Below are 72,089 nucleotides of genomic sequence, written 5' to 3'. Positions count from 1 at the left end.
AAACTAAAAGGGTTTAAAAAAAAAAAAGAGGAGGGAATCTGTAAGAAAGGGATAAGTTTAGTTTTCACATAGAGACAGCATGGAATAAGGGAAATGGAGGCAAAACCAGTTTAAACAAGCCCCAGACAAAGAGAAGAGAGAATCTGCCTGCTCCTTATTTGGAAAAGTAACCATAGTTACTGGAATGTAAAGAGATATGAGGTAATATCAGAGGCGGGAACTCACAGCAAAAAAAAAATAAAAATTTGAGGGGGATAGGCTGATCAGTTCAAAATCTCAATAATGAGCTAGTTGGCTCTCTAGGATTGGCTGTACAAATTAAAATCTCAAAAGATGAATTAGTTAGTGTTCTCGGATAGGCTGTAACTTCTGTAGTACCCAGTCAATGGGGAAACAGGGGAGGGACTTGCGAATTAGGAGTAGGAGATTTAAAGATCGCCATTCTCTTCCTCTGGCACGCCAGTCTTCCATGTGTTTAACTGAACGCCCTATCTTGCAAGATTGTAAATAAATTCTTTTCTCCTCCAAAACCGAGTGAGCGTTTATTTCCTTACAGGAACCGCTTTATTTCCGACAATCTTTAACTATGAATAGGTTGTGTTTTAAATGATTATCATCTGGTTGTTTGGACATCATAATGCATTTTTCCATAGAAACATGGACAAAACAATGATAGTAATTGGTCCTTATATTTCTTGGCTAGCCCACAGAAATCTATTTAAACCAAAATATGTTGTAAATCAGAAACAAATAGAAAACAATATTATAATTATCTTAGTTTGCTAGAACTGCTGTAATAAATACCATCCAATGGGTTGGTTTAAACAACAGGGATTTATTGTGTCATGGTTTGGGAGGCTAAAAATCCAAATCAAGGTATTGGAATGGCTTGCTTTCTCCCAGAATCTAGCATTCCGGCCATCCTCAGTCACATGGTGAGCTTTCTCATTCTTTGGCTTCTTCTGACTTCTGGCTTCTGCTTCCATGTCCAATTTCCTTTGCTTATAAGGATTTCAACCAAATTGGATTAAGTCTCACCCTGCTTCAAGTTGGCTTCGTCGAAATGTGGTCTTTGAAGATCCTATTCACAAACAATTCCATACCTTAACTAATAATATCTTCAAGGTTCTATTTACAAATGGGTTGATACACACAAGAATACAGATTAAGACTCCAACGTCTTTCTGGAGGACATGATTCAATTCCTAACCATGGCATAATCTCTTTTACATATTACGATGTTTAAACACAATGCATAAAAATTAAAGCCTCCAACCTCCCGACTACACAATGGCCTAGCAAAATCGTGACAGCTTTAGAACTTTCCTGCAGTCACACAGCATGTGGCAGAGCAGATGTCCATCAGCCTGCGGAGCCTGTTCTCCTTCCTCTCCTGCTTTACTGTCTTTCCTTTGCTTTTCCCCGTAGGATATAGCAAACTGTTGAGCATCCTTACTTACAGAACTTTTTTTTTTTTCACTTGGTGCAGTATTTGGCCTTTACACTTTCCCAGTCCCTGGGGTTGAAGCAGCTCATATGGCCAGAGGAGTGAGCTATAGGAGGGGAAGTTGTGCTGCCCAAGAAACATCTGGAACACCTTGAGGTCAGGCAGAGGACAGCTAACACCAGTCATTTCTTTTGAGTCATACCTGATACCTGCCTGATAGCTATCAGGCACAGGGAGGGTGGTGGGACAGGGGGTCACGGAAGAGACAGGACAGAGGATAAATAAACAGGAAAAGAAACAATTTCCAAAACATTTGCATAATGCATAATGTATATTAGGTGGCTGTGCACTGTTGGGGAAATATAATCAGTAACAAAATCTTCTTCCAACCCAGAAAACCTCTCCACATGGGTGGAGAGTCAGAAAAATAATTTTATTATTGGATAAGCATGAAAGCAGAATGAGATATATCACATGCAATCCACTGAGGAGATCGCAAAGAAAGATATCTCACCCTTTTACAGAACCAAGCAGATACAACCGATTACATACATGTTTTCAAAGAAAACAATAACTAGTCCTCAAGTAAGTGGACATGACAGCGTCACTGGTCACCCATGGTCCACCTTACATTCACCCGGTAATTGGGGTGGTCTTTATGTTTGCTAATTGCTTCTATCCAAAGGAATAAAACCTCTCACATGTCTATGACAGGTAGATAGTCACAAAGTAGAGCCAGATATCTAAATTAAACTCCCATGACAACTCAAGAGACAGTGACAATTCTTAAGTAAGGTAATAAAATGGCTGCCTGCATTGGTGCTGCCAGGAGGGACCCCCTTTCCGAAAAGGGCTTTTCCAGAAGGTAAAAAACAATTGACCTGCAGGGGTTTTCTGAGAAAATGGAATGTATCCTACAGAGTTGCTCAAAAACAACTTCTGCTGATAAACCAGTTTTGGGCCAGGAGAAATAGCTTACACGCTGGACAAACACACCATATTAGTCAATGGATATGTGCTCCCTACTTGTTAAGACCTCCCATTATGTAAAATAGAAACTCAACATTGGCCAATCAGAACATTTCCTCACTTGCTTCCATGTTCACCCTGTAGGAGCTTTTATACTCCTTTGCTGGAGGCTCCCTTCTCCTTTCTGAATCAGGTGCTGCCTGATTTGCGAATTGCTCAATAAAGCTGTGAGATCCTAAATTGCATGAAAAGTTTTTCTTTTATCAGTTTCGGCAATGAGAATGGGGTCGGAAGGTGATTATTGACGGCTTTGGAGATAATGAGAAAGATCAGGGGAAGTTGCCTGTTGAACCCTCTGAGTTCTCCATCCCCACTGTCTCCAAGGTTCATGAGTGGGTCCTTCACAGAGCTGAGCTCCACTCTGTGTTCAAGCTCTCTGATCTTACTAGCTTTTACTCCACAGGTTAGCAGGTCAATCTTGCTGACAACAAGGCTCACATTTTGAGCTGAGGTCCCTACCTAGCCTTTTGGTGCAACTCACAGTTTCATTTTTGCTACTGCTGTTTTCTTTGTCCTGTGTGCAAGATAGTGAAACACTAAAGATGCAGTGATCAAACTACAAAAACTTTGAGTCTCCATTGTCTAGTTCCCCATCATATAACATTTTCCAAAATTGGGAGCTGAAAGCTGTACCTATCTAACAAAATAGGAAAATCTCACCAAAGACAACCTAGAGTTGCCATGTCCATTATGGGGTATGTTCCAATTAGATAAATCCACTCAACTCAGAAGTGCACTTGAGAAAAAGGGCTCCCAAATTAAACAGGCCAAACGGGATACCTATTTTAATTGGGACTCAGAGTCTACTAAGAAATTATAAGACTCTAAAATAGCATATATAAATGAATCAGTTTTGTATTTCTATGTCTTCTGTGTTGTGTTTTTATCCCTGACTCATGACTGAAAACTTTCAAATTGAAGCTATAAGCTCTCTATTAGTGTGTGTCTGTATGTTTAATATGTATTTTCCTACCTCCAGAAGGTATTATCAAATAAACTTATAAAACTCCATAAAATAACTCTATTCAGATTGGTTTAAAGATATACAAGCACTTACATATAAATTAATCCATCTAAAGTTCTAAAATTTATAGAAACTAAATTTCTAATATTTCCAACATAAAAGAGTATTCCTAGAACTAAACCCAAATGTTTAAAAAAAAATTCAAGTTCACATAAGTTGGATAATTTTTTGATAAACAGGAATAGTTTAATATGGCTAGTTAAATAAAAAACAGCTGTGTCTTCTGTGTTTTTCAATGTTAAGTACAACACAAGCATACAATTTTATTTTACTTGGGTTTTTTCTTCCTAATTAAAACAGGTTTACAAATCAAATAAGCTAGCTTTATATTTACTAGATGTTTAAGATAATGAAAATGTAAATTTGTGTTTAACCAAATTGATTGATTACTCTGACAAACTTTATTTATTGTGTTTTGGATTGTGGGAAGATGAAGTAAGTAGGAAGTTCCAGAAATCAGTCCCTCCACCAAAACAACTATTAAATTGGCAGGAACTGTCAGATTCAACCATTTTGAAACCCAGAGTCTAGTGGAACACTGTGCAGCATCCAAGGAAGAGCTGGAGAAAGAAGCTGGTAAATTGAGGTAAAGGGAGCCTCATCAAAATTAAAAACTTTTGTGCATCAAAGGACTTTATCATGAAGTAAAAAGACAATGTAAACAATGGGAGAAAATATTTGGAACCCCCAAATCTGATAAAGGTTTAATATTCAGAATATATAAAGAAATTCTTTGACTCAACACCTAAAAAAGAAACAACTGAACTAAAAATGGGCAAAAGACTTGAACAGACATTTCTCCAAAGAAGATGTATAAATAGCCAAAAAGCACATGAAGCTACACTCAACACCATGAATAATTAGGGAAATGCAAATCAAAACTGAAAAGATACCATTTCACACTCACTAGAATAGCTACTATTAAAAAAAAAAAATAGAATATTACAAGTGTTGGAGAGGATGCGGAGAACTAGGAACACTCATTGAGTGCTAGTGGGAATGTAAAATGGTGCAGCTACTGTGGGAGACAGTTTGGCAGTTCCTTGAGAAGCTAAGTATAGAATTACTACAAGCCCCAGCAATCCCGTTACTAGGTATATACCCAAAAGAATGGAAAGTAGAGTGTCAAACAGATACTTGCACACCGATATTCATAGTGGCATTACTCATAATTGCCAAAATATGGAAGCAACTGATGAATGGATAAACAAAATGAGGTATATGGATACAGTGGAATATTATTCAGCTGTAAAAAGGAATGAAGTTACAATACATGAGACAACACGGATGATGTCATGTGTGGGAAATTAGCCAGTACAAATATTGTATGATCTCACTGATATAAAATAATTAGAATAAGCAAACTCATGGGGTTAGAAAGTAGAATACATGTTACCAGAGACCGGGGTAGGGGTAGGGAATGGGAAATTAATGCTTAAATTGTACAAAGTTTTTATTTGCGTTGATGGAAAACTTTTGGCAATGGATGGTGGTGATGGTAGCACAACATTGTGAATGCAATTAATAGCACTGAATTATATATTTGAATGTTGTAAAAAGGGGACATTTTAGGTTGTATATATGCTACTAGAATAAAAATGAAAAGCAAACAAAGATAGGACTGTACAACACAGTGAACCCTATTGTAAATGATGGACTATACTTAGTACAATTATAAAAGTGTTCTTTTTGATTTGTAACAAATACACTACACTAATGCAAGGTGTTAATAGTAAGGTTGTATATGGAAACTGTGTTTTAAGAATGATTTTTCTTTAAACTACAGCTTCTCTACTTAAAAAAAGAGAGTTATTGTGTTTGGTAGGATACAGTCTTGAAAACTATTTTCAGTATCTTTTGGTAACGGAAGTATGTAAGGAATGCAGGATGTGTTTCTGGTAAAGAAAAAGAGAGTAATTTTTTTTTCATGAAGTAAAATGACTGGTTTTGCAGAATGAGAAATGTGTACGGCCAAACTTGATTGGATACAGAAAGTTGTAGGTTTGTGGAAAAGGCATTTTATTTGTTGTGGTAAAGGTTGGCTACAATGTGATGGGTTTTTAAGATTTTTAAGAGCTTTCTTTATTCAGACAGCATCTTCAAAGAAAACTGGGATTTCATTTCATCTTTACCAAAACAACAAAGTTTTCTTGTATTATTGATCTCCTCATAGTAAGAGGCTGTAAAAGGTTTTTTTTTTACCATCTGAGTAATCTGCCTAGAAGGCAAAGATTCTTTATCTTACCAGATTCTGTGCCTTTTTTTTTTTATCTTATCACCTTTTATTGTTTTAGAGAACAAGTCTTTTCACTTTTGAAAGAAAGTCTTGTTTTGTTTTTGTTTACAATTGATAAAGCATAGTAGACCTGGCATGAAAATGTTGATGCTAAGCCCCAGGGGAAAAAAAAAGAAGGAAGAGAAGTAAACCCAAGCAAATTTCTGTTTCCTGTAAATGCTCAACCTTCACAGAAGACAAAATTTAAATACAGCCAGATCTTAATCAGTTATTACCAGCTAACTTCCTCATTCCTAAGCAACCACCTACATCATCAGAAACTTTCTCTCAGTGCACTTGCTTACTCTACCTATAAAAATCTGTCGTGTGCTTTGTCCAGAAGAATTCATCTCTACCTTGTTGCTATTGAAGTCTCCCCAATTAATTGATTCAATGGAACTCGCTGAGATCTAAACAAGTTTTGCTCAAGTTTTTATTTAGCACAATCATGTTAATTTCTTCTATTTACTTTTAAAATCTTTTATTGTCATTTTGGTTAAGTAGGGGACCAAATATTGTTTCACAGTGAGCCACGATCCTATCTAACAAAATGTACAACCTGACAACTTTGACATTTCGCCTTCCCACAATCAAACCCTGAAGGACATCTTCTTAATCTCAGACTGTCTTCGGGGTATTCAGGGGGCCCTTGGAAAATCACAAAGGATTTGCTCTTTCACCTTGTAAAAACAGAGGTGCTGAAAATTGTTAGGTTTATTTGATATGTTATGGATTGCATGGGAAGTGTTGTCAAATTAAACAGGATTTTCTAACATTCTACTGGTGACATTTCTATGGGTAAAATGCTATTAATATAAACATTTCAGAAACTGTATACAGTTCTTAGAGATTTCTCAATATACCAGCTGCCCATGAGATTTCCTAGGATTAATCTGCCTGATGTCAGTAATATTATTCATCATAATTTCAGTTATTCTTAAAATAACGTCTAATGTACTCTAATTAGATCATTCACTTTTGTAGAAGAGCAATAGGTTAAACATGGTCATTTTAAGTCTTTTGTCATCTATAAATAGTTTTTATTCTAATGCTTCCTTGAAAACACTTGCAATCAGCTACAGGCCGGAGTGCTTCATCTTCTACAGAAAGGACTGACTCAGAGACCCATGGAAAGGATTACGCCAGGCTCTCAGGGCACAGGCTTCTAATGACATTGCTTAAATAACTTTGAGACCACACCACTGAATTGAGTCAAGTTCTCTATAACTCTAGTGAAGAAGTTGATGGGTTCATGAGACTGATAACAGATCAAGCAGAACTAGAATTAATTATAGGGCTGAATAAACTGATAAAATGATATTTGTTTTGTTTGGATTATTGCTGGTATTTTAATGTTCTGTTTTCTAGATGCAACTTATCCCCTACCCTTTCCCCTTAAGCTATCTGTGATTCATAAAACAATTTTTTTCTCCCTCCAGAATTCAGAAACTCTTACTGGATATTATTTTTAATAGCAAAATAATTATTTGCATAGGTGCAATCACAGTCTATCCTCCTTGTTAACAGGGTGTGATTAGAGATATTGGCTTAGTAACCAAGGCTTGACTGTCTGTCACTATTGCTGACAGGGCGACGCAGGAATGAGACACGGACACAAAGCTAAGAATTAAGGGAGCAGGGGGCCCACTTGCATCTCGTGCTAAGTGGACGACAGTGCAGCCTTGCTCCAGCTATTTATTTCAGAAGATCAGATGTATCCAATCTAGGTTTACCATAATGGTAGTCACAAGACATGCGTCTTCACAGGGGGGGCCTGCATGGCATTCTATGCAGGCCTGCGGCTCAGCGTTCTAAGCCACCACCCCAGATATGCCTCAGGCAACATGGAAGACTCAGTTTCCCACATATCCCCCTTTTTATTTTAGCTGCTGGTTAGATCTCTGTCTGACACTGGGGCTCCGATCTGAGCCAGGCGTGGGAAACAAAGTAGCCACGGGGGCAGGAGACCTCCCTTAAAAAGGGGTGAGGGTTCAGACCCTCACAAAGCTGGGGGGGTGAGGTTCTGTGCCCCACCTCTGTTGGCCCCCAAGTTTTCTCCTGATGGCCCCTCTGCGACTGTGCCTGTCTTAGGTTGTTTCTTCCCTGAGGAATCTTACCCGTCTCTGGCTAACCAGCCATCCTCCGGGGCCATACAGGGTGATGTAAGGGAGGGGCAACGCCCCCCAAGAGGGTTAGTTTTGTCTCCTTGACAGCCTATGCCCCGTGGCCTCCATGCCCTACAATGGTTTGGACCCAGGCAGCCAAAATAAGGAGGAGGGAAAACTGAACGAACTGTTGCCTTGTTGCAGCAATGAGGGGTTAGGAATATAAACCCAATAGGTATAAGTTTTAGAATGAGCACATGCCGGAGATATAATTTCTTTATCTGCCCCCAAGTTGGATGTCGGGCTTCCCTAGTTTGGGGTGTTGGCCCGATCACTGTTGTCTTCAGTGTCAGACCCTGGAACTGCATCACTGGTGGCTCGACGTCCCATAGGAATTCTCTTTTCTTTGCTGGGTTCATGGTACGGCTTCAGTCATCAGGCCGGTATCCAAAGTGGTGCTCATCCGTCACCTGGGGAAACACAAGCATAACTTCTTCCCCTTGTTAATAAAGTACCCATTGTCCATTCATTAGTTAGCATGTCCTTCCACCATATAGGAGGTGCTTTCTGGAAATAATGTTTCAGTGTTGTTTTTTCAGCTGGAAAATGTCATTCTGCGGCAGTGCCACCCAGTTTTTCATAAAAATTTAGAAAATTTAAAGTAAATAAAGCTTTTGATAATTGTTCATGGGGAGTTCTATCATCTCCCCTTTTTTGTTTTGTTAACATAGTTTTTAAAGTATGATGGGCACGTTCAACAATAGCTTGTCCATGAGGATTATAAGGAATACCAGTGGTATGACAAATGCCCCAAGTCGTAGTAAAAGTAGTAAATTTTGCAGATGTATAGGCTGGGCCATTATCGGTTTTTAAAGCACGGGGCAAGCCCATAGAGGCAAAACAGGCAAAAAGGTGAGTACGAACATGTTGAAATGTTTCACCGGTTTGTGCTGTGGTCCAAAGAAAGCCAGAGCACGTGTCAATGCTGACATGAACAGTGGCTACGTGGCCAAAGGAAGGGATATGAGTAACATCCATTTGCCATAAATCATTAGGGGCTAGACCACGAGGGTTAACACCAGGATCCTGCAAAGGTGGAGCAGTAAGCAGTTGACAATTAGGACAAGAAGAAACAATATCTTTAGCTTGTTTTCTAGTAAGGGAAAATCGAGTCATGAGTCCTTGCACATTAAGATGAGTAAGTGAGTGAAAATGAGAAGCTTCTGAAATAACAGGCAGTAATAATTTATCCGCAGCAGCATTGCCAGCTGCTAAAGGGCCTGGGAGGTTGTTATGGGAACGAATATGGGTAATATAAAAAGGAGATACACGAGCACGAGCACGAATAGCTGATTGTAGCTCAAGAAAAAGGTTAAATAAACAAGGAGGCAACTGTTGCTTAATGGATGCTGTTTCAATTTTACTAACTACATGAACAACATAGGCAGAATCAGATAAAATATTAACAGCCTCAGAAAAATCTGTTAAGATGGCTATTACAGCAGCCAGTTCAGCTTGCTGGGCAGAGAAATGAGGAAGATCTAAAACTTTGGACTTAGGGCCAGTATAGGCAGCTCGACCTTTAGATGACCCATCAGTAAAAACAATGGGAGCATTGATTAAAGGCTCACAAGAAGTATACTTAGGCAGTATCCATTGCGTACGTCAAATGAACTGGAAAAGATCATTTTTTGGATAATGATTATCCACCTGGCCAACATAGTCAGCTATAGCAATTTGCCAGGCTAGATGTTGCTGCAAAATAACTGAGAGTTCTTTAGCAGTTATAGGGAGCACAATTAAATAAAGGTTAAAACTATTGAGTTGTTTTGCCTTTTTTCTGGCTTGAGCAACTAAAGTAGCTAAGAGATCTAGATAAGGGGAAATGGATTTTACAGAAGAATTGGGCAAGAAGATCCATCCTACAAGCTTATTATTTTGCAAAAGCAAGCCTGTGGGGGATTTGGGAGTGGAAAAGATAAGTAGAGATAAAGGTTGTGTAGGATCAATACGGGATATCTGAGCTTGTCGAACTTTAGCTTCCACTAATTGTAATTCCTTCTCTGCAGCTGAAGTTAAAGATCTAGGGCTGTTTAATTTAGAATCTCCACAAAGGAGAGAAAATATGTTGGAAAGCTCATAGTTAGCTATACCTACTTTGGGGCGAAGCCAATTAATATCCCCTAGTAGTTTTTGTAAATCATTTAAGGTGGTAACAGCATCTCTGCGGAGTTGTACTTTTGGGGGTTGAATTGTAAGTCTATTGATACTAGAACCCAAATATTGTACAGGTAAAGTACGTTGCACTTTGTCAGTAGCAATATGCAATCCTACATTCTGTAAAGCTTTTTGAACAGCATAGAACAAAGCTTCTACTTCAGTCTCCTGAGGTGCAGAGCACAAAATATCATCCATATAATGGATTATATAAGCTTTAGGAAAATTTAAATAGACAGGCTGTAAAGCACGGTCGACATAATATTGACATATTGTAGGACTATTTAGCATACCTTGTGGTAAGACCTTCCACTGATATCGTTTAGAAGGGGTTTTATTATTAAGGGACAAAACAGTAAAAGCAAATTTTTCCTTATCTTGATTAGCTAAAGGGATGGAAAAGAAACAGTCTTTAATATCAGTGACCACTAAAGCCCAGTTTTCAGGAATCATGCTAGGATTGGGGAGCCCAGGTTGTAAAGGTTCCGTGGGCTGAATGACAGCATGATTTATTTTTAAAGTGACCACATTCTTTTCTGGTATGACCCACTTTTTCACAGGAAAAGCATTTTCCTGGGAAACGAGAGCCAACTCTCAAATTAGCCATGGCTTGAGCCATCATTTCTGCTTTATAAACTTCAGTCCCAATATCTTGGCATAAACAAATATAGCCAATAAGATCAGCTTTAAATGGGGCAATGGCTCGTTGACAATCTTTATTAGCATTTTCATATGCTAGCAGCTGCAAAATAGTATCGGCAGCCTCTGAACTAGTAACCTGCCGGTGTATTGCCTCTTGGAGCCGGGCAATGAAATCTGGATACGATTCTTTTGGCCCTTGTAAAACCTTTTGAAAGGATTGTGCAGCTTTACCCTTAGCTTCAATTTTGTTCCAAGCTTGCAAACAACAATGGCGAATCTGCTCGATTGCCTGATCATTATAAACAGACTGATTTTCAACAGTGGAATAAGCTCCTTGGCCCAGTAATTGATCTAAATTTATATTTACTTTCTGTTGCCGATTATGTGCAGCCTGTCGTTCTGCATGCTCAGTCCACCAAGTCCTAAATTGTAGATATTCTCCTGGGCTAAGGACTGTACGGGCTAATGTGGTCCAATCTATGGGAATTAGACGAGAACCTTCAGCTAAATTTTGCAATATGCCAACTGTAAAAGGGGAATGAACCCCATACGTTTGTACAGCTTTTTTCAATTCTTTAAGAACTGCAAATGGGACATGCTCATGGAAGTAAGTATAAACCCCATCAGGATAATTAGCGTCTCGGCCAGGAGGCACTTCCTCACGAACCGTAACAGGGAAGGCAACAGGACAACATATGGCCTCTAAATCTCCTTGCCGCCTGGCTTCTGCCAGACCCTTCTGTATGCCAGAGAGGCGGGCAGGTTTAACTGCCGGGGCACAGCTATGGGCAGGAAGAGGCGGCGGAGGAGGAGGGGGCCATTCCCCCCAGCAAGGCGCAGAAGGAGGTTTGGGGCATTGACAAGAATAAAAAACCTGAGATTTTACTGGATCTTTTTTACCCTTACCATCATCAGAAAGAGGACTGGGACCAGTATTGTCATCAGACTCATTTTCTTCCTCATCATCATCAGTTTTTAAAGTTTTAAGAACAGACTTAATTAAAGACCATGTAGACCAAATAGTAACAGGTAAATCAACTCCTTGCATATGTTTCTGTTTCAATTCCTTACCTACCCGCTCCCAGTCATGCAGTTCAAGGGAGCCAAGGGTAGGGAACCAAGAGCAGTATTTTTCAATAACCTGTAGCAATTCTAAGATTTGTGACTCCCCCACCTTGACACTGCTGGCCCGCAGCAGCTGCCATAAGAGGGAAATATAGGAAACATATTTATTGTGTCCTTCAACATTACCCATTACCCTGCTTATAATGCTCGGGGTCGTTCTACAAGGAACACATACAAACACGCCGTTACCTCCACCCGAGTTCCAGCGCCGCTGTACCTCCTTCATTCAAGAGATTCTTCTGTCAGGAACCAGATCCGGTTCTTAAGTCCCTGTTCTGGCGCCACTTATTGCTGACAGGGCGACGCAGGAATGAGACACGGACACAAAGCTAAGAATTAAGGGAGCAGGGGGTCCACTTGCATCTCGTGCTAAGTGGACGACAGTGCAGCCTTGCTCCAGCTATTTATTTCAGAAGATCAGATGTATCCAATCTAGGTTTCCGATAATGGTAGTCACAAGACACGCCTCTTTACAGGGCGGGCCTGCATGGCATTCTATGCAGGCCTGCGGCTCAGCATTCCAAGCCACCACCCCAGATATGCCTCAGGTAACATGGAAGACTCAGTTTCCCACAAGTCACGTTTGAGAATGATGCTCCTGTGAGTACTCAAATTCTGCTCCTATTCATTGCCTGAGCTATTTTGCATCTCCTTTGTAAACCACAGATGACTGCATGGTTTTGTTACCTACCTGTAGATTGGACTGGATCTGTGATCTTGCATAAATTGTCTACCCTAAATGCCACTTGGAAGCTGACTTAGGATCTTTTGTACAATAGGCCTCAAACTGATTAAAAAGGGATAAAACCCTAATCTCTTGACCTACCATAATACAGGGCTCCACTCTTTTATAAGCACCATCATACCTTCCCTAGGAACATATGACTTGGAATGAGCAATTATAAATATACCTAAGGTTATGAAACAAAGCTTTAACACAATCCTAAAGGCCTCTCAGCCCCTCCAGGCTGAAGTTGAGGGCTGAGGATGAGCGTTCTTGAAAAACAGGCAGGCTGTAGATAACCTGACTGCTCATGAACAGTGTTGCTTTTAGGTTAAGAAGTCTGGCCTAGTGATAAATAACCTGAATATTTTAAAGGAACTAGTTAAGTATTTCAGGGTATAAGTCAGGCTCAAACATTTCAGTGAACAGATATAATTTCCTGACCTGGGTTCTTAGTTTAATGGAATATGGGGACAAACTGGTACACTTTGGACTTATGCTTTTTTTTTTTTTTTCATTTTTATTGAGATTGTTCAGATACCATACAATTATCCAAAGATCCAAAGTGTACAATCACTTGCCCCTGGGTACCCTCATACAGCTGTGCATCCATCACACTTAATTTTTGTTCAATTTTTAGAAACTTCTCATTACTCCAGACAAGAAATAAAGTGAAAGATGAAAAAAGAAAAAAAGAAAAGGAAACTCTAATCCTCCCCTATCCCTAACCAACCCCCCTCAATTGTTGACTCGTAGTATTGATATAGTACATTTGTTATTGTTTATGAAAAAATGTTGAAATACTACTAACTGTTGTATATAGTTTGTAATAGGTATATAGTTCTTCCCTATATGCCCCTCTATTATTAACTTCTAATTGTATTGTCATACATTTGTTCTGGTTCATGGAAGCGATTTCTAGTATTTGTACAGTTGATCATGGACATTGCCCACCATAGGATTCAGTTTTATACATTCCCATCTTTTGACCTCCAACTTTCCTTCTGGTGACATATATGACTCTGAGCTTCCCCTTTCCTCCTCATTCACACACCATTCGGCACTGTTAGTTATTCTCACATCTTGCTACCAACACCCCTGTTCATTTCCAAACATTTAAGTTCATCCTAATTGAACATTCTGCTCATACTAAGCAACCGCTCACCATTCTTAAGCCTTGTCCTATATCTTGGTACCTTATATTTCATGTCTATGAGTTACATATTGTAATTAGTTCCTATCAGTGAGACCCTGCAATAATTGTCCTAATGTGTCTGGCTTATTTCACTCAGTATATTGCCCTTGAGGTTTTGTCATTAACCCATTTTTTTTTAATATGGTTTTGTTCACTCACCATACATTCCATCCCAAGTAAATAATTGATGGTTTTCTGCATGGTCATACATTTATGTGTTCACCACCTTCACCATTATCTGTATAAGAGCATCTACATTTCTTCCACAAGGCAGGAGGGAGAGTCAAAGAAGGTAGAGAGGCAAAAGAAAGAGGAAAAAAAAAGACAGCTAGGAAGCAGCAAAAGGAAAAATAACCTTAAATCAAAGTAGAATAAAGAATCAGACAATACCACCAATGTCAAGTGTCTAACATGCCTCCCCTATCCCCCCCTCTTATCTGCATTCACCTTGGTATATCACCTTTGTTACATTAAAGGAAGCATAATACAATGATTCTATTAGTTACAGTCTCTAGTTTATGCTGATTGCATCCCTCCCCCAGTGCCTCCCCATTTTTAACACCTTGCAAGGTTGACATTTACTTGTTCTCCCTTGTAAAACAACATACTTGTACATTTTATCACAATTGTTGGATACTCTAGATTTCACTAAGTTACACAGTCCCAGTCTTTATCTTTCCTCCTTTCTTGTGGTGTCTCACATGCTCCCCACCTTCCTCTCTCAACCGTATTCATAGTTACCTTTGTTCAGTGTACTTACATTGTTGTGCTACCACCTCCCCAAATTGTGTTCCAAACCACACACCCCTGTCTTCTATTACCGTGTACTGCTCCCTTTAGTATTTCCTGTAGGACAGGTGTCTTGTTCACAAAGTCTCTCATTGTCTGTTTGTCAGAAAATATTTTGAGCTCTCCCTCATATTTGAAGGACAGCTTTGCTGGATACAGGATTCTTGGTTGGTGGTTTTTCTCTTTCAGTATCTTAAATATATCACACCACTTCCTTCTTGCCTCCATTGTTTCTGCTGAGAGATCCGCACATAGTCTTATTAAGCTTCCTTTGTATGTAATGGATTGCTTTTCTCTTGCTGCTTTCAGGATTCTCTCTTTGTCTTTGACATTTGATAATCTGATTATTAAGTGTCTTGGCATAGGTCTATTAATATCTCTTCTGTTTGGAGTATGCTGCGCTTCTTGGATGTGTAATTTTATGTCTTTCATAAGAGATGGGAAATTTTCATTAATTATTTCCTCTATTATTGCTTCTGCCCCCTTTCCCTTCTCTTCTCCTTCTGGGACACCAATGATACATACATTATTGTACTTTGTTTCATCCTTGAGTTTCCAGAGACGTTGCTCATATTTTTTCATTCTTTTCTCCATCTGCTCCTTTGCGTGTAGGCTTTCAGGTGTTTTGTTCTCCAGTTCCTGAGTGTTTTCTTCTGCCTCTTGAGATCTGCTGTTGTATGTTTCCATTGTGTCTTTCATCTCTTGTGTTGTGCCTTTCATTTCCATAGATTCTACTAGTTGTTTTTTTGAACTTTTGATTTCTGCCGTATACATGTCCAGTGCTTCCTTTACAGCCTCTATCTCTTTTGCAATATTTTTCTCTAAACTTTTTGAATTGATTTAGCATTAGTTGTTTAAATTCCTGTATCTCAGTTGAAGGGTATGTTTGTTCCTTTGACTGGGCCATAACTTTGTTTTTCTTAGTGTAGGTTGTAATTTTCTGTTGTCTAGGCATGGTTTCCTTGGTTATCCAAATCAGGTTTTCCCAGACCAGAACAGGCTCAGGTCCCAGAGAGAAGAAATATTCAGTATCTGGTTTGCCTGCGAGTGTGTCTTAGAAAATTGCTCCACCCTTTGATGCCTCGGGTCACTGTGCTTTTCTGCCCAGCAGGTGACGCCTGTTAGCCTATAATTCTTGACTGGTGTGAGGAGGTGTGGCCGTGTTCCCCCAGGCTCTGGGGTCTGGTTCTGAATGGAAAGGGCCCCACCCCTTTCCTCCTAGAGAAGACAGACCCCCCAGGTGGAGGTCATTAGCATTTCAATGGTCTCTCTCTCTGCTTGTGCTGTCTCCACCCTTCTCTGCTTCACAGCCCTGGAAACTGAAAATGACTGGGGCTTTCTCCACTGAGCCAAAAAAGAAACAGATAGTCCCCTTCAGACCCAGTCCAAGGCAACCCTCCGGCTCTCCCAGGTCAGTCGTCACCCATAGCCTCTGTCTGTTTTTTGGCGCTGCGTACCTGTAGTGAGCAGTTCACACTCGCTACTTAAAACCCCAGTTGGAGCTCAGCTGAGCTATATTCACTTGCTGGGAGAGAGCTTCTCTCTGGCACCATGAGGCTTTGCAGCTTGGGCTATGGGGGAGGGGGTCTCACGACTTGGATCTGCGGGTTCTACTTACAGATTTTATGCTGTTTTCTCGGGCATTCCTCCCAATTCAGGTTGGTGTATGATGAGTGGATGGTCTCGTTTGTCCCCCCGCAGTTATTCTGGATTATTTACTAGTTGTTTCTGGTTTTTTGTAGTTGTTCCAGGGGGACTACTTAGCTTCCACTCCTCTCTATGCCGCCATCTTGCCCCTGGACTTATGCTTTTAATTGTGTTATCAGTCTATATATTTCTATTTCTTGTACAAACTGTGCCTCATGATTCCGTTCAAGTTCCTTATCAGCCTCAAGGGAGAGGGTTGCTCTTAAGATAAGTAATCAAAAGGAAAATGAGATGGAAGTGGGATAAAAGTAGAAAACACCCTGACTCAGAGAGAGGCCCAGACCCATAGTCCACTAAATCGCTCCACTCTAAGGGTTTTAAATGTAAGTGACCAGTCTCCCAATGGGCCTCACTACAATCAAGAAAGTAAACAAACACAAAAAATTGAAAGGAAAAATGGAACAAAATGAGTGACTGAGCCTACTCGACTGCCTGGAAAGAAGTCATTGGGGTGACTGGAATGTTTAGTTCAAGTTTCCAAAGAGGCCATTGGCAAAGTGACCACAAGGGCGGCAATGTTAAGAAAAATAAAATGGACACTGGCATTGGGTATTGCTGGGGGGATCCCCTTTCTGAGAAGGGCTTTTCCAGAAGAAGCCAATGTCTCTAATCAATATCTAAAAGAATGCCCTCCTTTGACCTTGACATGCAGGGTTTTCTGAGAAAATGGTACATACCCTACAGGGATGCTCATAAGCAACTCCTGCTGATGAACAAGTTTTGGTCCAGTAGGGATAGTTTGTCAGAATTGGGAAGCGAACCATACTAGTCAACATATATCTGCTTCCCAATTTGTAAGATTCCCCTATGTAAAATGGAAACTTAGCATCAGCCATATCAGAACATGTCCTCCCTTGCTTTTGTGTTCACCCTAGATAAGTGTCCCCATTTCCCCTCCCTTCTACTTTCTGAATGGAATGCTATCTGATTCATGAATCACTCAATAAAGCTGTGAGAGCCTACACTGTATGAAAAGTTTTCTTTTATCATGATAAAATGTAATTCATGATCCTGGACAGGATATAACAAGGGAGGAGAAAAGGCTCAAAAGGATATTAAAGGGACATATGAAAAAATTGGAATATAGACTGTAAGCTTTATATCAATGTTAAATTTCTTGAACTTGATAACTGTGGTTAAAATGGTTACATAAGTTAATATCCTTGGTCTTAGGAAATGTACATGACAGTATTGTATTCAAGAAGCTTGATGCATACAATCTACACTCAGGTGTTCAGATGGTGGATAGACAGATGGGTAGATGGATTGATCAGTTGATCAAGTGATGGAAAGATAGATGGATAGAATGATACAGTGAATGTGACCAAACATTAAAGATGGTGGATCTGGTGTTGCAGGATAATATCTCTACTGAGGAATCTGAAAATGAAGACACTGACTCCTTCTCTTCATGTAAGGATCAATCAGACAGCTGTGGAGCCTTGCTGCTCTCATATACCAACTGATACTTTCTGTTCTGATAGTGAGGAGCCAGTTACTCTTTTTAAGACTGAAGCCTATTTAACAGAACTTCTACCCAAAAATACTTAAGGAAAATTTCCAAATGATAGAAAGTAGAAAGGCCTTACTATAATAACTTGGACAGATGATTCATATCCTATGAGTCCAATATTAGAAGACTGTACTGAGTGAAAGGCCAAACAGGCCCAAGCAGAAAAGGAAGAGGTGAGAGACATAACATGATGTAATGGCTAGACTAATTATAGAATAAAATAATAAAACTCTACTAATAAGTTAGATATAGGAAAAGTAATCTCTCTTCTAATGTTTAGTTTTTATGTAAGTAAAAGGTGTGTTATATCACTCTTACAGAATTCATAGCTTAATTAGTAGAAATATTTTCAGTAAAGTTCTGCAGACATTCAAGGTTAAGTTTGAATCTCTGATAGCACTGTGAATGCCCTCCTTTGACCTTGACTCGCCTGTGGTTCAAACATAAAAATAGAGTATGACTTAATTGAATGTACCCTAAATCAAAGGCTCTGTAAATACTCTGTAACTTAGACTGGAGGGTCTTCTGATCTCATATCCAGCTGCATCTGGAAGGAGTAGAAGTCCCCAGGCTTGGTAATGTATTGATTTATCACTATATTGTAAACTTGTTCCTTTCAACTTAAGTGCTCCTTTAGTAAATATGTGTTGAATTTGAATTCTTGTCTTGAATATGTGTTGAATTTGAATTCCTGTCTTGAATATGCATTGAATTTGAATTCTTGTCTTTTAAACTATGGTGTGTCCCGATACTCTTATTTGAGGGAAGGTTGCTTGAATGAAGCCCAAACCGACTGAACCACGACCTGATAAGGCTCAGGCCTTTTCAAAAGGAGATCACAGGTTTGAGGTGTAAAGAGACGAACTCCTGACACTGGGTATCTAGGGTGGGGGTGGGTGGTGGTGGTGGTAGGTATATATTAGAGTTCTCTGTTGGAATCTGTATTATTTTTGTAACTGTCCTTTAAGTTGGAAAGTATTTCAAAACAAAAAGTTCAATGAAAGTGGGAAGGTAAGGGTGCTAACTTACTTAATGTTTACATTTTAAAGAGATGGCTTCCAGGTGCTCCAGAAAGACATTCCTGGGTTGTAAAGATGATAAAGCCTTATTTAACTTTTAAAAAGAGTTACCTATATCTCAGAGGCTCAAAGAAAGGATTTACCAGTTTTCTAAAGAATGCTCTAAGAAAAGGTAAGGTTGATGGGTGAACAGGGGGGACCCTTTCCCTTTATGTGTATATTTGATTTGTACTAACCTTACAATATATACACAGGGTGCAAGGTACAATAGAAACCAATTTTAAAAGAGACAACATATTTTTACCCCTGTACTTCCCAATGTATCCTTCAATGTATCTATCATTTCTACTATTCTCTATTTTATTTTGTTCCCATCAAATCATCTATAATTCAAAAGCTGAAAGAAGCCACATATATTTGTGCACCAAGATGGCATGCACCCAGAGACCGGGGGCCCTTCCTGTGATGGCTGGTGACTGTGGAAGGGGTGGAGGGTGTGTGTGGGTGTGCAGGAGAGAGAGGGGAGCAGGGGGAGAGAGAAGTCAGCACTACCAACCTTCCACACATATCTGACCCTAATATAAGAACCCCTACATTTATTTTCCTGTATTATTTTCCTTTGTGTACTGGATGCCTTGTAGAGCACAGGGAAACAATGAGTAGGACATATATGCTAAGAGATTTGATGCAAGGAATTGGGGCTGGCTGGGCATATCCCGTAAAGGCTGTCTGGATCTCTCAGGCACAGGCTGACGCTGCCCTCCACAGGTAGAATTTTCTCTTCAGGGAAGCCACACCTCTGCTTTCAATGAAGTGAATCCAGCCCACCCAGATTTTCTGATATAATCTCCTGAATTTAAAGTCAACTGATTACAGAGGTTCATCACATCTACAAAATACCTTCGTCCCTAGATTTATGCTTAACTGGGGACTATCACCTCCTCAAGTTGACAGAAAAAAATTGAGGGTCACAAGTAGTCAGTGTTTACTTTCCTATTTTTTTCACTTTTCAAAAAAAAAAAGAAAGCCAAACCATAAATGTTCAACCTAATAAACTGCTATAAAACAAGCTGTCTTGCAGTCACAGCCAAAGTCCACAAACAACAGTGCAGCCCCCACCACGCAATCACTGTCTGCTTTTCTGAAATTTGTTTCCTGCTTTTCTTTATAATCTTCCTCCTCCTTATGAATCCTAGACAATATAGTTTAGTCTTGCTTTGTCTTTTTACTTTAAGTAAATGGAATCATATAAATCTGTACTTGTGTCTTTCTTCTTTTACTCGGTATTATGTATTTAAACCTCACCTATCAATTGTTCATTTCTGCTATATGTGTGTTGTATACTATTGCAAAAAGAAAAAGATTTAAATGTCCAGGATACAACTGAAAATCTCCCATCATACCTAGAAGCAGGAAGTTTACAACTTGAGTGAGGAAAGCACCATAAATCAGAAGTTGAAACTACCTGACAAGGAATTCAAAGCAGCTATCCTAAACATGCTTAAACAATTACAAATTATCTTGAAACAAATGAAAAAAATAGAAAATCTTAGCAAGAAATAGAAGTTTTTAAAAAAGAACAATGAATACTATATTAATGAAAAATATAATAAAAGAAATTTTAAACATTCGGAAGATAGGCTTAATAGTAGAGATGACAGAGGACAGAAGTAGTGAACTTGAGAAAAAATCAGTAAAACTTTCCATTCTGAAAAACAGAGAGAAAACAGGCTGAAAAATAAAAAATAAGGACAGAGCCTCAGGGGCCTGTGGGATAATGACAAAAACTCTAAAATGTATGTTCTTAGAGTTCTAGAAGGAAAGTAGAAAGAGAGTGGGGTTTAATTTGACAAAAGACACATATCTTTCTTTTAAAGCTGAGTGGACCCCAAGTAGGACAAACCCAAATAAATCCATACCAAGACACATCATATAAACTTGTTAACAATAAAGCCAAAGGAAAACAAATCTTGAAAGCAGTGAGAGAGAATGACATGTTAGCTATTAGTGAACACCTATTGGAATGACAGATGATTTCTCATTAAATCATGGAGGCCAAAGAGGGTGACACAACATTTTTTTCAAGTGTTAAAAGAAAAGAACTGTCAATTGTAAATTCTACATGGGATGAAACAATCCTTCAGGAAAGCAGGGGAAATAAGGACATTCTCAGAAAAAGGAAAACTAGAAGAATTTGTTACTATCAGGCCTACACTATAAGATTGACTAAAGGAAGTTCTTCAAATAGAAAGAAAATGATAAAAGAAAATCTTGGGGCATAAAAAGGAAGAAAGATCAACAGAGTAGAAATATGAGTACACACAATAGACTATCTTATTCTTTATGAAATTTATAAATCATATTTAATGATTTAAGTAACAATTATAATACCATCTGATTCCCAAGACAATGCTATTTAAAAATGGTGGACGTTAAAGGACCTAAATGGAACTATCATTTCCACACTTGGTAGAATATTGGTATCAGTAGACTGTGATGTCACATATGTATATTGTAATAGCCGGAGCAACCACTATGAAAAATTTCCAAAGAGATATACTCAAAAACATTAGAAATAAATCAAGATGGAATTCCCACATAAATATTCAGGTAACTCACAGGAAAGAAAGAAAAACAGAGGAATGAGAAACAGGCAAAGCAAACAGGAAACAAAAAATAAAATGATAGATTAAACCTTAAAATATCAAAGGTAAATTTACCTTAAATATAAATGGTTTAAATACAGCATTCAAAAAGAAGAGCTTGTCAGAGTGGGTTAAAAAAAAATTAAAAACCACTACGCAACTATATAGTGTTTAAATAAATTCTACTTCAATTCAACAGATGAGTAGATTGAAAGTAAAAGGATACAAAAAAAAAAAAAGGATAAGCCATGCACACATTAATTAAAAAAAAAAAGTAGGCATGGTTATATTAATATCTGAGAAGAAGACTTTAGCCTTTAGAACAAATAAAATTACTAGAGACAAAGAGACATTACGTAATGCTAAAAGGATCAATTTGGCAAGAAACGTAAGTCCCTAAATGTGTAAACACCAAACAACAGAGCATCAAAATACATGAAGCAAAAACTGACAGAGTTACAAGCAGAAATAGACAAATCTGGAATATAGTTGGGGACTTCAACACCCCCTGTCTCAGGACATGACAGAACTAGACTGCAAGTCTGCAATGATGTAGAAGATCTGAACAATACAATCGCCCAACAGGATGTAATTGAAACATATAGAACATGCCTGTCAGCAACAGCAGACGACACTTTTTTTTTTTGAGTGCTCATGGAATATCCACCAAGATAGATCATATCTTGGGACATAAAACCAACTTCAACAGATTTAAAACAATTGAAACCATACAGAGCATATTCTCTGAACATAACGAAATCATATTAGAAATCATTAACAGAAAGGCAGCAGGAAAATTTCTAAACAATGGATATTTAAAAACATACCTCTAAATAGCCAATGGGGCAAAGAGGAAGTCTCAAAGGAAACAAAAAAATACACGTATCTGAACAAAAATGAAAATATAACATATCGGAGGCGGGGCAAGATGGCAGACTGGTGAGCTGTATGTTTTAGTTACTCCTCCAGGAAAGTAGGTAGAAAGCCAGGAACTGTGTGGACTGGACACCACAGAGCAATCTGACTTTGGGCATACTTCATACAACACTCATGAAAACGTGGAACTGCTGAGATCAGCGAAATCTGTAAGTTTTTGCGGCCAGGGGACCCGCGCCCCTCCCTGCCAGGCTCAGTCCCCTGGAAGGAGGGGCTGTCAGCTCCAGGAAGGAGAAGGGAGAACTGCAGTGGCAGCCCTTATCGGAAACTCATTCTACTGATCCAAACTCCAACCATAGATAGACTGAGACCAGACACCAGAGAATCTGAGAGCAGCCAGCCCAGCAGAGAGGAGACAGGCATAGAGAAAAAAAACAACACGAAAAACTCCAAAATAAAAGCGGAGGATTTTTGGAGTTCTGGTGAACATAGAAAGGGGAAGGGCAGAGCTCAGGCCCCGAGGCACATATGCAAATCCCGAAGAAAAGCTGATCTCTCTGCCCTGTGGACCTTTCCTTAATGGCCCTGGTTGCTTTGTCTCTTAGCATTTCAATAACCCATTAGATCTGTGAGGAGGGCCCTTTTTTTTTTTTTTTTTTTTTTAATCTTTTTTTCTTTTTCTAAAACAATTACTCTAAGAAGCCCAATACAGAAAGCTTCAAAGACTTCCAATTTGGGCAGGTCAAGTCAAGAGCAGAACTAAGAGAGCTCTGAGACAAAACGCAATAATCCAGTGGCTGAGAAAATTCACTAAACACCACAACTTCCCAAGAAAAGGAGGGTGTCCACTCACAGCCATCATCCTGGTGGACAGGAAACACTCCTGCCCATTGCCAGCCCCATAACCCAGAGCTGCCCCAGACAACCCAGTGTGATGGAAGTGCTTCAAATAACAGGCACACACCACAAAACTGGGCGTGGATATTAGCCTTCCCTGCAACTTCAGCTGATTGTCCCAGAGTTGGGAAGGTAGAGCAGTGTGAATTAACAAAGCCCCATTCAGCCATCATTTCAGCAGACTGGGAGCCTCCCTACACAGCCCAGCAGCCCAGAACTGCCCTGGGGGGACGGCACTCACCTGTGACATAGCACAGTCATCCCTCAACAGAGGACCCGGGGTGCACGGCCTGGAAGAGGGGCCCACTTGCAAGTCTCAGGAGCCATACGCCAATAACAAGGACTTGTGGGTCAGTGGCAGAGACAAACTGTGGCAGGACTGAACTGAAGGATTAGACTATTGCAGCAGCTTTAAAACTCTAGGATCACCAGGGAGATTTGATTGTTAGAGCCACCCCCCATCCCTGACTGCCCAGAAACACACCCCATATACAGGGCAGGCAACACCAACTACACACGCAAGATTGGTACACCAATTGGACCCCACAAGACTCACTCCCCCACTCACCAAAAAGGCTAAGCAGGGGAGAACTGGCTTGTGGAGAACAGGTGGCTCGTGGACGCCACCTGCTGGTTAGTTAGAGAAAGTGTACTCCACGAAGCTGTAGATCTGATAAATCAGAGATAAGGACTTCAATTGGTCTACAAATCCTAAAAGAACCCTATCAAGTTCAGCAAATGCCACGAGGCCAAAAACAACAGAAAATTATAAAGCATAGGGAAAAACCAGACGATATGGATAACCCAAGCCCAAGCACCCAAATCTAAAGATCCGAAGAGACACAGCACCTAGAGCAGCTACTCAAAGAACTAAAGACGAACAATGAGACCCTAGTACGGGATACAAAGGAAATCAAGAAGACCCTAGAAGAGAATAAAGAAGACATTGCAAGACTAAATAAAAAAATGGATGATCTTATGGAAATTAAAGAAACTGTTGACCAAATTAAAAAGATTCTGAACACTCATAGTACAAGACTAGAGGAAGTTGAACAACGAATCAATGACCTGGAAGATGACAGAATGGAAAATGAAAGCATAAAAGAAAGAATGGGGAAAAAAATTGAAAAAATCGAAATGGACCTCAGGGATATGATAGATAATATGAAACGTCCGAATATAAGACTCATTGGTGTCCCAGAAGGGGAAGAAAAGGGTAAAGGTCTAGGAAGAGTATTCAAAGAAATTGTTGGGGAAAACTTCCCAAATCTTCTAAACAACATAAATACACAAATCATAAATGCTCAGCGAACTCCAAATAGAATAAATCCAAATAAACCCACTCCGAGACATATACTGATCACACTATCAAACACAGAAGAGAAGGAGCAAGTTCTGAAAGCAGCAAGAGAAAAGCAATTCACCACATACAAAGGAAACAGCATAAGACTAAGTAGTGACTACTCAGCAGCCACCATGGAGGCAAGAAGGCAGTGGCACGATATATTTAGAATTCTGAGTGAGAAAAATTTCCAGCCAAGAATACTTTATCCAGCAAAGCTCTCCTTCAAATTTGAGGGAGAGCTTAAATTTTTCACAGACAAAGAAATGCTGAGAGAATTTGCTAACAAGAGACCTGCCCTACTGGAGATACTCAAGGGAGCCCTACAGACAGAGAAACAAAGAAAGGACAGAGAGACTTGGAGAAAGGTTCAGTACTAAAGAGATTCGGTATGGGTACAATAAAGGATATTAATAGACAGAGGGGAAAAATATGACAAACATAAACCAAAGGATAAGATGGCTGATTCAAGAAATGCCTTCACGGTTATAACGTTGAATGTAAATGGATTAAACTCCCCCATTAAAAGATATAGATTCGCAGAATGGATCAAAAAAAAATGAACCATCAATATGTTGCATACAAGAGACTCATCTTAGACACAGGGACACAAAGAAACTGAAAGTGAAAGGATGGAAAAAAATATTTCATGCAAGCTACAGCCAAAAGAAAGCAGGTGTAGCAATATTAATCTCAGATAAAATAGACTTCAAATGCAGGGATGTTTTGAGAGACAAAGAAGGCCACTACATACTAATAAAAGGGGCAATTCAGCAAGAAGAAATAACAATCGTAAATGTCTATGCACCCAATCAAGGTGCCACAAAATACATGAGAGAAACACTGGAAAAACTAAAGGAAGCAATTGATGTTTCCACAATAATTGTGGGAGACTTCAACACATCACTCTCTCCTATAGATAGATCAACCAGACAGAAGACCAATAAGGAAATTGAAAACCTAAACAATCTGATAAATGAATTAGATTTAACAGACATCTACAGGACATTACATCCCAAATCACCAGGATACACATACTTTTCTAGTGCTCACGGAACTTTCTCCAGAATAGATCATATGCTGGGACATAAAACAAGCCTCAATAAATTTAAAAAGATTGAAATTATTCAAAGCACATTCTCTGACCACAATGGAATACAATTAGAAGTCAATAACCATCAGAGACTTAGAAAATTCACAAATACCTGGAGGTTAAACAACACACTCCTAAACAATCAGTGGGTTAAAGAAGAAATAGCAAGAGAAATTGCTAAATATATAGAGACGAATGAAAATGAGAACACAACATACCAAAACCTATGGGATGCAGCAAAAGCAGTGCTAAGGGGGAAATTTATAGCACTAAATGCATATATTAAAAAGGAAGAAAGAGCCAAAATCAAAGAACTAATGGATCAACTGAAGAAGCTAGAAAATATAACATATCAAAATATGTGGGACACAGCTACTGCACTGCTTAGAGGGAACTTTCTAGCACTAAGTGCTTACTTTAGAAAGGCGGAAAGGCCTCAAATCAATAATTTAATTTCCTAACTCAAGAAACTAGGAAAAGAACGGCAAAATACTCCTAGAGCAACAAGCATAACAATCAGAGCAGAAACCAATAAAGTAGAAAATAGGAAAACAATAGAAAAAATTAATGAAACAAAAATCTGGTTTTTCAAAAAAGTGAATAAAATTGATAAATCTCTAGCAAGACTGATAAGTATAAAAAGAGAGAAGGTACAAATCACCAATACTGACAATGAAATGGGGGACATTGGAACAGATACTGCAGCTATTAAAAAGAAAATTAGAGAATACTATGACCAACTTTACGTTCATAAATTTGACCGCTTAGAAGAAATGGACCAATTCCTTTAAAACCACAAACAACACAAAATCAATCAATATGAAATAGACAAACTAAGAAATCTTATAACCATTAATACAATTGAATTCATAATTTAAAAGCTTCTGAAAAAGAAATCTTCAGATCAAAATGGTTTCACTGGAGAATCCTACCAAACATTAAAAGAAAAATTGATGCCAGTTATTCACAATCTCTTCCAGAAAATGGAAGAGGAGGAAATTCACTTTATTTAAGAGGACAGAACTTCCCAATTCATTTTATGAATGTATCATAGCCCTAATATCAAAACCAAAGTCAGTACAGAGAAAGAAAATTACAGATTCACATTTCTCATGAACATAGATACAAACACTCAATAATATATTAGCAAACTGAATCTAACAACATATAAAAAGAATTATAGATCATAACTAAGTAGGATTTATGCCAGGTTTGCAAGGTGCCTCAACCTTTAAAAATTGATCAATGAGACATAATGCTGAGTGAAATAAGCCAGGCAAAAAAAGAGAAATATATGCTACCACTAATGTAAACATTGAAAAATGTAAAACAAATGGTTTATAATGTAGAATGTAGGGGAACTAGTGATAGAGAGCAATTAAAGAAGGGGGAATGATAACCCGTTAAGAACAGATAAGCTGTTCTTGTGGGTAAATTTAACATTCTGGGAATGCCCAGGAATGACTATGGTCTGTTAATTTCTGATGGGTGTGGTAGGAACAAGTTCACAGAAATGTTGCTGTATTAGGTTATTTTCTTGGGGTAGAGTAGGAACATGTTGGAAGTAAATTAGTTATCTTAGTTTAGTTGTCTTTTTCTTACTCCCTTTTTATGATTTGTTTGAAATGTTTTTTGTATTGTAAGTTTTTAAAAAAAATTTTTTTTGATATAGTTGATTTAAAAAAAAAAGTTAATTTAAGAAAAATGAAAAAAATATGCAGAGCCCCCTTGAAGAGCTGGTGGAGAATGCAGGGGTATTGGGCTTCCCCACCTCGATGGTTGCTAATGTGCTCACAGACATAGGGAACTGGTGGTTTGATGGGTTGAGCCCTCTACCATAGGTTTTACCCTTGGGAAGACAGTTGCTGCAAAGGAGAGGCTAGGCCTCCCTACAATTGTGCCTAAGCGCCTCCTCCTGAATGCCTCTTTGTTGTTCAGATGTGGCCCTCTCTCTCTAGCTAAGCCAACTTGAAAGGTGAAATCACTGCCCTCCCCCCTACATGGGATCTGACACCCAGGGGAGTGAATCCCCCTGGCAACATGGAATATGACTGCTGGGGAGAAATCTAGACCTGGCATCATATGATTGAGAACATCTTCTTGACCAAAAGGGGGATGTGAAAGGAAATGAAATAAGCTTCAGTAGCAGAGAGAGTCCAAAAGGAGCCGAGAGGTCACTCTGGTGGACACTCTCACGCACAATATAGACAGCCGTTTTTAGGTTCTAATGAATTGGAATAGCTAGCAGTAAACACTTGAAACTATCAAACTACAACCCAGAACCCGTGAATCTTGAAGATGATTGTACAAAAATGTAGCTTATGAGGGGTGACAATGTGATTGGGAAAGCCATGTGGACCACACTCCCCTTTGTCTCATTTATGGATGGAAGAATAGAAAAATGGGGGAGAGGGGGAGGCACCCAGTGTTCTTTTTCATTTTAATTTTTAACTTTTATTCTTATTATTTTTGTGTGTGTGGTAATGAAAATGTCAAAAATTAATTTTTGTCATGAATGCACAACTATATAATGGTACTGTAAACAATTGAATGTACGCTTTGTTTTGTATGACTGCATGGCATGTGAATACATCTCAATAAAAATGAATTAAAAAAATCAATCAATGCAATCCATTATACCAGCATGCTAAAGAAGAGAACAAGCATTGGACAAAATTGAACACCCCTACCCGATTAAAATCCTCAATATGTTAGGACTAAAAGGGGACTATTTTAAGTTGATAAAGAACATTTACAAAACAACCTATGGTGAACATTATACTTGATTGTGAAAGACTGAATACTTTAGCCCTAAGATCAGAACAAGACAAGATATCTGTCCTCATCTCTAGTGTTCAACGTAGTACTAAAAGTTCTAGCCATAGCAACAAGGCAAAGAAAATAAAATAAATGGCATTCAGGGAAGAAAGGAAGAAATATAACTATCTCTAGTTGTGGATGACATGATTACCTATGTAGAAAATTGCGAAGAATCTACAACAATAACAATACATACACAAGAAAACTCTAGATGTAATAAGTGAGTTCAGCAAAGTCACAAGATAAAACAAATAAAAAATTCATATTTCTGAATATTAACAGTAAACATACAGAAACTGAAATTTAAAACAGAATACCATCTACAATCTCTCCAAAGATAATGAAATAATTAGGTATACTGATGACAAAAAATGTACAGGATTTGTATGCTGAAAATGACAAAATGCTGATGGAAGAAATAAAAAAAGACCCAAATGACGGAGAGACATACTTTGTTCATGGATCAGAAGACTCAATGTAGAAAAGGTGTCAATTCTCCCCAAATTGAGTTATAGGCTTAATATAATTCCCATTACAATCTCAGCAAGGTTTTTATTAGACATAGACAAGCTTATTCTAAAATTTTTAAGGACAAGCACAGACGTTAGAACAGCTAAAACAACCTTGAGAAAGAAGACTCAAGTGAGAAGAATCATTCCACCTGATATTAAAGCCTCCTATGTATCTACAATAATCAAGACAGTGTGGTATTGACAGAGGAGGGATAGACACATAGATCACTGGAACAGAACAGAAAACCCCGAAGTAGGCTCATACAAATATGCTCAATTGACTTGTGACAAAGATACAAATGGAGATGGACAGACTCTTCAGTAAATGGCACAGAAGCCAAGACATTCATAGGTAACTGTAACCTAAGCTTCACACCTTATGCAGAGATTAACTCAAAAGTATCATTTTATTCTATTTAAATGCAAACCATACAACTATAAAACTTTTAGAACAAAACACAGGAGAAAATTTTTGGGATTCAGGACCGGGCAAAGAGTTCTTAGACTTGACACTAAATGCACAATTCAGATAAAGAAAATTTGATAAATTGACCTCATCAAAAAATATTTTGCTCTGTGAAAGCTCATATAAAGAGGATGAAAAGACAAACTAAGAACTGGGATGCAGTATTTGCAAGCTACATACCCAACAAAGTACTCATATCTAGAATACATAAAGAACTCTCAAATCTCAAAAATTAAAAAAAAATCCAATTAGAAAATGGGCAAAAGACATGAATGGCTATACAGATGACATTCAGTACATTAAAAGATATTCAACATCATTCACTATCAAGTAAATGCAAATTAAAATCACCATGAGCGATCACTACACACCTCTCAGACTGGATACAATGAAAAATAGTGACAACAACAAATGTTGGTGAGGATACAGAGAAGCGAGATCACTCATTCATTGCTGGAAGGAATGCAAAATAGTTCAACCACTCTGGAGAACAGATCAGCAGTTTCTTGTACAACTAAACATGCATTTACCCTGCAACCCAGCAGTTGTACTCTTGGTCATTTATTCCAGAGAAATGAAAATTTATGTTCATGCAAAAACCTGAAAAGGAATGTTCTTGGCAGTTTTAGTCTGTAATAACCTAAAACTGGAAAACAGCCCAGATGTCTTTCACGGGTGAATGGTTAAACAAACTGCGATATGTCCACACCCGGGAATACGACCCGGCAATAAAAAGCAGCAAACAAATTGATACATAGCACAACGGCGATGAATCTCCAGAGCATTTATGCTGAGTGAAAAACGCCAGTTTAAAAGTTTATGTATTGTATGATTCCATGTGTATAACATTTTTGAGATGACAAAATTTTCAAAGGGGAGGACAGATTAGCGGCTGCCAAGGCTTAAGGATGGGGGAAATTAGGAAGGCTGTGGGTATGTTTATAAAAGAGCAACACAAGCAATCCTGGTGGTGATGGAACTGTTCCGTACCTTGACTGCAGTGATATCTCATGTAATAAAATTGTATAGAGTAAAATGTACACATTTACATACACACACACACAAATGAGTGAAACTGGAGAAATAAGATTGGAGGTGTGTATGAACGTCAATATTCTGGCATGGTACTTACTATAGTCTTGCAAAATGTTATCATGGGGTGAAACTGGGCAAAGGCTATGGGTTCTTTCTGTTTTATTCCTTTACAACTTCATAATCTAGTATTATCTTTATAAAATGTCACAATTATCTCAAAGAAATTTCAATTAAAAAAATAAAATGGGCCTATGGGCTGAAATCACAGGAGCACGGTGGCGGGAGGTGATTGAGGGTCAGGGAAGGCCCCTCTGGGAGACGACCTTTAATTTGAGACCTAAATGAGGAAGGAAGAGAATGTTTCTGGCCCAGTCAGCGGCCACCAGCAGAAAGGCCTTGAGAAGGAGCTTGGCGTGTGCAGGAAATTGGAAACAAGACAGGAGGTGGGGCAGGATGGTCCCTGAGCTAACCTGTGTGGGACTTAACCCCTCAAGGGTTGCCTAGATTTCCCTGCCAACTGCTTTTCCCATTTCCTAAGTTGGTTTCCCACTGCACTTTAGAAAACGATAAGCAAATTCTGTAGCTTATGCCGACATGCCTTTGACGGTTATTAATGACAATGAGGAAGACGCAACTATCCTGAATTTTCAAAACAACAAAGCAGCAACAAGGGAGGTATCTTAGGGTATTGAATGGTTCTATGAGATGAGTGAGAGATGGAGGGAAAGTACAATTTGAGAAGAACCTACCAATTATCATACATTTTCTATCTTATCAGGTCCTTCCAGCCATCCTGCTGAATGGGCACTATTCCCATTTGATAGACTTGGGGGCTGAGCTCAGATGCTGTGCAGAAGCACGAAGCGTCAGTGACATCCTTGGCATTTGCTTGCTTTTGTGGTTTTTGGATTCCTGGGGTGGGCAATTTGCAGAGGTCCTGCACTTCCCTTTTCAGGCCCCCATTGTGTGTGAAATGCCTGCAGCCTGAATTCTGTCAGTACCACCTTCTCCTGCAGACTAAGACCGAAAGGGCAAGCACAGGTCAGCCGTTGGCATCCATCTGGTTCCTGGAAATTAACTATAAACGTTTTATGGGAACATTTCACTGTTCATTCCTTTTTGTAAACACGAAAATGACTGGGGCAATCTCTGTACTTTTTTTTTTTTCCGCCAAGTTCACGTCTCTCTCTGGTGTGCCCCAATCATATAGAAATCTTCCACTGCCTTGAGTTTCAAGCTGTCAGTTGGGAAAGCGAGTTACCATGGCTAAGGCTGAACTCCAGTTCCTCTGAGGCTCCAGTCTGATGAACAGGGAAATCTAGTACCTCATCACCCTCATCCCTTAGCATAAGGAATCAAGCCTGAGAGCTGAGAGGTGGGTTCCTGGGTGAGCAGAGCCCGAATAACATCATGAGGGACAGAAAGGTACCTGCCACCCACATACAAGGTAGGCTCATGTTTTTCTGCTCCATTCTATGTCAAGAGCAATGAAAATGCTGGATAGTGGCTGCCAGTTTGAATGTATTATGTCCCCCAAAACGTCATTATCATTGAGGCAATCTTGTGTCAGCAGATGTATTAGTGTTGATTAGATTGTAATTCTTTAATTGAGTGTTTCCATGGAGATGTGACCTACCCAACTGTAGGTAGCTCTGATGAGATAATTTCCATGGAGTTGTAGCCCTACCCATTCAGCATGGGCCTTGATTAGTTCACTGGAGCCCTATAAAAGCTCAGACAGAAGGAGCAAGCTTGCTACAGCCAAGAGGGACACTTTGAAGGATACACAGGAGATCAGAGAGGAGCTGCAGTTTATAGAGCAACATTTTGAAGACGGCCTTTAAAAGCAGACTTTTGCTCCGGAGAAGCAAGAGAGGACAAATGCTCCAAGAACAATTAAGAGTGACATTTTTGAGGAACTGCAGCCTAGAGAGGAATGTCCTAGGAGAGGGCCATTTTGAAACCAGAACTCTGGAGCAGTCACCAGCCATGTGCCTTCCCAGCTAACAGGTTTTCCGGACGCCATTGGCCATCCTCCAGTGAGGGTAGCCGATTGTTGATGACTTACCCTGGACACTTTATGGCCTTATGACTGTAACTTTGTAACCAAATAAACCCCGTTTATAAAAGCCGATCCATTTCTGGTATTTTGCATAATAGGCAGCATTAGCAAACTGGAACAGTGATACAGTACATTGGTTTCATGACCTACTTATGGGTCCTGCCAGCTGTTTGGAAAACACTCTTTTCTTTTTTTCAGTCTCTGTCTTCTGACTGGTGTTCTAGAAACCCCATTTTAGGGAATTTCTGCCCTCTCTGAGTCGTGTTCTGGAAAGCTGCAGCTGCCTTTGGGATAAAAGGGAAGAGCAACTGATTCAGGGAAAATTGGGAGTGGGGCTGAGGCAGCTCTTATCTCAAACCAGTATCAGCTACGTTCTTTGGGGGAGCTACAAGGAGTCTGGAGAGACTGGAGTCCAGAACCTGTGGGGCAGTAGGATACCGTTATTTGGTGTAGTCTGGCCTTTCGTGATTCTGTGTGAAGCCTCTCCCAGGGGCACCTTCTCTCATCCAGTCCCCCTATCCTCACCCCTACCCCAGCCCTCTTCTCTCTTGGGCTGCAACTGCTCTCCTCTAAAGGAATGCAAAAGGCCGTGGGGGAGCGACCTAGCCAGTGGTAACACTTTGGTAGCCTTGGTGCTTTCCAGGCTTTTCTGCCTTCTAGCAGCTGCTGCTGAAGGTAGATTCACATGGCTGCTGGTGTGCTGCAAGCTGGCAAACACTGTTGACACAGTGTTTTTCAGGAATGGCTTAGAATTGGCTAGACACTGTTTTCTGTCTGTCCTAGTGACGCGGCTTTAACTTTACAAAAATCTCTTTGGTATTTGCTCACTGTTTTCTGTCTGACCTAGTGACAAGGCTTTAACATTACAAAAAAAAAAAAAAAACAACTCTTTGGTATTTGCACACTGTTTTCTGTCTGTCCTAGTGACAAGGCTTTAACTTAACACACACAATAAAACTCTCTGGGTTTTGCACAGTTTTCTTTCTGTCCTAGTGGCAAGGCTTTAACTTTACAAAACAAAACAAAACAAAACAAACAAACAAAAAACAAAACTCTTTGGTATTTGCTTGATTTCCCTGTTCCTGTGCTGCCTCTTGAAAATGAAGGAACACGAGTCTTTAACTTCCAGGAGGTCACACCCCACCGCAGTCAACCTCCACAGAGAGTCTGAGGAAGGGGATCTCCCTTTTGGGAAACAGATACTGGGTGTGTGTGCCTGCTCCCGGGACTGTCCCCCATCCTCTTCCTCCCGGAGTTCTGTGTCCTCTGTCAGAGTTCATGTCAGGGAATCCTGTGGAAGAACCGGCAGAGCCTGTGAGAAGAAGGAGCATCGGTAGCAGGCGGTTCCTGGACAGTTTGCAGGGCAGAGTCCCTGGACCCAGACACTCGGGGTTTTGGTTTGAGGTACAGTTCTGCAGTCTTAGCTGAGTGGCTGTGAATGAGTCACTTCCCTTCTCTGGGCCTCCATTTCCCTAGCCAGTCGGAGGTGACTGTCTCCGGCTCTTGGATTTTCCCCCAGCTACTGGAGAGCTCCCGGGATCAGGAAGGTCCCACAAAATGCCACAAAGGGGAGATTGAGGGAACACAGAGCTGACAGGACCCACATTGCTGACCACCAGCCCGGGGCGCATTCCCCGGAGAACACTGTCATACCTCTCGACACTTTCTCATAGTTGGTCCCAGCACCCAGGGGATGGGCGAACCTCTCCCCTCAGACCTGGTGACTTTGGGACTTTGGGCTGATCAATGATCCTCTTTGATCCAAGTTTCCTCAGCTGTAAAACGAGATTTACTCTGGGGGTGCTTAATGAGTGACAGGAAGGTCTTATTCACAGTTGCCCATCTGCTCCAAAGAGGCGGGAAACAATAGCAGGCAGGGGCTCCCGGCGACTTGCCCGGGCGTGGCTGGGGTGGGCAGGTAAGGAAGGTGAGGGGTGGGGCAGGGGCGTGTCCGGCAGGGGCGGCCCCGGTCGCCGACCACTGAGTCACTCCGGCCAAGGCCAGGGGGCCGGGCGGTGACCCCGGGGCGGACATCTTACTTAAATCTCCCCGCGGGGTCAGCGACTGCCCGGCGCCGTTTCCCACGCGGTCGGTCCCGCCAGCCTCCTGGGAGCTGCCTAGGCCCGGGTCCCGGGTGCGAGCGGCCTTTGTCTCCCGCGTCGCTGTGAAAAGGTGGCGCAAAGGCTCTCACACAGGTGCCTGCGCGGGGCGCTGAAGGCCGGGACTGACGGGTGAGTGCGCGCCACCAGGGCCCCTCCCGGGCGTGCGGATTCCGCTTTCCGGCCTCGAGTCCCCACTTTGCAGAGTGCTCGCCGGTCGCCTACTTTGGCAACGTTCCCACTGCCTCCATGGGAGGTGATAGGGCTCGGGTTTACGGCGGCCGTGAGCTGGGAAGGATGTGCGAGCGGCGGGCCGGGGAGGGTGTGCTGAGAGCGGGGCAGGAGAGGATGTGCGGAAGGCAGGGTCCCGGGAGGGTGCGCGGGCGGAGGGGCCAGGAAGGGTGCGCGAGGAGTGGGGTCCGGGGAGGGTGCGCGGGGAGCCGGGCCGGGGAGGGTGCGCGGAGAGCGGGTCCGGGGAGGGTGCGCGGGAGGCCGGGCCGGGGAGGGTGCGCGGAGAGCGGGTCCGGGGAGGGTGCGCGGGAGGCCGGGCCGGGAAGGGTGCGCGGAGAGCGGGTCCGGGGAGGGTGCGCGGGGAGCCGGGCCGGGGAGGGTGCGCGGAGAGCGGGTCCGGGGAGGGTGCGCGGGAGGCCGGGCCGGGAAGGGTGCGCGGAGAGCGGGTCCGGGGAGGGTGCGCGGAGAGCGGGTCCGGGGAGGGTGCGCGGGGAGCCGGGCCGGGCCGGGAAGGGTGCGCGGAGAGCGGGTCCGGGGAGGGTGCGCGGGGAGCCGGGCCGGGAAGGGTGCGCGGAGAGCGGGGCCGGGGAGGGTGCGCGGGGAGCCGGGCCGGGGAGGGTGCGCGGGGAGCCGGGCCGGGGAGGGTGCGCGGAGAGCGGGTCCGGGGAGGGTGCGCGGGAAGCCGGGCCTGGGAGGGTGCGGGGAGGATGTGCTTCCTCCTGTCTGCCCGCAGCCGGATGTCTCGGTCTCCGGGTGAGGATCCCACCTGGTGGAGGTGACGTAAGGGAGGAGGCGAGCGTGGGGTGCAGGACCCGGGCGGGTGCAGCACCCGGAGAAAGCGCACAAAGGCGCCCCTGGGGCAGTCCCGAGCCCGGATGCGAAGGGGGAGGGCGAGAACCTCTTGAACTGTGCTGGGCGCCCTCACTTGAACAGCAAAGACTAGAAAGTGACGTCAATGGGAAGTGGAAGTCCTCGCTCCCCCTACCTTTTTTCTTGGGAGAGGAGGTAAAGTTACGTTTTGGAGAAAGATTGGTACGCCTTCAGGGTTCAAATAGATTTTAGAATATATTAATTCAGCAAAACGTTGCAGCGTTAAATATTGACACCGAGTTATCCGTCAGCTCCAAAGAGAAATTTTGCTGTCTTTGTTATAGAACACTACTACTAATTTGCATGGCGGGTGGGTCCTTTTACAGTTCTTTTACATGATAACTCGTTCTCAGATCTGGAGGGGCTCAGAGAGAGGAAGGAGCTCGCCCTGCTGGCCCCAGTGGCTGCCCCAGACCTCCCCAATCCAGGGTTTGGCCGAGGTGACACATATCCTCTCTCCCTGGCTGCCTTCCTGCCTTCCACTCCAGAGATCTGGCCCTTCTCAACCTATATATATATATATGTAAAAGAAAGCAAAACTTCTAGTTTTTCCTTCTCTCCTAAAGATAAAAACTGAACATTCCATCCCCACCCCCACAATTTACATTTGAAATATATTCATTCAAATAATATTGTAAACATTTACATAATAAGCTATTTACACAAGGAACTTACCTTTTCATTAAAACCAAAAAATGTTCACAGGTTTTTTTTTTTGTTTTGTTTTTTAATCCTAAGAAATTGGATGTGGAAGAGAATTTTATGGTCCCCTAGTTTTTGGCAAGTCCCCAGGTGCTCCTAGCAAGCACTTCTGGAACACAGAGCCAGGAAAGGTGAAATACAACTTATCTTCGAGAAATGGGGACTCTCCTTCCTTGAGGGTGGAATTCTAGAGCATCTTTGTAAAATGTTAGAAGATCTGTTTTGTAAAGCCTGGTACCTTTGGCACTTCCCTGAGCACTAGGGCCAAATTTGACCTGCTGAGTTGACTGGGGCTTTGGGAAAGCAATCAGCTCTCTGTGACAGCTCTGTCTCCCAGAGTCAAGGGCACAAACACTACCAAAACCTTCATTTGAATGTCCCAGTATTACTCTTTAGTTAGATAGGAGTTTTGAAAGAGAGTTTGAAAATATCTGCTTCCATGAGAGGATTCTGTCCCAGCCATCGTCTTCCTTCCCTTGTTCCTCTTTGATCTTAGTCCGGGGTTTCTCTTAACTATTGATTCCTGGGTTTTTCCCTTGGCTCCTAATTCCCACCTGTGTCAGTTTGGATGTATTATGTCCCCCAAAACACCATGTTCTTTAATGCAATCTTGTGGGGGCTGATGTATTAGTGTTGATTGTTTTCATGGAGCTGTGACTAGTAGCACCTTTGATTAGGGTGTGACCTGTTGATAGGATTGTTTCCATGGAGGTGTGGCCCTGCCCATTCACTTTGGGTCTTGATTTAATTACTGGAGCCCTATAAAAGCTCAGAAATAGAAGGACTTCAGAGCAGCTGCAGCCAAGAGGGACACTTTGAAGAATGCACAGGAGCTGAGAGTGGAGCTGAAACATGACCTGGTATCAGCAGATGCCAACCATGTGCCTTCCCAGCTAACAGGTTTTCCAGATGCCATTGGCCTTCCTTTCATAAGGTATACTTGTGTTGATACCTTCATTTGGACATTTTCATGGCCTTCCAACTGTAACTCTGTAACCAAATAAACCCCCTTTAGAAAAGCCAATCCATTTCTGGTATTTTGCATAGTGGCGGCATTAGCAAACCGGAGCACCACCTGCTGGGGTTTCCCACAGACAGCTTCATCTCATACCCAGGCTTCATTTCTCACCATGCCATCTCAACAATTGTCAACCTTGCCCCCTGCTTTCCTGCTTACTGTGTCTTTCCTTATTGTCCCTGTTAGAAAGAGGCATCCCTGACTGCCTCTCCCTCATGCCACCTTCCATTCAGTCCTTAGGCATTACATCCTGACTCTCAAAGGCACCCCCACCTGGCTGTTCATAGTGCTACTGACTCCCTTGGGCTTTCATCCAGCCCTTCAATTCTGGCATTCCTGCTCACTCTGTCACCCTCAAATCTACTTTCCAAGCTGTGCTGCAATCGTGGTTCTAAACCACAAATCTCTGACTGTTGCCCCCTGCCTACAGTCTTCCAAAGGTCCCCAGTCACCCATAGAATGGTGGCTCAGGTTTTTTATCATAATGCCAGCCTCCTCTGAGTTGACCTCCAAACTCCTCCCCAGTTTTCCTCTCCCCATGCTGTGCCATTTCTCTCTCCATCCTTGCCTTCTTGCTTTGTTCATGCTGTTATTTCTGTGTCCAATGCCCTCCTCTCTCCACATCTTCCCCTGCTATCTTTTCCTGGCTGATTCCTAGTGTTCCTTAAGAACCAATCATTGCCTCCTCCTAGAAGGATCCTGGGTTTGCCTTTCTTCTTTTTTTTTTTTAAGGAGTTTTAGTGAGATATATCCACACACCACACAATCCATCCATAGCCTTTATTCTTTTCTGCTCCCCACTTCATGGCTGGACTAAAGAAACCTTCCAGGTCTTGTCCACACCTTGTGCTTGGGCTCTCACTTAGCCACCTTGGTTTGCCATCTTGGGTACACACACCGAACTCCAGCTTTTTGGGGTCCTGGGGCTTTCTCATCTCTCTCCAGATCATATGTATCCAAGTAGATGCTTTTGCACTAAACAAGAGTCTAAACTGAAGAGGTACACAATAAAGATCCAGAGGAGAGCAATCTGTTGGTCTTCTTAATTCCCCAGGTTCTCTCTTAAGTTGTTTATTTAAATGATTAATGTATGAAACGCTTAGCACTTTGTGACATCTTGTAGATGCCAGTAAGTATCTTATATTATCTGTTACCAAAACGTTGAAGGACTTCTTCCCCATGCGGTTGCTGAAGTAATCGCCAAGTCTCTTGGCGGGATGGATCGGTAGAAGTCAAGAACCAAATCAAGTTTTCCCGTGTGTGTACAGAGGCTTCAGTAGAATAACTCTGAGAAGATTTAGCAACTGGCTTTTCTCAGTTTCATCAGTAGACAGGAAATGGGAGGTTGCAACAGGGTTCGCTCTCAGATAATGACCAAGCTGAAAGCCTTTTTTTTGTCTTTTACAAAATCAAATATGTTTCATTGGGAAATAAGAAGTGAATAGTTTCTCTGAAGGAAAAATGTCCAGAAAGCACAGTAATTTTATTTCAGAAAACAATTAAAAAAGCAATTGTCAGACTGACAAAGAAAAAAAGAGAGAAGATGCTAATAAGTAAAATCAGAAATGAGAAAAGAGTCATTATCACTGTCCCCATAGAAATAAGAAAGATCATAAGAGGATACTATGAACAACTGTATGCCAACAAATTAGACAACTTAGATGAAATGCACAATTTCCTAGAAATGCACAAATGGCCTACACTGACTCAAAAAGAAATCCAAGACCTCAACAGACCAATTACAAGTAAAGAAATTGAATTGGTCATCAGAAACCTCCCAAAAAAGAAAACCCAGGACCAGATGGCTTCACAGGTGAATTCTACCAATCATTCCAAAAAGAATTAATACCAATCCTGCACAAACTCTTCCAAAAAGTTGAAAAAGGAGGAAACACTACCTAACTCATTCAATGAAGCCAACATCACTCTAATACCAAAGAGAGATAAAGATACTACAAGAAAATTACAGACCAATCTCTCTAATGAATATAGATGCAAAAATCCTCAACAGAACACTTGCAAATCAAACCCAACAGCACATTAAAATAATTATACAACATGATCAAGTAGTTTTTATCCCAGGTATGCAAGGGTGGTTCAACGTAAGTGTTCTGGTTTGCTAATGCTGACGTTATACGAGATACCAGAAATGCATTGGCTTTTATAAAGGGGATTTATTAGGTTACAAATTTGCAATTCTGAGGCCATAAAAGTACCCAAACTGAGGCACCAACAGGAGGATACCTTCACTGAGAAGTGGCCAATTCCACCTGGAACACCTCTGTCAGCTGGGAAGGCACGTGGCTGGCATCTGCTTGTCCTTTGCTCCCACTTTGTGTTTCAAAATGGCTTTCTCCAAAATGTCTCAGGGTGTCTGTCTGTCTTAGCTCCTCCTTCTCAGTTCCTCTGTGTCTTTGCTTCTTCCTCCCAGGACTTGTCTCTCTAAGTATCTGGGGTCCTCTCTTAGATTCTCTGGGGCAAACTCTGGGCTTCATCTCTTAGCATCTCCAAATGTCCTTCTGTCTGCATTTCCAAGCATCTCTAAGCATCTCTATTGGCTCTGGCTCCTGTCTCTCTTCCTGAGCCTTTTAAAGGACTACAGTGATCTAATTAAGACTGTTCTGGTTTGCTAATGCTGCTGGAATGCAAAACACCAGAGATGGATTGGCTTTTATGAAAGGGGGTTTATTTGGTTACACAGTTACAGTCTTAAGGCCATATAGTGTCCAAGTTAACACATCAGCAATTGGGTACCTTCACTGGAGGATGGCCAATGGTGTCTGGAAAACCTCTGTTAGCTGGGAAGGCACATGGCTGGTGTTTGCTCCAAAGTTCTGGTTTCAAAATGACTTTCTCCTAGGACGTTCCTCTCTAGGCTGCAGTTCCTCAAAAATGTCACTCTTAGTTGCACTTACAATATTTATCCTCTCTTAGCTTCTCTGGAGCAAGAGACTGCTTTCAACAGCGTCTTCAAATGTCTCTCATCTGCAGCTGCTGTGCTTTCTTCAAAGTGTCCCTCTTGGCTGTAGCAGCTTTCTCCTTCTGTCTGATCTTATATAGTGCTCCAGTAATTTAATTCAGACCCACCCTGAATGGGCGGGGCCAACACCTCCATGGAAATTATCTCATCAGAGTCATCACCTACAGCTGCATGGGGTGCATGTCCATGGAAACACTCAAAGAATTACAATCTAATTAACACTGATAGGTCTGACCACACAAGATTACATCAAAGATAATGGTGTTTGGGGGACATAATACATTCAACCTGGCACAAAGACCTACCCTGAATGGATAATGCCACCCCTCCATGGATATGATCTAATCAAAATGGCTCACCTACAGTTGGGTGAGTCATATCTCCATGGAAATAAGGTCATGTCCTAATCAACAAGATTAATAAGTCTGCCCCCTCATGATTGCATTAAAGAACGTGGCTTTTCTGGGAGACATAATAGATCCAGCACAATAAGAAAATCGATTACTGTAATACACCATATTGACATATCAATGGAGAGAAACCATGTGATCATATCAATTGACACAGAAAAGGCATTTGATAGCATCCAGCACCTTTCTTGATAAAAACACTTAGAAAGATAGGAATTGAAGGAAACTTCCTCAACATGATAAAGAGCATATATGAAAAACCCACAGCTAACATTAAACTAAATGGTAGAGACCAGCTTTCCTTCTAAGATTTGTCACCGCTATTATCCAACATTGTGCTCAAGTTCTAGCTAGAGCAGTTGGGCAAGAAAAAGAGATAAACGGCATCCAAATTGGAAAGGAAGAAGCAAAACTTTCACTATTTGCAGGTGATATGACCCTATATTTAGAAAGTGCTGAAAAATCTACTAGAAAGCTACTGGAGCTAATAAACAAGTTCAACAAAGTGACAGGATACAAGATCAACATGCAAGATAGTTTCTATACACTAATAATGAGCTATCTGAGGAGGAAATCAAGAAAAAAATTCCATTCACAATAGCAGCTAAAAGAATCAAATATCTAGGAATAAACTTAACCAAGGATGTAAAGGACTTGTGCACAGAACACTACAAAACTTTGTTAAAAGAAATCAAAGAAGACCTAAATTAGTGGAAGGACATTCTTTGTTCATGAGTTGGGAGGCTAAATGTCAATAAGATGTCAATTCTACCCAAATTGATTTACAAATTCATTGTAATCCCAATCAAAATCTAACATTCTACTTTGCAGAAATGGAAAAGCCAATTATCAAATTCATTTAGAAGGGGCCCTGGAGAGCCAAAAAATCTTGAAAAAGAATGAAGTTGTAGGACTCATACTTCTTGACTTTAGAGCATATTACAAAGCCACAGTGGTCAAAACAGCATGGTACTGGCATAAAGATAGACATATTGATCAATGGAATTGAATTCAGAGTTCAAAAACAGACCTTCACAACTATGGTCAGTTGATTTTTTTCAAGGCTACCAAGTCCACTCAACTGGGACAGAACAGTCTCTTCAACAAATGGTGTTGGGAGAACTGGTTATCTACATCTAAAAGAATGAAGGAAGACCCCTATCTCACCTTATACAAAAATTAACTCAAAATGAATCAAAGACCTACGTATAAGTGCCAGTATCATAAAACACCTAGAAGAAAATGGAGGGAAGCTTCTTCAAGATCTTGTAGTAGGTGGTGGTTTCTTAAACCAAAAACCCAAAGCACAGCAATGAAAGAAAAAATAGAGAAATGGGACTTTCTGAAAATTGAATACTTTTGTGCTTCAAAGAACTGTCAAGAAGGTGAAAAGGCAGCCTACTTAGTGGGAGAAAATATGTATAAACCCAAAATAATTGAAAGCAGTATTTGAACAGATATCTGCACACCAATGTACATAGCAGCACTACTTACAATTGCCAAAAGGTGGAAGCAACCCAAATATCCATTCAACCAATGCATGGATGAACAAAATGTGGTATGTACATATGATGAAATGTTATTCAGCCGTAAGAACGAATGAAGTCCTGTTGCATATGACAACATGGATGAAGCTGGAGGACATTATGTTGAGTGAAATAAACCAGATGCAAAAGGACAGCTGTGGTATGATCTCACTAATATGAACTGAATATAATGGGCAAACACATGGAGTTAATATCTAGAATATAGGTTACCAGAAGATAGAATGAGGTTAGAAAATGGGGTACTGATGCTTAATTTATGCAGAATTTTTAAATAAGTTTGGTTGTGCATGTTTGGAAGTAGATAGAGGTGATGGTAGCACATTATCATGTGTGTAAATAATAGAGCTGAATCGTATATGTGGTAATGTTTGAAAGGGGAAGTTTTGGATTGTGACTATCACTGGAAGGAAAGTGTGCTGGTTTGTGTATATTATGTCCCCCAGAAAAAGCCATACTCTTTAATGCAGTCTTGTGGGGGCAGATGAATTAATCTTCTTGATTAGGGTGTGACCTCTTGATTGAATGTTTCCATGGAGATTTGACCCTGCCCATTCAGGGTAAGTCTTGGTTAATTCACTGGACTAGTTAAGAGAGCTCCAGCCTCAGACTCTTGATGATGCTTTTGAAATGCTAGCCTGGAGTTTACTCTGGAGAAGCTAAGAGGACAGAACACCCCAAGGGCAGCTGAGGGAGACTTTTGGAGAGATTCTTGGGAGCTGATGCTTACAGATGCTTGGAGACACAGACAGAAGGATGCTTGGAGATGCTAAGCTAAGAGAAACCCAGAGACATTTTGGAGAAAGCCATTTTGAAACGCAACTCGGGAGCAAAGAACTAGCAGATGCCAGCCACCTGCCTTCCCAGCTGACAGAGGAGTTCTGGACACCATTGAGTGTTTTTCAATGAAGGTATCCTCTTGATGTCTTAGTTTGGACACTTTTAAGGCTTTAGGGCTTTAAATTTGTAACTGAATAACCCCCCTTTATAAAAGCCAATATATTTCTAGTATTTTGCATAACGGCAGCATTAGCAAACCGGAACAGAAAGCTAGAGGATGAAACAAGGGATTGTATCACATAGTGAACCCTGTTGTGGATGATGACTGTGGTTAGTTAGTAGTAGTAGAAGGCTTCTTCTATGCAATAGAACAAATGTATGTCACAGACACAAGATGTTAATAATAGAGTGGCATATGGGAAAAAATGCACCTAATGCAAACTATGGACTACAAGTTAATAATACCTTATTGTTCTTCCATCAGTTGTAGCAAAGATACTACACAGAAGCTAAGTGTCAATAACAGGGGGGCACAAGGGGCATGTGGTTTTTCTTTTTAGGAGCTATGAGATTGTGGTGATGAAATCACAGCTCTGTGATTATACTGAGAGCCATTTGACTATACACTTTGGATAGATTGCACGGTGTGTGAATAAAACTGTGTTACAAAAAAGCAATTACAGGCATATTTCCCCAGATTCTATAAACAATTTCTCCTAGATTAAAAAAAAAAAAAATGCAAAGTTAAAGTGAGTAAAAAGTAATGCTTGAAAATCTCCATCACCCTGTCCTTAATTTGTAAAAAGCCAGCCCTCATTACCAAAGGCATTTTCTTCCATGGATGAAAAAGGGGTGCAGGAAGGCCTTTTGTCTGATACCTTAAGTTGTGACCTGGAATTGAATTTACCAGAGTTGACTCTGGGTCCATGAACTCCTCCCTTTCCTTTTTGGAACTAAGAGCTAGTGGGCCAAATTTTGCCTCATTGTTAAAGAGAACTCCAAGGCTCAAGGGACCTCATTTCCTGACTCCTTTGAAGTTTGAAAAAAAAATGTGGCTTTAGTTTATTGTTACTTAGGAGCTCCTTTTGAGATTCAGACATAGCCCTGAGTCCCTAAATTGCTCTTTGCTTGTTCTCACTTATCACCAGGGTCTCCTTTTATAAAGTGGTAAGTACTTTTCCACTCCACGACTCACCTGTGGGTCTCTGGGAAGAGAGAATCCACACAAGGGTGTCCAACCTCTGTCCCAGCTGGTCTAAGGGGAAACGGCCAGAAACTGGTGTTTTTCCCTTCCGTCCTCCCCTCTTTGTCCCCTTCAGAGGGTGGTGGGATGACCATACAGTTTATCCCTGATTGCTCTGAGAGTGAAAAGTGGGGCTCTGATAATTACACCAGGATGCCTCACTTGTACACACGTTCAAGCACACACGTTCCAGCACACACTTCCCTCCCTGCAAACGTCCTAAGTTGCTGGAACTGGGAAGTTCCTAAGTTGCTGAACGGTGCCATTGAGTGCAGGGAAGTTGGGGGATGAGTAAGCCCTTGGGAAGTTCACAGTCAGGAGAGGTGAACACACTAGTGCCCTGAGCAGCAGGAAGCAGGGAGCAGAGCTGTCCCGGGAGCAGTGACTCAGCCAGGAGGGTCCTCTGGGTCTGGGCAGCCAAGGGTGAGGACTGAGGGAGATGATTTCTCAGCCGATCCTGGCCTCCTGGTCTGGGTTTGTCTGATTCAGAGGAAAGAAAAGCAGCCAAGCCGGGAGGGAAAACACCCTGCCCCTGCAGGACCAGACAGGGCGTTTCCCCCAGGTGCCTTCCTTTTCTGTACACAGGGCTTGGATTCCCTCTGAGGAAGTTTCCAGGGGTGCACTGGGCATTCTCAGAGTCAGGACTCTGTGCTCCCAGAGGCTGCCCCATGGGATGTGGCCTCTGACTCCTGCCCAAGCTCCCTGGGGCTTCCACCTCTCCCTCCAGTTCTGCACCCACAAAGGGAAAAGTATGGCCTGGGGGGAGTGTCTGGAGAGGTTGCTATGAGCAAGTACTGCTCTTACAGTGCTTTGTCTGCCTGACAGAGGGCTGGACGATTTCCTGGGGAAGGGCAGGTAGGTGACCTAAGGAGGACTGTGGCTTGGCCAGGAAGGTGTATCTACAGGTAGAATATGCCTTCTCCAGGTGGCAGTGACATGGTGATGACATGGCTGGGTGGCACGGTTCCCAGAGTGAACCCTGGGCCGTCTGTCCACCGGGGCTGTCGGTGGTGCAGGGAGCCGTCAGGGACTGTTTCCTGGAAGCTGTGCTGCTGCAAAGCCCAGCAGTCTGCATAAATCTCCTTAACAGGTGCTCTAGCAGGAACCAAATGATGACCAGAAGTCTGTGGCTTAGGATCCTTCCACAAAGAGTTATGTGGGAAGCCCTGCCCTTATCACCCTCCAACTCCTAGCCCCTCTCCTCCATATGCATGCAGGGAAAGATGGCCTTGGACTGACCTGGTCCCTTCCATAAATAGTCCTTTTTTGCCCTCTGCTTGACTTTCATTCCCCGTGGTGATACAGGGTGAGGGGTGAAACCTCGTTGAAAACTCATTCCTTTCCGTAGCTCCCCATTGGCTGCGCTGTAATGGACTGGCATTGTCAAAGAAGCATTTATAGATGCAAGGGGGGAACAAAAAGCCATGGGCAGATAAGGCACAATTGCAGTAAACTCTGCTCTAGAACCAGCTACTGTACTTTCCTCTGGCCTTGAACATTTACTGACTGTTAATTTCAGGATGTTAACTATGGTAAGAGATTTATAAATCCTTTTCTTCAAGAGAGGACTTCTGGTTTTAGCTGGTGGGACTCTTAAGTTTTTTTGATAAGCAATTGGTGAGATAGAAGGCTGCAAATCATGTGGTAGAAATCATAATATCGGAGCCAGGGGAATGTGGCTCAAAGTCCCATAATTCTACTGCTTGTCTTTATGACTCTTGGATAATTACTTATTTCCATCCTGCAAGGCTGCTGAGGGAACTGGGGAGGCTGGCAAGTGTGAAGCTTTCAGGGATGCTTTGCTTTATTGTTTGAAATGTGAGCCCTCCCTTCTCCTAAGTGCTCTGAAGAAATTGCCCTTCTCCACACAAAGAAATGGTTTTAGGTAGGTTTGCTGATTACTGAGTCTCCACAAAAACCTAACTGTGCCATTACGGTAGATGTAGTTTTATCTGTTATTAGGCTTTGGTTTGGTGGCCTGGGCTGTGGGCTGATTTATCAGCATCAGGGCCTTCTCTTCCTTCCATGATGAGGTTTCAGAGCCACTCCCCAGGGGCTGGGGCCTTTCTGGAAATCAGAAAGAGAATAGTTAATGTTCTAGAAGGGTGGGGCCGAGAGGTGTGGTTTGTTGGGTAAATAAAAGGTCACTCTTGCCATGCTGAGAAATCAGGAAGTGGAGACGAGTTTTCTACACAAGTTTGAGGAGCCAGGTTCATTTTGGTTTGGGCGTATTTTTTGCTACCTCCTCTCTGAAATTAGCAACCCTCTAAACATGACATAAATGTGTAAAGAATGCCATGTGCCTTTTCACCTGTTAGTGTGGCCTGGCTGGCTATTGGTGTGACCCTGCTCCTTTTAAGTGGATTTATTCCATTCCATGTTCTGTGTTTTCCTTAGGGTCCCACTTCAGCTGAGAGGAATGGCCGCTTCAGGAGCAAAAACAGAGGAATCGGAAAATCACCACAGGTAAGGCTCTACTGCATGCCGGGGTGGCTTCTATTTATGTGTTTACTTTGCACCAAGCATTTTTCCAAGGACTTGACATGTGGTAACGCATTTGGTTCTCAGGATAGAGGTTGCGGCCCTCTGGAAGGGATGTACGATTTGGCTCAGCTAGTAAATCAGATGGTTAATGGCACTGTTGTCTGGTGCCGGCATCTTAGCTCTTCACTGTGATGCTAATTCATCTTTCAGGAAACCAGGCAGCTCAGCGTTCAACTCTGGGTCCAGTGGGGCTTTATTTTCTTCACAGCCACTCTTCTTAAATATTGTCCCTTGCCTACCTCCTAGCTCTTTTTTGGTTGTGGATCTTTCCCTTATTTCTTTGCAGTTCTCTGTAATTCCAGTTGGTCCTTCCCGCGATCCCCTTTTATGCATGGGCATTGATAGACAAAGAAGGATTTCTTGTCTTAATCCTGATTCTTACATGGGCTTTCTTTTGAATCCACTAATTTTTCCAATTCATTGTAAATGCTAGGCCTAAGACACCACCCAGTTGTCCGCCCATCCCTGCCGGGGTTTCCTGGGAGCTCCTTCTGTCCAGATTCAGTCTTGATTGCCCCTGACCTTGATAATACAGGTGTTGCCATGAGCCTCTGGGAGGGAGCCCTTGATTTGCCTCCCTGATGCTTCCTGATCTATCTCTCTTGCTCCTTTGTTCCTTTTCTTTTAAGAAATTGCTCAGGAACTTCTCTGTGACCTCTCTGAGACCCCCTTGAACTCTCATATAGTCGTCACTTGTCCAGGTCACAATTCCACCCAGATGCCCCCCTATCTTCTTTCTTTCCTGTAGTTTCTGATGCCCACACTATAGCATTCCTGGTGCCTTTGGACTTGATCTGTGTAGATAACAGAGGTAACTTTTTAATTGAACTATTAGCATCCCTGGTGCTGCAGTTTCTGCAGCTCCTCCCTATCTCCCATCCCTGCTCCCAGAATGGGGCTGGCTAGGTTGTGGCGGAGAAGCAGTGGGAGGCTGGGGTGAGGGAAGGCTAGAAGGGAGGGCTGGGGCGTGCAGTGCTGTGGGATGCAGCTAAAGGCTGGGGGAGTTAGTCCTTCCTTGTGCTTAGTCATTCTTTTAGTCATTCTGTTGCAGACTGTTCACTTGCCACATTCTGTCCTTGGAGAGGTAGGTAGTACAGTGGTTAGAACACTCAGGTCCAACATCGGCCTCGTAACTGCAGATGTGACCTTGACCCTTGAAAACGGCGGTGATAATAGTAGGGTCCAGTTGATGTGTTTCTTGTAAGCATTGAATGGAGTGATATGCACTAGCTGCTAATAATATAATTTCTATGGCAAAGTCAAATGCTTTACTTGAGTGGAAGTGTATCTCACTCAATTTTTATGCCCAGCCCAAGACTTGGCACTTGCGTGGTGCTCTCTGTTGGATTCTGTTGATGTGTTCCCCATCTCTCCCACCCCTTCCTCACTGTCTCCCCCTCATATTCTGTTATAAACCTCCACCTCTCTGTGAGTCCCTCCCTTAAGACATATGGACCAGTTTATATAGCATTTGCAGTGTTTTCTTTCCCCTGTGAGAAATTCCTGGAATCAGAAGCTAGCTTTCATTCATTTTACATTGCTTTAACATAGTAGGTGCTCAATGAATAGGTGTTAAATGGATAAAAATAACAGAATAAAGCAGGATGAAAGTCACTTGAAATTGTGTTGTAGACTAGAGGAATATTTTTGCAAGTAATAGGCCATTTGAACAAAATGCTTCCATGTATATTTCCTAAGAACAATATTCACTTATGTAACCATATGAGGTACAGTCACTGAGTTTAAGAAATTTAACATTGAAATAAAGCTTACAGTCTGTATTTCAATTTTCCCAATAATATCCTTTTGGGCATTTTCCTGAGTAAATATGTCTTTGACTTGTTACTTTAAAGTTCCTTTAAAAAACTAGAGCATACTCCAGGTCATTATGGTATGTGTCGATTCATTTATTTTTAAAATTACTCCTGTTCCTTACAATTATACCCCATTTCCTTTTCTTCCTCTTTCTGGAATCAAGGAGAAAGAGCTTTTCTATTTTGAAATATGTGACACAGTTGTCTTAATCACATCCTGTTTTGTCATTGTTGGTGCTGGCCCATTGGTCCTTCTATTTTGTTTTCTTGTGTATTTATAACATCCTGAGGGAGAACGGGCCTCATAATTACATTAAAAAGAATTGTCACTAACGGCACTTAAAATGCCGGGTCTTTGTTATGATTGTTGGCATTTCAGATTGGCCTGGAGATCAAAAGCCTTTCTGGGACAGTGTAGAGATTCTCCCGACTAAACACATTATTGGAGTTGGTCCCTTTAAAAATGCCTCCCTCCTTTTGTCCCCCATTCCCTTACCCCTCTCCCAGGGGAATCAAATTAAATATGACTCTGGAGAGCGGTGCAGCCCAGTCGGGAGGATGTGGGGCTCAGGCGGGCAGGTGGCTCGGGGCCTCAGGAGGGGCACGTGACCTTCCTGGGCAGATTCCCACCGCTCAGGTTCAGGGGTGTGTATGAGCATCATGCAGGCCCTGCATGCAGCTGGCACTCCGTAAATGACACGAGTGACTCTGCTTCTATGGTTCCTCCTTCATTTCCCCTTCATCTCGTCCCCTCTCTGTCTTTTATCAGTCTGTGCCAGTAATACTTCATCTAAACAGCATTCTCTCATTCTTGTCAGTGAACGTAATTAACAGCACTGAATTATATATTTGACTGTAGTTAAATGGGGGTGGGGGGATTTAGGTGTTATGTTTGTTACTAGAATAGAAAAAAATTGAAAAAAAGAATCCATGAAACAGCATGTTCCGGTTTGCTAATGCTGCCTTTTCAAGGCAAAACACCAGAGATGGATTGGCTTTTATAAAGGGGGTTTATTTGGTTACAAAGTTACAGTCCTAAGGCCATAAAGTGTCCGAGGTAACACAACAGCATTTGGGTACCTTCACTGGAGGATGGCCAATGGTGTCTGGAAAACCTCTGTTAGCTGGGAAGGCATATGGCTGGCATCTACTCCAAAGTTCTGGTTTCAAAATGACTTTCTCCCAGGATGTTCCTCTCTCGGCTTCAGCTCCTCCAAAATGTCACTCTCAGTTGTTCTTGGGGCGTTTGTCCTCTCTTAGTTTCTCCGGAGCAAAAGTCTGCTTTCAAAGGCCGTCTTCAAAATGTTGCTCTGTAAACTGCAGATCCTCTCTCAGCTCCTGTGCGTTCTTCAAAATGTCCTTCTTGGCTGTAGCAAGCTTGCTGCTTCTGTCTGAGCTTATATAGTGCTCCAGTAAACCAATCAAGGCCCACACTGAATGGGCAGGGCCACAGCTCCATGGAAACTATCCAATCAGAGTCATCACCCACAGTTGGGTGGGGCGCATCTCCATGGAAACACTCAAAGAATTACAATCTAATCAACACTAATACGTTTGCCCCCACAAGATTGCATCAAAGATAATGGCGTTTTGGGGGACATGATGTATACAAACTGGCACACTGCACTATACACACAGTGAACCCTAAGTTAAACCATGGACTCTAGTTAATAGCATAATTATAAAAATGTGCTTTCATCAATTGTAACAAAGGTATCACCTCTATGCAAGGTGTTAATGATAGGGTTGTGTATGGGAATCCTATATTTTATTAATGGTTGTTCTGTTAACACACAACTTCTCTAATTAAAACAAACAAGACGAAAACAAACAAACAAACAAAAAACACCTTGTCAGTTTTGCATGTAGTAAAAGGGGATCCAAACCATCAGATGAAAAGATAGCTTGTCCATGAAACAGCTCACCAGCACTGCTCCCCGCCCCCCCCTACTCTTTTATCTTTTCCATATCAGTCTTTTAAAATGTTTGGGTGTGAGCTAATTTGACCCCTACCCTAGAGGAATAGGGAGGAGGGGAAATTAGAGACAGACTAGATGGAAAGAAGCAATTGGATGTAGGGAACGTGAGAAGAAGGAGCCATCTGGAGCCCTGGTGTCTGCTGTTGATGCTAAATGCCAGATAAGGGCAGGAAAGCGCTGTTTCCACTTTGCTTTGTCTCTGCTGTGCGTTGTGAGGATTCACAGAGAAATTAGACATGGCCATTGCCTCCAGGAGTTTTTGTTACTGGAGATGATAATCGTTATATTAATTATATAATTATATACATTAAGTATATATGTAACATATAAATTATATAAATATACAAAATATATATGAATTGTGTAAATTATATAAATACATATATATAATAATAAAATACAGGTAAGGTTTAATGAGTATCATCCAGAAAGATGGAAAACAGGGCGAAATCTCTAAGGAAGAGAGCAGAGCAGAGGGCCGAGGGCAGAGTCCTGACATCTTGCTTAGGGGCAGGAGGAAACAGAAGAGGGCCTGCCTGGGGTCGGGAGAGTCACCTGGGCAGTGTTGCCAGGGAAGACAGGGTTTCAAGAACAGTTAAAGCTAGTTAGGAATCGGTTGTGATGATGAATGCACAGTCACGTGATGATATTGTGAGCCATTGTTTGTATACTTCAGATGGATTGTATGGTATGTGAATACCTCAATAAAACTGAGTAAATGAAACAAAACAAAACAAAACAAAGCTAGTTAGTAATTCTTGGTGTTCCAGAAAGATCCAGGAAAACAAGATCTAAGAAATGAAACATTGAGTCATTGGTGACATTGGAGAGGAAACTTTGCTACAGTTGGTTGGAGTGAATTATTGAGTGTAACTAGTGAGGAAATGAAGGCAGGAAGTTTCAACAGTCTTAGCTGTGTCCTTAGCAGGCCATTTGATGCCTAACAGTGTTCATTCTCAGGAATTTGAAGGCAAGTTGAAGGATGGCTTGGATGTCTCTTCGGGTGTATGTAATTATTTTATTTTCTAAAAAGTTCATGGTCAGCAGCCTAGGCTAATCATTCGATGCACAGAATGTCTTTGAAACCATCTGGTGATGTGTCACACAGGGTCCTCCTGTCCATGTCTTAGTTGTGGCTTTTAGCTTTGTCCTTCACCATTATTTCCTTCTACAGCCTCTCCCTGGGCCCTCACGTTTTCTCCTGTTTGATTTTCACACTAGCAATGACACTGGCTTATGTGCTAGGCTTCAGATCCAAATATAACTGCCCTTTAGACATCTCTATACTTCAGTGTGTTCAGAAGTGAGTGCACAATCTTACCACCTAGCTTTACTCTCTACCAGGTGGATTCCCTAACTTCATTGGTGGTGCCACCATTATGAAAGGTAGAAATTTTGGACTCATTCTAGACTCACGTAATCTATCAGACCTTTGATTCCAGTTGATTTTTATTTCCTTAAATATTCCTTTCCATTTACTCCCATTGCATTTGTTCAAGGCCCCTGCCCGCTTGCTCTAGAACTTGTGCTGGACACTTCTGGGTTTTCCGCCCTGAGCTTACCCGCCCCTCAGTTTTTCATTGGCGTTCCTGAAAGAGCTATTCCCAAAGTGCCCATCTGCTCTTCTGTATAAATTTTCTGCTTTTTTTTTTTTTAATTCATTTTATTGAGATATATTCACATACTATGCAGTCATACAAAACAAATCGTACATTCGATTGTTCACAGTACCATCACATAGTTGTGCATTTATCCCCAAAATCAATCCCTGACATCTTCATTACCACACACACAAAAATAACAAGAATAATAATTAAAGTGAAGACGGGCAATTAAAGTAAAAGAAGAACACTGGGTGCCTTTGTTTGTTTTTTCCTTCCCCCATTTTTCTACTCATCCATCCATAAACTAGACAAAGGGGAGTGTGGTCCATATGGCTTTCCCAGTCACATTGTCACCCCTCATAAGCTACATTTTTATACAATCGTCTTCAAGATTCATGGGTTCTGGGTTGTAGTTTGATAGTTTCAGGTATTTACTGCTAGCTATTCCAAGTCATTAGACCCTAAAAAGGGTTGTCTAAAGTGTGCGTAAGAGTGCCCACCAGAGTGACCTCTCAGTTCCTTTTGGAATCTCTCTGCCACTGAAGCTTATTTCATTTCCTTTCACTTCCCCCTTTTGGTCAAGTAGATGTGCTCCATCCCATGTTGCCGGGTCTATGTTCCTCCCTGGGAGTCATATTCCACGTTGCCAGGGAGATTCACTCCCCTGGGTGTCTGATCCCACGTAGGGGGGAGGGCAGTGATTTCACCTTTCAAGTTGGCTTAGCTAGAGAGAGAGGGCCACATCTGAGCAACAAAGAGGCATTCGGGAGGAGGCTCTTAGGCACAATTATAGGGAGGCCTAGCCTCTCCTTTGCAGCAACAGTCTTCCCAAGGGCAAGTCCTGTGGTAGAGGGCTCAACCCATCAAACCACCAGTCCCCTATGTCTGTGAGCACATCAGAAACCATCGAGGTGGGGAAGCCCAATACCCCTGCATTCTCCACCAGCTCCTCAAGGGGGCGCTGCATATTATTTTTCCTTGTTTTTTTTTTTAACTCTTTTTTTAAATCAACTGTATAAAAAATAAAAAAATTTAAAAAAATTAAAAAAAACATACAATAAAAGAACATTTCAAACAGACCATAACAAGGGAGTAAGAAAAAGACATAACCGAAGATAACTACTTTACTTCCAACATGTTCCTACTCTACCCCAAGAAAGTAACTTAATATAGCAACATTTCTGTGAACTTGTTCCTACTATACCCATCAGAAATTAACAGACCATAGTCATTCCTGGGCATTCCCAGAATGTTAAATTTACCAATGATAGCTTATCTGTTCTTATTGGATTATCGTTCCCGCTTCCTTAATCGCTCTCTATCACTAGTTCCCCTACATTCTACACTATAAACCATTCGTTTTACATTTTTCAATGTTCACATTAGTGGTAGCATATAATATTTCTCTTTTTGTGCCTGGCTTATTTCGCTCAGCATTATGTCTTCAGGGTTCATCCATGTTGTCATATGTTTCACGACATTGTTCCTTCTTACTGCTGCATAGTATTCCATCGTGTGTATATACCACATTTTATTTATCCACTCATCGGTTGAAGGACATTTGGGTTGTTTCCATCTCTTGGCAATTGTGAATAATGCTGCTATGAACATTGGCGTGCAGATATCTGTTCGTGTCACTGCTTTTCAATCTTCTGGGTATATACCGAGAAGTGCAATCGCTGGATCGAATGGTAACTCTATATCCAGTTTTCTAAGGAACTGCCAGACTGACTTCCAGAGTGGCTGAACCATTATACAGTCCCACCAACAATGAATAAGAGTTCCAGTTTCTCCACATCCCCTCCAGCATTTGCAGTTTCCTGTTTGTTTAATGGCAGCCATTCTAATTGGTGTGAGATAGTATATCACTCTGGTCTTAATTTGCATCTCTCTAATAGCTAGGGAAACTGAACATTTTTTCATGTGTTTCTTGGCCATTTGTATTTCCTCTTCAGGGAACTGTCTTTTCATATCTTTTGCCCATTTTATGATTGGGCTGTCTGTACTATCATCACTGAGTTGTAGGATTTCTTAATATGTGTAAGATATCAGTCTTTTGTCAGATAAATGGTTTCCAAAAATTTTTTCCTGTTGAGTTGGCTGCCTCTTTACCTTTTTGACAAATTCCTTTGAGGTACAGAAACTTCTAAGCTTGAGGAGTTTCAATTTATCTATTTTTTCTTTCTTTGCTTGTGCTTTGGGTGTAAAGTCTAGGAAGTGGCTGCCTAATACAAGGTCTTGAAGATGTTTCCCTACACTATCTTCTAGGAGTTTTATGGTACTTTCTTTTATATTGAGATCTTTGATCCATTTCGAGTTAATTTTTGTGTAGGGTGTGAGGTAGGGGTCCTCTTTCATTCTTTTTGATATGGCTATCCAACTCTCCCAGCCCCGTTTGTTGAAAAGACTGTTATGACCCAGTTCAGTGACTTTGGGGGCCTTATCAAAGATCAGTCGGTCATAGATTTGGGGGTCTATCTCTGAATTCTCAATTCGATTCCATTGATCTATATGTCTATCTTTGTGCCAGTACCATGGTGTTTTGACAACTGTGGCTTTATAATAAGCTTCAAAGTCAGGGAGTGTAAGTCCTCCCACTTCATTTTTCTTTTTTAGAGTGTCTTTAGCAAGTCGAGGCATCTTCCCTTTCCAAATAAATTTGATTACTAACTTTTCCAAGTCTGCAAAGTAGGTTGTTGGAATTTTGATTGGGATTGCATTGAATCTGTAGATGAGTTTGGGTAGAATTGAAATCTTAATGACATTTAGCCTTCCTATCCATGAACATGGAATGTTTTTCCATCTTTTAAGGTCCCCTTCTCTTTCTTTTAGTAGAGTTATGTAGTTTTCTTTGTATAGGTCTTTTACATCTTTGGTTAAATTTATTCCTAGCTACTTGATTTTTTTAGTTGCTATTGAAAATGTTATCTTTTTCTCTAGTGTCTCTTCAGTTTGTTCATTTCTAGCATATAGAAACGTTACTGACTTCTGTGCATTAATCTTGTATCCCACTACTTTGCTGAATTTGTTTATTAGTTCTAGTAGCTGTATCATTGATTTCTCAGGGTTTTCCAGATATAAGATCATATCATCTGCAAACAATGACAATTTTACTTCTTCCTTTCCAATTTGGATGCATTTTATTTCTTTGTCTTGCCGGATTGCCCTGGCTAGCACTTCCAGCACAATGTTGAATAACAGTGGTGACAGTGGGCATCCTTGTCTTGTTCCTGATCTTAGAGGGAAGGCTTTCAGTCTCTCTCCATTGAGTACTATGCTGGCCGTGGGATTTTCATATATGCTCTTTATCATATTGAGGAAGTTTCCTTCAATTCCTACATTTTGAAATTTTTTTTATCAAGAAGGGATGTTGGATTTTGTCGAATGCTTTTTCAGCATCTATTGAGATGATCATTTGATCTTTCTCTTTTGATTTGTTAATGTGTTGTAATACATTGATTGATTTTCTTATGTTGAACTATCCTTGCATGCTTGGAATGAACCCCACTTGGTCATGGTGTATGATTTTTTTAATGTGTCTTTGGATTTGATTTGCAAGTATTTTGTTGAGTATTTTTGCATCTATATTCGTTAGGGAGATAGGCCAGTAGTTTTCCTTTTTTGTAGCATCTTTGCCTGGTTTTGGTATTAGATTGATGTTAGCTTCATAAAATGAGTTAGGTAGTGTTCTATTTTCTTCGACGTTTTGAAAGAGTTTAAGTATGATTGGTGTCAGTTCTTTTTGGAAAGTTTGATAGAATTCCCCTGTGAAGCCATCTGGCCCTGGGCATTTATTTGTGGGAAACTTTTTGATGACTGACTGGATCTCTTTGCTTGTGATTGGTTGGTTGAGGTCTTCTGTTTCTTCTCTGGTCAGTCTAGGTTATTCATATGTTTCCAGGAAATTGTCCATTTCCTCTACATTATCCAGTTTGTTGCCATATAGTTGTTCATAGTTTCGTCTCTGGTCAGTCTAGGTTATTCATATGTTTCCAGGAAATTGTCCATTTCCTCTACCTTATCCAGTTTGTTACCATATAGTTGTTCATAGTATCCTCTTATAATTTTTTTAATTTCTTCAGGATCCGCAGTAATGTCACCTTTCTCATTCATTATTTTGTTTATATGGGTCTTCTCTCTTTTTGATTTTGTCAGTCTAGCTAGGGGCTTGTCAGTCTTGTTGATCTTCTCAAAGAACCAACTTTTGGTGTTATTTATCCTCTCTATTATTGTTTTGTTCTCTGTGTCATTTATTTCTGCTTTAATTCTTGTTATTTCTTTTCTTCTACTTGGTTTAGGATTGGTTTGCTGTTCATTTTCTAGCTTCTTCAGTTGATCCATTAGTTTTTTGATTTTGGCTCTTTCTTCCTTTTTAATATGTGTGTTTAGTGCTATAAATTTCCCCCTCAGTACCGCTTTTGCTGCATCCCATAGGTTTTGGTATGTTGTGTTCTCATGTTCATTCATCTTTATATATTTAGCAGTTTCTCTTGCTATTTCTTCTTTAACCCACTGATTTTTAGAAGTGTGTTGTTTAACCTCCAGGTATTTGTGAATTTTCTAAGTCTCTGATGGTTATTGACTTCTAATTGTATTCCATTGTGGTCAGAGAATGTGCTTTGAATAATTTCAATTTTTTTAAAAATTTATTGAGGCTTCTTTTATGTCCCAGCATATGATCTATTCTGGAGAAAGTTCCGTGAGCACTAGAGAAGAATGTGTGTCCTGGTGATTTGGGATGTAATGTTCTATATATGTTTGTTAAATCCAATTCATTTATCAGATTGTTTAGGTTTTCAGTTTCCTTACTGGTCTTCTGTCTGTTTGATCTATCTATAGGAGAGAGTGACGTGTTGAAATCTCCAGCAATTATTGTGGAAACATCAATTGCATGTATTTTGTGACACCTTGATTGGGTGCATAAACATTTATGATTGTTATTTCTTCTTGTTGAATTGCCCCTTTTATTAGTATGTAGTGGCCTTCTTTGTCTCTCATAACATCCTTGCACTTAAAGTCTATTTTATCTGAGATTAATATTGCTAATCCTGCTTTCTTTTGGCTGTAGCTTGCATGAAATATTTTTTTCCCATCCTTTCACTTTCAATTTCTTTGTGTCCCTGTGTCTAAGATTAGTCTCCTGTATGCAACATATTGATGGTTCATTTTTTTTTTTTTTTGATCCATTCTGTGAATCTATATCTTTTAATTGGGGAGTTTAATCCATTTACATTCAACGTTATAACCATGAAGGCATTTCTTGAATCAGCCATCTTATCCTTTGGTTTATGTTTGTCATATATATTTTCCCCTCTTTCTATTAATATCCTTTAAAGTACCCATACTGAGTCTCTTTAGTACTGAACCTTTCTCCATGTCTCTGTCTCTCCTTTCTTTGTTTCTCTGTTGGTAGGGCACTCTTTAGTATCTCCAGTAGGGCAGGTGTCTTGTTAGCAAATTCTCTCAGCATTGTTTGTCTGTGAAAAATTTAAGTTGTCCCTCAAATTTGAAGGAGAGCTTTGCTGGATAAAGAATTCTTGGTTGGCAATTTTTCTCTCTCAGAATTTTAAATATGTCATGCCACTGCCTCTTGCCTCCATGGTGGCTGCTGAGTAGTCACTACTTAGTCTTACGCTGTTTCCTTTGTATGTGGTGAATTGCTTTTCTCTTGCTGCTTTCAGAACTTGCTCCTTCTCTTCAGTATTTGACAGTGTGATCAGAATATGTCTTGGAGTGGGTTTATTTGGATTTATGCTATTTGGAGTTTGCTGGGCATTTATGATTTGTGTATTTATGGTGGTTAGAAGATTTAGGAAGTTTTCCCCAACAATTTCTTTGAATACTCTTCCTAGACTTTTACCCTTCTCTTCCCCTTCTGGAACACCAAAGAGTCTTGTATTTGGACGTTTCATATTATCTATTATATCCCTGAGGTCCATTTCAATTTTTTCAATTTTTTTCCTCATTCTTTCTTTTTTTCTTTCATTTTCCGTTCTGTCATCTTCCAGGTCAGTATTCCTTGTTCATCTTCTTCTAGTCTTGTACTAGGAGTATCCAGAATCTTAATTTGGTCAACAGTTTCTTTAATTTCCATAAGGTCATCTATTTTTTTATTTGCTCTTGCAATGTCTTCTTTATGCTCTTCTAGGGTCTTCTTGATGTCCTTTCTATCCTGTGCCATGCTCTTCTTCATGTCCTTTATATCCTGTGCCATAGTCTTGTTGTTCATCTTTAGTTCTTTGATTAGTTGCTCCAAGTACTGTGTCTCCTCTGATTTTTTGATTTGGGTGCTTGGGCTTGGGTTATCCATATCGTCTGTTTTTTCATATGCTTTAAAATTTTCTGTTATTTTTGGCCCCTTGGCATTTGCTTAACTTGATAGGGTTCTTTTAGGATTTGTAGACCAATTAAAATCCTTATCTCTAACTTGTCAGATCTATAGCTTCGTGGGTACACTTTCTCTAACTAACCAGTAGGTGGTGTCTGTGAGCCACCTATTCCCCTTAAGCCAGTTCTCCCCCACTTTGTTTTTGTAGTGAGTGGCGGCGTGAGTCTTGTGGGGTCCAATTGGTGTACCAAGCCAGCATGTGTAGTTGCTGTTGCCCGCCCTGTATATGGGGTGTGTGTCTGGGCTGTCAGGGAGGGGGGGCGGCTCTAACAATCAAATCTCCCTGGTGATCCCAGAGTTTTAAGGCTGCTGCAATAGTCTAATCCTTCAGTTCAGTCCTGCCACAGTTTGTCTCTGCTGCTGAGTCACAAGTCCTTGGTATTGGCATATGTCCCCTGAGACTTGCAAGTGGGCCCCTCTTCCAGGCCGTGCACCCCCAGGTCTTCTGTTGAGGGATGACTGTGTTGGAAATAAAGTGGTACCTGTAAGGGAATAAACGCTCTCTCGGTTCTGGAGGAGAAAAGAATTTATTTACGATCTTGCAAGATGGGGCGTCCAGCCAAACACGCGGAAGGCTGGCGCGCCAGAGGAAGAGAATGGCGATGTTTAAATCTCCTACTCCTAATTCGCAAGTCCCTCCCCTGTTTCCCCATTGACTGGGTACTACAGAGGTTACAGCCTATCCGAGAACACTAACTAATTCATCTTTTGAGATTTTAATTTGTACAGCCAATCCCAGAGAGCCAACTAGCTCATTATTGAGATTTTGAACTGATTAGCCAATGCCCCCCCAAATTTTTATTTTTTTGCTGTGAGTTCCCGCCTCTGATACTACCTCATGTCTCTTTACATCAGGCAGATTCTCTCTTCTCTTTGTCTGGGGCTTGTTTAAACTGGTTTTGCCTCCATTTCCCTTATTCCATGCTGTCTCTATGTGAAAACGAAACTTATTCCTTTCTTACAACTGTGCTATGTCACAGGTGAGCGTCATCCCCCCAGGGTGGTTCTGGGCTGCAGGGCTGTGTAGAGAGGCTCTCAGTTTGCTGAAAGGATGGCTGAATGAGGTGTGTTAATTCACACTGCTCCACCTTCCCAACTCTGGGACAACCAGCTGAGGGTGCAGAGAAGGCTAATGTCCATGCCTGATTTTGTGGTGTCTGCGTGTGTTATTTGGAGGCACTGCCGTCACACTGGGTTGTCTGGGGCAGTTCTGGACTGTGGGGCTGGTGACAGGCAGGAGTGTTCCCTGTCCACCAGGATGATGGCTGTGCGCGGACACCCCCCTTTCTTGGGAAGTTTTGGTGTTTAGTGAATTTTCTCAGCCTCTGGACTTACTGTCTTGTGTCTCAGAGCTCTCTTAGTTCTGTTCTTGTCTTGCCTTGCCCAAATTGCAAGTCTTTGAGGCTTTCTGTATTGGGCTTCTTAGAGTAATTGTTTTAGAAAAAGAGAAAAATATTAAAAAAAAAGAAAGAAAGGGGAAAAGCCCTCCTTGCAGATCTAATGGATTATTGAAATGCTAAGAGACAAGGCAATTAGGGCCATTAAGGAATGGTCCAGGGGGGGCAGAGAAACCGGTTTTTCTTTGGGATTTGCATATGAGCCTGACTGAGCCTGACTCTGCCTGAGCTCTGCTCTTCCCCTTTCTATGTTCACCAGAACTCCAAAAAGCCTCTGCTTTTATTTTCAGGTTTTTCTTGCTGTTTTTGCTATCCCTAGCTCCTCTCCGCCGGGCTGGCTGCTCCCAGATTCTCTGGTGTCTGGTCTCAGTCTATCTATGCTTGGAGTTTGGATCAGTAGAATGAGTTTCCAATAAGAGCTGCCACTGCAGTTCTCCCTCTTCATTTCCAGCGCTGACGGCCCCTCCTCCCATGGGCCTGAGCCTGGCAGGGAGGGGCGCGGGTCCCCTGGCTGCAAAAACTTACAGATTTCGTTGATCTCAGCAGTTCCACGTGTTCATGAGTGTTGTATGAAGTATGCCCAAAGTCAGATTGCTCTGCAATGTCCAGTCCATGCAGTTCCTGGCTTTCTACCTACTGCCTGCTGTTTTGTTTTATAACAGTGATGACGTCATTCAACTTTTAAATCCAAATGTTGCAACAATGAAAGAAGATGTTCTATACCATTTTAGTCTCAGCACGAGTACGCATGATTTCCCAGCTATGTTTGGAGATGTGAAGGTAAAAAGAAAGGCCTTTCTTCCATCCCTCCCTCCCTCCCTCCTTCCTTCCTTCATATACTTTTATTGTTAGTATCGTTGAGTTGTAACATATTGTAGTAACATCTCAATTGCGATTTGTCTTAAGATCAGCCCCTCCTAGGTGATACAAGTAGACCTCATTTCAGATGGCAGAGAGGTGACAGTGACACGTTCATGAAATGTTAAAGGTTCCCCCAGTTTTTGCAGATTGTTGCTTTTCACATATATAAACTAGCAAGTAACAGAAAGCTGTTGTAATTACTGCCATGTTGATCCCTAATTGATCTGTTGCAAATGTAACACCTAGCTGAAACAACATAACGTTCCCAATGCTTCACTAATAGAATGGAAGAGGGAGATACAAACATCTTCTCGACAACTGAGAAATGATAAATAAGAGCCATTGACAAACATTGTCATTTGTTAATCTGGAATGAGTATTGATACTCTGTTTTGTTAATTGTCTTCAGTGGTTTATTTTCCTGAATGTAGCTTCTGATCTATTTCTCCACAAAGACTTCAGCTCCTCAGTTCTAATTATCCTAACACAGGACCTTAAAAATGTTGAATCCTACAAGTAAAGATGGACTAAGGTTTAGAATTAATAATCAAAATCAACCAAGGACACTAGACCACTTTCTGCCACATGGGATCATACTATGACAATAGAGTTATGTCCTCTCAGCTGTTGTTTTCTTGGGTGGTATTAGTCTCAAACTGTGGGTCAAGTTTCCATAAGATCTTATTTCATTAAAATTCTAGTCAGCCCATTAAAGCTTATTCTAGAATTTTTTTCTCTAGGCTATGGAAATTTTCTTTTTCATGTTAAGAAATTAGTAGTTCATTGCTCTCATCATCAAATGCTTTAAAACTTGGGTATTTACTTGTTTTTCTTTCTAAAACAAGAAAGCTAAGTTTTCTTACGATTCTTTGCAGACCAAGGTGTTTACTTCTCTGAGAGTGAGGTGAGGTGTCCAGTCATAGCTACTGCTTGTTGAGCCCTTAGGCCTCTGGCTCTTCCCCTGCACTGGCTTATTGGACTCTCAAATGATGAAGTGAGAGGTAGCTATTGTTACCCCCATTTTACAAGTGAGGTTTTGGGGCCCTTTGCCACCCAGCTGGTAGTTAGGGAGATGAAGATGGAGCCCATACCACCCCATTCTCAAACTCAGTCACATTCCAGTCCACCGAGCTGCCTTTCCAGGTGATGGAGATGGAGCATGCACAGAACCTGGAATTATTTCTCAAAGAGAGAACAAGAATCTGGTTTTCCTATGTTTTGTGGAGCTGAGTGCATTGTATAGCCCAGACCTCCTGTACTGGGCAGTGAACCTATAAACCAAGCTTGAACACACATCAGAATCACCAGGAGGGCTTGTGAAAGCCGAGATTACTAGGCCTACAGATATAGGGGGTTGAGGTGGGACTGGAGGATGTGCATTTCTATACAATACCAAGTTCATCAGTGATGCTGATGCTGCTGGTCCTTCGGGAACCCCACTTTGAGAACCGCTGTCTTGAACACTGTGCTGATGAATCTCTGTCTGGCAGTTTGTGTGTGTTGGTGGAAGCCCTTCACGGATGAAATCCTTCATCAGCTATGTGGCAGAGGAGCTGGGGCTTGGACACCCAGGCATGGACTATCCCAACATCTGTGCAGGAACCGATCGCTATGCCATGTATAAAGTGGGACCGGTGCTGTCCGTGAGCGTGAGTACCTCCCCTGCTCATCCCTTTTCCTCTGTGCTCTGTCTTCAGGCTCTGTAAGCTCCCCCATGCCCCACCCTCAACACACATAATATAGCTCATGTGGAAGAGCTGGTCCCTGCAACATCCATTCATTGTATCAGGCTGGGAGCAAGCTGAGCCAGCAGCCATGATGCAAAGACAAATGGGGCCCAGATTCCTTCCCTTGAGCCTCGGTCTCCAGGAGAGACAAATAGACACAGCAGTCTAAACAGTGTGAGGGTGGTAGGTGCAGGGAAAGAGTTGGCCCAGGGTTTGGTGGGAGGTACAAAGGGAGGGTCCGTGGATTATTTCATACAGATTTTGATTTACCCATGCAAGTGAACATAGGCTTCTCTAACATTTTACCAAAGAAGGCATACTGATTGAGGAGGTAGGTCATACCCTAACTGAAGTAACTTCATCAAAAGATCCTGTTTACAAGGGTTCCTACCCACAGAAATGGATTTGGTTTAAGAATATGTTTTTCTGGGGTATGTAGTTCCAAGTCACCACAGATAGATAGAGAGAATCGATGAATGGATGGATAGATGAAAGAGGATAAGTAGATGGATGAATGGATGACTGATAGGTGGATGGATGGATGGATGGATAGGCAGATAGTTAGACAGACTGATATGACAAATAGGGCAAAATATTAGAAGATGGTGAATCCATGTATCTGGGTGGGTGGGTGGGGTGTTGAAGTGCCCTGTGTGGGTTTTGCATTATTTTTGCAACTATCCTATGTTTGAAATTATTCAAAATAAAAGGTTAAAATGAATGTATGAATGAATGAATGAATGAATAAATAGGGCATCCTGCCAATGGATGTAAGTCCCTATCTCTCTGGTCACCAGAGACATCCAGCAGTATCAGCCACCTCGAAAGCATTAGTGAGCCAGGACATTATTCAGTTACAGATAATTTATTGAGGCACTTCCTATGTGCAAGACAGCACAACAAATTCTAGAACCTGCACAACTGTCCTCAATAAATGAGAAGTACCACGGGAACAGCACTTGGGAAGTGCTGAGAAGATTCCAAGGAGGGGCATCCTGGAAGATGGGGCACTGGGAGAGCCCCGGAAGGAAGGTGGAAGGAGGGTGTTGCTGGAGATGCATCTCCAAGGGGAGGGCATGGCACAAGCAGAGGTAGAGTTGAGAAGGCATTGGGCTTGTTGAGGGGCCAGTCAAGCTCTTGGTTTGGCTGAAACAAAGAATACAGGGAGAAAAATGAAGAGAGAAGACTGTGACAGACGTGTGTGTAGGGCGTGGTGGAGTGGATGGGCTTTTGTGCAGAAGGAGCCAAAAGTTGGTGTTTGGGACAGCAATAGCTACCCATTTCACAGATCGTGTGGCTCTAATGGGATATAATGTATCACAGCTTTGGGTAAACTTAAGTTTCTGAAAATGCTAATCATATTTTAATTTATATTTTGAAGTTCATCTTCCATCACCACATGATGTGCATAATTAGATTGAAAAACACCATGTGAGAAGTCAATCAGCATATGCACAGGCAGACATACAGTCTTGAGTTTAACACGCACTATCTCTTCCTGATTTCAGCACGGCATGGGTATTCCATCCATCGCGATCATGCTGCATGAGCTCTTCAAGCTGCTGTACCACGCCAGGTGCTCCAATGTCACCATCTTCCGCATTGGCACTTCTGGCGGGATAGGTAAGGTCTGCGGAGGGTCCTCTCCTACCTGGGGTGGGGCAGTGCATGGAGAAGGAAGGCTTTGAGTAGGAACTAGAGCTTCACTGTAGGTTGTCCAACATGATGTGGAATTTGGTACAAAGTATTTCTACCTTGGCTTTGTTCAAGAAAGCTTATAGGCAGGAAGTGTGAAAAGAAACCTGTTTGTGATTTTTTTGGTCCACCCTGCTCTCCCAACATAGTAGAAAGGCGCTGGGACATCCATATGCGGAAACTCACCCAGCTTGGATTACATACTTTGCACTTTCTTGTTTGTTTGATTCTCTCTTTATATTATTTTAAATCCCCCTTTTTCCTCTGCCTTTCTCTTTTGCTCGCTTTTCCTCCTCTATGTTCCTTCAAGGAATTGAAGCACCTTATGAGAAAACCTACAAGGAAATTAAAGGGGGAAGAGGTAGACTATGAAATTAAGAGACACATCCTTAAATAAATTGACTAAAAAGTTCTCTGTCCTCTATATACTTCTTTTTTCTTAAAGATAACCAAAAAAAAAATATATATATAGGATTACATTAGAAAGCAAAATGCCAAGAATTGTGTTGAATTATGGTGAACAAATGATTATTAGGCAAATTTGTTTCAAATCAGTTGCCAGACTCTTTGAGGAACCAGCACCGTGCCAGTCCTTCTGCTAAGATCTGGGGGTCCAGCAATTCTTGCTCCCACTGAGGAGCTCGGAGTCCAACGGAAGGAGCTTGTGTTAGCTCCAGAGCCAGATTAACCACAGGCCTGGGCTGCATGCATTTGTTCCCCTCTGTCTAGGCCTGACCTCTTCTGGGTTTACGGTAACTCTATAATTTAGAATTTCTGAGTATAAAAGGGGAAAAAAGGTACTTGCTTTAGACTCCAGTTCTTCTGGGTACATTATCTCATTTTTTTTTTTTTTTTCCTTTTCATCATATAGAAACATTGATATGTAAAATCTGCATTTGCATGATTATCATTCAATACTCTAAATAAGTTGCTCCTGTGAAAACACGCGGATGGCCAGGGGCTATTTCAGGTCATGTGAATTTAGTCTCATACCACTGACCAGGTGTGCTGAGCTGTGCACATCACACAACTTGAGCAAATGGTTCTTGGAGGGATTTTTAAAATCAACAATCAAAGAGGATTTGGGAGGTAGCTGTATAGGTTTTGAATCTCCCTAAATTGCCCAATAAAAATGGAAAGAGCAAGTAGATAGCAAAACCCAAAACCTCTGGACAATATTGATCACAGTGGGAAAAGGTATCCCCAGCAGTCCCCAAAATGAAGACAAACAGCTATGAAACCACGCAGGAGGAAGCACAGACCTGAGAACAGGGACAATCCCCAAAGGCCGACAGGTGTGCCTAAGAAAGTGCAAGACCCAGTTTGAGAACAACAGGTGAAGCTGGGAGGGTTTTTTGCACACCCCAATGGGAGGGTGACTGCAGGGGGTGACACATTATAGTCTGAAGGGATTCAGTCTTCTAGGCCCTACGAATGCACAAAAGCAGTCAGTGGAAACTTTCTTCCAGTATCACCCTCAAAGCTGGGGGGAACTGCTGAGAGGAGGCTCTAAATTAACCAGGACAGGGATGAGGGCAGCAAAAGAAGGAGAAAGTCCAGATAAGCATGTGTGGGGAAGCCGAAGAGAGCCAGAAGAACTGAGCAGTCAGCCATATTTTTTAATGTTTCGTGACAACAACTGACAAGCTCTAGAAAAGCTCTCCTTACTTATTCCTCCTTCCAAAATGTTTAGGGAAACTAGTTTTGCATTAAGATAAGTCAGGAAAGGATTGTGGTCAAATCTCAAGCAAAGTTGTCAGAAGAAAATAGAATAATGTGCAGAACAATAAACATGCTCATGTAGAATAAGAAACATGAAAATACTCTAGGAAGGTATGCCCAGAAAACAGGTATAAGCTGAAACCTAATATTGCATAAACCTATAGGAAAACAATTTTGTTCAGTAGTTGTTAATTTTTGAAGTTGGGTTTTGGGTACATGGAGATTCATTACACTATTCTTGTCTACTTTTGTTTTTTCTTGAAGTCTTACTAATAAAAAGTTGCAGAAAAGGGATAAAGTGAATAAGTTCTGGTAACCCCTACTGTGGAGTGTGAGGCAACAATTTAAAAAATACAATGACTGGAAAGACAAAACAAAACAAAACAAAAAACTAGCTCCCCAAAAAACATTTGAAAAAGAATAGTGAGGTTACTGGCAATTTTCATTTCTTCTTTGTGTTTTTCTCTTCTATATTTTCTATGATGATTCTGCTTTAATTACTTTTATGGTCAGAAAAAAATAGTCTTAATGGGGAAAATGAATCAGTAATTATTGCTTTAGAATAATACTGGTTGGATGCCTGCAGTATTTTTTTTCTTTTAACGTTTCATTGCATTGTGATCATAGAAGAGGCTTTGTTTGATTTCATTATTTTTAAATTTATTGAGACTTGTTTTGTTATCAAACGTGGACTTTCTTGAAGAATAATCTGTATACACTTGAGAACAATGTGTATTCTGCCATTATTGGATGCAGTGTTCTTCTGTATATATTTGTTTGGTGTAGTTCGTTTACAGTATTTTTCAAGTCCTGTTTCCTTATTGGTCTTCTGTCTAGAGGTTCTATCCATTGAAAGTGGTGTGTTGAAATATTAATGTAGAATAGTCTTTTTCTCCCTTCAGTTTTGTCATGTTTGGCTTCATGTATTTTGGAGCTCTATGATTAGGTGCATAATGTTCATTATTGTTCTATCTTCTTAGTGGATTGACCCTTTTATTAAAATATAGTATCCTTGTTTGTCTCATGCAACCGCTTTTGACTTAAAGTCTATTTTGTCTGATATTAGTATAGCCTCTCCAGCTCTCTTTTGGTTACTATTTGTATGGAATATTTTTTCCATCCCTTCACTTTCAATCTATTCATATCTTTGGGTCTAAGGCTGGTCTCCTGTAAACAACATTTGGCTGTATCATGATTTTTTACCCATTCTGCCGATCTGTGTCTTTTAACTGAAGTGTTTAATCCATTTACATTTAAAGTAATCACTGACAAGGCAAGATTTACTTCAGCTCTTTTGTCCTTTATTTCTTATACATCTTATACCTTTTTCTTATATGTCTTATTTCTTCATTGCAGCCTTTTGTGTATGGTTGATATTTTGTAATGAAACAAATTGACCTCCTTCTCTTGAAGGACAGTTTTGCTGGATAAAGAATTCTTGGCTGGGAATTTTTCTCTTATAGTACTTTAAAGATGTCATATCACTGCTTTCTTGCTTCTGTGGTTTCTGATGAGAAATCAGTATTTTAAATCTCATGAAGGATCCCTTGTATGTGACAAGTCTCTGCTCTCTTATGATATGTCTTGGAGTAGGTCTATTTGGGTTTTCCTTGTTTGGAGTTTGTTGGGCTTCTTGGATGTATATTCTTTCTTCAGTTTTGAGAAGTTTATGTCCATTATTATTATTATTATTGGCTTTTATAAAAGGGGGTTTATTTGGTTACACAGTTACAGTCTTAGGGCCATAAAGTGTCCAAGGTAACACATCAACAATTGGGTACCTTCACTGGAGGATGGCTAATGGTGTCCGGAAAACCTCTGTTACCTGGAAAAGCATATGACTGGCATCTGCTCTGGAGTTCTGGTTTCAAAATTACTTTCTTCCAGGACGTTCCTCTCTAGGCTTCAGCTTGTCTCCAAAATGTCACTCTCAGTTGCTCTTGGGGCGTTTGTCCTCTCTTAGCTTCTCTGGAGCATAAGTCTGCTTTCAACAGCTGTCTTCAAACTGTCTCTCATCTGCAGCTCCTCTCATGGCCATTATTTTTTCAAATACTCTTTCTGCCCCTTTTACTTTCTCTTCTTTTGGGACTCCCATAATCTGTATGTTGGTATGCTTCAACTTGTTGCATAGGTCCCATATGCTCTCCTCACTTCTTTTCTCTATCTGCTCTGCATACTGAATGATTTCTATTTTCCTGTGTTCTAGTTAGCTGATTCTTCCTTCTGCTTATTCAAATCTGGTGCTGAATGCCTCTAGTGTTTTCTTTTATCTCCATTGTGTTTTCCACCCCAACAAGTTCTGCCATGTTCCTTTTTAACATTTCTAATTCCTCCTTTTGTTCATGCATTGTCTCCTTGATTTCTTTTTGTTCTATATCCATGTTTTCCTTTAGCTCATTGAACTTGTTTAGGATGGTTGACTGAATGTCTCCAATTAGTTGTCCCAATGTCTGTGCTTCCTCTGTTGGTTTTATTTTGTTCCCTGAGTGGGCCATCTCTTCCTGTTTCTTTATATGTCTTGTGATCTTTTTCTGGGCCTTTGATTAGTTTTATGTGCTAAGTCAGGTTCTCCTTCTTATCTAAGATTTTGGTGTAGATTGGCTATGTGTTAAGACACTTCTTCAATGCTCTGCCAGTTTATACTGCACTATAAGAGCCCATGGTTAAAAGTTTGTTGTTTCTCGGGATTCTGTAAGCCTGTGTCTTGCCTGAGTCTGCTCTGGAACTTTCAAGAATTCTCCAGTATGTGTGACCACTCCTCTTCCTAGCTTCTCCCAGGGCTTAGGGTTGTGCTTTTTGTTTTTATTACAAATTTTCCTCCCTATTGGCTGTGACCAGCTCAGCTCTTGTGCTCTGGTTCTCCTTTTCACTCCAGCTTTCAGAAGCAGGTCCACTCTGTGACTCTGGGGCACAGCTTCCTCTCTCTGCACTGCTTTTCTGCCCTCCCTGGTACCTTCTGGGTTAGGGGATGGAGACTGGTACCACATCTGTCTTCCATGGAACAATTTGGGGTAGAAGTACAAAGACATACACTATTGTTGCTTGGGTTACACCAGTCATCAGGCTCTAGGGACCCCACTGGGAGTGCATGCATGCCACCCAGCCACCCTATGGTTAGCCCAAGCCTTGGGGACCTGCACTGAAAATGTGCACAGCCACCCATTTGCCACCTTGTGTCTGTCAGGCCCCAGGGGACTTACACTGGAATTCCCAGGGGATGCTGAGCCACTGCTGTGAATCTTGCAAAGTGCCATATGGTGTAGGGTCTGTAAATTTGTCCTGTTGCTCTCCTATTGTTAGTTTTGTTTTACTTTTTTTTTTTTTTTAATCCTATTCAGTGTTTGTGGAGTTGTTCTCTAGTCTTGATCTTCCTCCAGAGATTCATGATAGTAGATTCTGTCCTATTTAGTGCAATTTCCAAGTGGGGACTTTCATCAGTATGCCTTATTCTGCCATCTTGTTGATGTCACTCTGCAATGCTTAAAGTATTTTAATTAGCAGATGAATCATTTTCCTTCCTAACATGCTTCAGCTGTGTCCCCCCGAGTCCATCCTGAGTAGCTACAGTGTCTGCTTCTTGCTTCAGGTCTGGAACCTGGCTCCGTGGTAATAACCCAACAAGCAGTGGACGCCTGCTTCAAGCCAGAATTTGAACAGATTATTCTGGGGAAGCGGGTCATTCGAAACACAGACCTCGACAACCAGCTGGCGCGGGAGTTGATGAAGTGTGCTAAAGAGCTCAACGAATTCAACACAGTTGTGGGAAACACAATGTGTACCTTGGACTTCTATGAAGGTGAGACGGAAAGATGTACGAGGAGGCTGTCCTCATCCAGGGGCCTTCATCGGTTCTCTGAGCCATGCCTCCCATGCCTCCTGTGGGCTGTGGCTCCTGCCTCGGTATCTCCACGATAGTGTGTTCCTTTCTCCGTTGTCATATTTCCACGGTGGTTATCATTATTAGCTTATGAGTGGACAGTATGTTGCTTCAGGGGCAGGGACTGGATGGATCCCATGTGGGGCACCATGTTGACATGCAGTAGAGGTTTGATACATGCATGAGTTGCATGTGTCCAACTCAAAGTTCCCATGTCTTTCCTGTGCCCTTCAGGGCAAGGCCGTCTGGATGGTGCTCTCTGTACCTACACAGAGAAGGACAAGCAGGAGTATTTGAGGGCAGCCTATGCTGCTGGCATCCGGAACATTGAGATGGAATCCTCTGTCTTTGCCGCCATGTGCAGTGCTTGTGGCATCCGAGGTAGGCTGTCCTTTCATTGACCTTCAAATTCCTTCTGCTTCTCTTTGTCTCCACTGTGCTGGTCCAAGCTTCAAACCCCCTTGGCCTCCCACTGCCGATGTCCACCTTCTGCCTACCCTATCCCTTGTCATCCTTCCAAAAGAGCCCTAGGGTCAAATGTGGTTGTGGTCAAACGGTCACATGTAGGATTCTCAGTCTCTCTGCAGTGACCCTCTACACCACTAAATGGGCTAAAGAAAAATTACAAATTGACCCATCTCAGCTCAGATCAGGTTTTGCTGCCAACTAAACTAGTACCAACCCTACCACAAAAACTTTTCAAAGCTCTTTTGATTTTGGAGTTGTGGCTAATTCCACCCCCTACTTCCTAACCATCCTTCTAGATCCAACCCTCCCTGTGTCCATATCAACCTTAGCCAAAATTTGCCTTTGTGGGTCTTTAATTGTGAGAACAGCCCTGAGCTGCTCTGGGCCTGGAATTGGCTGGGAATTTCACGGGGAGAGAACAGGGTAGGATGGTGGAAGTTTCTTCTCTATCAGCCACCACTTAGTCGGGACTGTGATAAAGAGATGTGACTCCTCATTGTCAGCTCTTACGTTGTTCCATTTGGTGAAACAAATCCATGTGCCTTTGACTTGATGTGGCCCTCTCTCCCGGTACAGCGGCCGTGGTGTGTGTCACTCTGCTCAACCGCCTGGACGGAGACCAGATCCTCAGCCCCCATGACGTGCTCAAGGAGTATCAACGGAGGCCTCAGCGCCTGGTGGGCTACTTCATGAAGCAGTGCCTCAGCAAAGCCTGAAGTCTCTGCTGCTCTGAAGACGTGCTGTTGTAATTACTTGCCAATAAAATAATTGTCCAGAGTCTCCTTTTGTATAACTTTTATGTAACAATTCAGGGAATTGGGTTGTACGTCAAAGGGAAGGAATCATGAGTTAACTGCACAGATTGTTTATTTTTTAAGCTTCATCAGAACATTTTTTAACTACATTAGCTTGATCTGGATTTTCTTCAGGAACATTTCTCTGAATATTTTTTAGACTTATGGTTGTCAGATTTTATGTCACTAAACAAGAACTCTGATAATAGTGTCAGAAAATTAATTTCCTGCTGTATTTTTAAAATTTTATCTACCTCTTGGGATGAGACTTCTGAAAATCAAAGAAGCAGATATCAGGAGTTTAGAAATTCAATGAAAATATAAATATGCATTTACAGTTTCCAAATTACATTCAGTCAACTTTCTGGAACCTTCTACAACAACTTCATTACACTTTGATAATTCTGCGATACATTCTCCACACTGCTTATATGGGATTGGCCTTGATCCAAGTTCTTGTGGCCTGGATAACACAATTCCTGGTTTAGTTTCGGTTAAACCTGTGCTGGCCCAGGCCCTTTTGGTCTCAGACCCATTCCTGGCCTCCCACTGACCCCTGCAGGCTGCATGACCCAGTTTCCTTGTTCCTTAACCCATCTGGGTTTTGCCTTGGGTGATGTCTCTGGAAGCAACTGCTTCTTGGACAAGCCCAGGCCACCCCAGGCCCTTGTCCCTCCAGCCCAGGGCTGGTGAGGTCTCAGGCAGTCACTGGCTTCTGGGTTGCCCCACACTCCCATGTGACTGCTCAACTCTTCTATATCTGTATGACCAATGTCTGGTATC

General features: G+C 41.5%; 1 protein-coding gene across 10 annotated transcripts; it reads left to right on the top strand.

The window, feature by feature from the left end:
• Window positions 1–34,425: 34,425 nt before the first annotated feature.
• On the top strand, window positions 34,426–71,289 carry UPP1 (uridine phosphorylase 1). Of its 10 annotated transcripts, none has more exons than XM_037837202.1 (9): window positions 35,847–35,894; window positions 46,185–46,321; window positions 46,834–46,902; window positions 60,825–60,942; window positions 62,514–62,672; window positions 64,259–64,373; window positions 69,754–69,963; window positions 70,279–70,425; window positions 71,089–71,289. In XM_037837202.1, exons 3-9 carry the CDS (start codon window positions 46,856–46,858, stop codon window positions 71,226–71,228), a joined length of 936 nt encoding a protein of 311 aa, XP_037693130.1. In that variant the 5' UTR covers window positions 35,847–35,894; window positions 46,185–46,321; window positions 46,834–46,855; the 3' UTR covers window positions 71,229–71,289. The 10 variants fall into 10 exon arrangements, with proteins under 10 accessions (XP_037693132.1, XP_037693125.1, XP_037693127.1 ...); XM_037837194.1 differs by lacking the exon at window positions 35,847–35,894 and adding an exon at window positions 43,299–43,324; XM_037837204.1 differs by lacking the exons at window positions 35,847–35,894; window positions 46,185–46,321 and adding an exon at window positions 34,426–34,477.
• Window positions 71,290–72,089: the final 800 nt, after the last annotated feature.

The sequence above is a fragment of the Choloepus didactylus genome, chromosome 5 (assembly GCF_015220235.1).
Source record: "Choloepus didactylus isolate mChoDid1 chromosome 5, mChoDid1.pri, whole genome shotgun sequence".
In the NCBI taxonomy this organism is placed as follows: domain Eukaryota; kingdom Metazoa; phylum Chordata; class Mammalia; order Pilosa; family Megalonychidae; genus Choloepus; species Choloepus didactylus.
Note: the sequence above shows the minus strand (reverse complement) of the source record. Positions and strands in the feature narration are given on the sequence as shown.

Excerpts from the sequence above, each read along its gene's own strand:
- UPP1 (XM_037837194.1), top strand. Across the intron at positions 46,903-60,824 it reads GAATCGGAAAATCACCACAG|TGATGACGTCATTCAACTTT; the intron begins GTAAGGCTCTAC and ends GTTTTATAACAG. Across the intron at positions 60,943-62,513 it reads CTATGTTTGGAGATGTGAAG|TTTGTGTGTGTTGGTGGAAG; the intron begins GTAAAAAGAAAG and ends TCTGTCTGGCAG.